The sequence below is a fragment of the Rattus rattus genome, chromosome 1, assembly GCF_011064425.1.
Source record: "Rattus rattus isolate New Zealand chromosome 1, Rrattus_CSIRO_v1, whole genome shotgun sequence".
Lineage (NCBI taxonomy): Eukaryota > Metazoa > Chordata > Mammalia > Rodentia > Muridae > Rattus > Rattus rattus.
Window position 1 is genome coordinate 27,356,969 of NC_046154.1, and position 70,587 is coordinate 27,427,555.

General features: G+C 53.0%; 2 protein-coding genes across 4 annotated transcripts; both read right to left on the bottom strand.

The window, feature by feature from the left end:
* Window positions 1-12,614: 12,614 nt before the first annotated feature.
* Window positions 12,615-22,732, bottom strand: Matn1 (matrilin 1). 2 transcript variants are annotated; one of them, XM_032888339.1, is made up of 9 exons: window positions 22,618-22,714; window positions 20,985-21,331; window positions 18,807-19,029; window positions 18,557-18,559; window positions 16,894-17,016; window positions 16,025-16,441; window positions 15,301-15,453; window positions 13,510-13,593; window positions 12,883-13,031 (listed from the first exon to the last, which is right to left on the bottom strand). In XM_032888339.1, the coding sequence occupies exons 1-9, from the start codon at window positions 22,712-22,714 to the stop codon at window positions 12,982-12,984; spliced, it is 1,497 nt and encodes a 498-aa protein (XP_032744230.1). In that variant the 3' UTR covers window positions 12,883-12,981. The 2 variants fall into 2 exon arrangements, with proteins under 2 accessions (XP_032744223.1, XP_032744230.1); XM_032888332.1 differs by lacking the exon at window positions 18,557-18,559 and having other exon boundaries at window positions 12,615-13,031; window positions 22,618-22,732.
* Window positions 22,733-30,589: 7,857 nt separating this feature from the next.
* On the bottom strand, window positions 30,590-52,827 carry Laptm5 (lysosomal protein transmembrane 5). 2 transcript variants are annotated; one of them, XM_032896935.1, is made up of 8 exons: window positions 52,546-52,827; window positions 39,980-40,073; window positions 39,546-39,622; window positions 37,597-37,722; window positions 36,890-37,012; window positions 35,175-35,270; window positions 34,016-34,108; window positions 30,590-31,989 (listed from the first exon to the last, which is right to left on the bottom strand). In XM_032896935.1, exons 1-8 carry the CDS (start codon window positions 52,630-52,632, stop codon window positions 31,900-31,902), a joined length of 786 nt encoding a protein of 261 aa, XP_032752826.1. In that variant the 5' UTR covers window positions 52,633-52,827; the 3' UTR covers window positions 30,590-31,899. The 2 variants fall into 2 exon arrangements, with proteins under 2 accessions (XP_032752826.1, XP_032752831.1); XM_032896940.1 differs by lacking the exon at window positions 52,546-52,827 and adding an exon at window positions 46,651-46,680 and having other exon boundaries at window positions 31,371-31,989.
* Window positions 52,828-70,587: the final 17,760 nt, after the last annotated feature.

A 70,587-nucleotide genomic window follows, 5' to 3' on the forward strand; every position in this document is an offset into this window, starting at 1 on the left:
CATCCCTCCCTCCACCTGCCAACACACGGCCACCCAGATAATCCTCTTGATCCCAAGTGACCCTGCTCTCCACACAAGCCTACATTGGGCCCTCGACAGAGCCTACTCCACCCCTCACCTAGAATCCTTGGTGAACAAGGACATTCCCCACCCACCCACTCCTTCCTTCCGGAGGACACAGGCTGCAACACCTCAGGCAAGCCTCTGCCTCTGCCACGGTCTCATTTCCCCCTCTTTACAGTGGGACCCAGAGACCACTCTGCATCACTGAGCAGTCTCAGGGCCAGTGGCTGACAGGACAGGACAGTCCTCCCCTGAACTGCCAACCAGGAGTCAGCACACAGTAGGACTAGACTCTGACCTTCATCACACCTGCCATTTACAGTCCAGGCTCACCCATCGCCTTCCGGCCTCCCGCAAGTGCTTCGGCTCCTTCTGCACTCCAGCCCCAGGACCACGACAACAGTGGGGAGTGGGGGGAGGGGGTCCTGTCCAACCTTCGACCAATATTCCAGCAGTCAGGTGGCCATCCTTCTCTCTGGGAAAGACATTATCCCACCTGAGAAGATGCAGTAAAACAGACCTGCAGGGTGTGCTTCCTGGTAAAAGCTACCGGTCACTCCTGTCCTGGCTCCCTCCCTGACCTCCCACAAGCTTCGGAACACTTCCAAGCAACCAGCTGAGAAGCATGCCTTCAGGCCTGTGTGAGCCTCTCTCCTCTCTCTCTCTCTCTCTCTCTCTCTCTCTCTCTCTCTCTCTCTCTCTCTCTCTCTCTCTCCCTCTCACTCACCTGCCAGAGCCCTGAGGGGGATTTGACCTTCAAACAATGGCTATTCAACCACACCCCCTTCCCATAGCTTACTGGACCAGAACAGGACAGGGATCCAGGAGGATCAGTCACACTTGGGCTTAAGTTCTAGACCCTATTCCCCGCCTGCTAAGTGGACAGACTAGAGATAAGGCTGGACCAAAGGGACGTACTAGAGAATCATAGAGCTAGAACAGAGCGGGGAAGCAGCATCCCCCAGGATCCAACCCTTTATCTCTCATCCTTGGATCACTGCTGGCTTTGACAAGGCTAGACAGGGATGTCTGCCCCTGCAGAGAGGACAGCAGGCTACCCTTGCTCCTCACCATCTCTATCAGCTCTGTCCCCTCCTCCTGGATCCCTTTGCCCCCTTCATCTTATGCCCGCCATTGTCCTCTCTAGGCCTCTTCTGCCCAGGGCTGTGAGGAGAGGTAGAGTCAGATGACAAGATCACAGTCTGGGCATTAGGAAGGCGGGGAGGATTCAGAAACATGGGATAGCATGTGACAAGCTAGCTTGGGGACTGTGGGGACAGTGGGCATCGGCTGGCTGAGTGATGTTTCCTCTGAGATGTGCTTTAGACTGAGCATGGGATGCTTAAAGCAGGACACAGGGCTTGACAGCCAGTAACCAGGGTCAGAAAGGGTATGGCTGTTCTAATTTCTACATTTGGCAGACTCCTATTCATCCACAAACCCCAAACCTGAGGTCTCCTCTTCAGGACAGCCCCCCTGGCTTTCCCCCATCCCTATGGAGAAAGTCTGGTTCCAACTCCTGAGCTCACGTACCTCTCCATGGGCTACAGCTGGCCCACACTGTGATGCAGTAATAAGGTCCCTGTGTCTCCCCAGCGTGAACAGGACTGAGACGCTGTGGAAAGGCCAAACTTCCAGATGCTCAGCACCCGCCAGTCCCTGGGCCTTCTCTCCCCTCCTCTTTTTTTTTTTTTTTTTTTTTTTTTTTTTTTTTGATTCTTTTTTTTCGGAGCTGGGGACCGAACCCGGGGCCTTGCGCTTCCTAGGTGGCGCTCTACCACTGAGCTAAATCCCAGCCCCTCCCTCCTCTTTTATCAGGGTTCCTAGTGCTGGAATCACTGGTCCTGTGACCCAAGGAGTCAACTTCTGGCCCGGGTGTACCCAAGCTGGGCGCCCTGTTCCCTGCACCCTCCCACAAGCCCCAGCAGCCCAAAGGCAGCCTCCACAGACAGGAAGAAATCCTACCTGCTTGGGTTCCCAACGCCTCATGTTTCTGCCCTCTGCGCTCCATGCCACCTGAAACTTGAACCATAAGCTGGCTGTTAGCAGAGCCTGCTGCCCTGGGGACCTCAGATCTGCACCTAGGCAGAGAGATGGCTGCCTTTCCTTCTAATGAATCAGGGTGGTTTTCTCAGAGCTGAACAGCATGGAGGGAGGGATGTACACAAAATGTCCAAGCTCTGACACCTGCTCTCTGACTCTGTGGGACTGTTGGTCCCTCTGGGTCCTCCTGCTTCTGGGCAGAAGGTTACCAGGTACCAGTTGGTGCCCTCAGAGCCCTGGATGTCCGTTCCCAGCACGGACAATCTTTCCTCTTTTGTCTCCTTTTCTTCTTTCTGTTTCTGCCTCTCTTCCCCTGTTCTTCCCTTGCTGCCTGTAATCTGTGAGATCTGAGAGGTACACCTCAGAATGATGCCACGGCCCTCCCTTAATCAGGACCAATTCCCCTGTCCCCGAGTCCAGAGATCAGGGTGGGGAGGTCGAAGAGCAGAAGATGCTGACCGTAATTAACACTTCTCTGCTTTGCAGGAACGGAATGTGAAATCCACGTGCATTCTTCCTCAGGAGCTTTAGCAGGTGAGAGAGCCTGGAGCAGCTCACCAGGAGCCCCCACAGGCCTAGCAAAAAATCAGAGGAAGGAAGCCCAGAGCCAGGGAGAAGCTAAGAAAGAACTAGGAATTCCTTAGATGGGCTAGAGCCAGCTTGGGTCCTCCAATAGACTCCATATACTCTAGGCCTTAGTGAGAAGGAGAGAGAAAAAGAGAGAGGAGAGAGGGAGGGGAGTGGGAAAGGAAGGAGGGGGGAAGGGAGAAGAAAGAGAGAATAGAAGAGGGAGGAAGAAGAGGGGAAGAGGAAGGAAAGAAAAATGACAAAGGAAAGAGGGAGAGACCCTGCTCCCTGTGCCCTCTCATAAGCCCCTGCAGCCCACACACAGGATCCCTTCTCTGTGAATGAAGAGTCTTGGCTGAGCTCTGTCCACTCAGACATCCTCCCCAGTAGTAGAATAACTAAAACCTCTGGGAGGCGGCTCTGCCTCCTCCTCCAGCACCTAACACCTGAGGGACAGACAGGAGAACCAGAACAGCCCTAGGGGCATACCTTGGAGGCTTCCTCAGGCCCAGCATCTACGTGACTGACAGGAGAGCACACTCAGCTTTGGGAGACCTGGGAAGGAGGTTGTTGTTTGATCGGTTGTGGGTTTTTTTTCCTATTTCCGGTTGGGTGGAGATGGAACTTGAGGGTCTCACACATGCTAAGCACAGTCTGTGCCCTGAGCCACACTCTCAGCCTTGGTCTTGTGCTTTCTACCAGCCTAAGCCAGAGTCACATCTGGGGCCTAGTTTCTCTGCCTGTCCACAGCTGGAGAAAGATGAATGCCGGGGTTATCTCAATGAACCCACTCACTGGGAATGGAGGAGACAGAAAAGTGTTGCCTACGTTGGTAGATGCATGCGTGAAGGGTAGATGCATGCATGGGTGATGGATGGATGGATGGATGGATAGATGGATGGACACGTGGATGGACAGATGGATGGGTGGATGGATGGATGGATGGATGGGTGGATGGACGGGTGGATGGATGGACGGGTGGGTGGATGGACGGATGGATGGATAGATGGATGGATGGATGGATGGATGGATGGATGGATGGATGGATGGATGGATGGATGGATGGACAGGTGGATGGATGGATGGATGGATGGATGGATGGATGGATGGATGGACAGATAGACAGGTGGGTCAGTGGGTGGATGGATGGATGGACAGATAGACAGGTGGGTGGGTGGATGGATGGATGGATGGACAGATGGATATGTGTGTGGATGATGGATGTGTGGATGGACCTGTGCATGCACGTGTGGATAGTGGATGCTTGAGTGGACGAATGGACAACGAATGAATGCAGGAAGGAACAACTAGAGCAAGAAGGAATGGGTAAAGTGAATCCGTGATCAGATAGATGGAGCTAGGGATCTCTTAAACCTGAGCCACAGGCGGACCCTCCCAACGCACCTGTGCCCGGAGATGTCTATCTGGTTAACAGCCACCAGGAGACGGCCCAGCTGAGAACAGGAGAGAGGTCACAAGGGGTGCCACATACCTATCAAGTACACATACACATCCTCACCCATGTACCAAGCAGCTCTGTCAGTGGCCAGAGTGTGGGGACCTACCTAGATCTACTCAGGATAGAAGGGGCCAGGTCATCCAGGCCCAGCCCACCACACATCTCTCGAAGTCACTGCCTCCTCTGGAATAGACACAGGATCCCTTTAAATGGTCATGACCATGGTAGGGCCATCCTCGAGCTCAACGCCCAGACAATGGCTTACAGCCTCCTTGTGGAGGAAATGTCTGTTCAGTCAGAGCCTCCAGGGGACAGATAAGAGCCTTGTGACCTCATGATGCTCCAAGCCCAGGGACACCAAGGCTGGTATAGTCACAGCATAGCCAGAGTTGGCAGAGGCAGCTCTTGGTGGGCAACTCTCAGGCCCCTGAGCTTTGTAGGGTCCAAGAGAACTTAGGAAAACTTGCACTTTGGAGACCCAAAGGAGAGGGGACCTGGGAAATTGAGGAGTTGGAGGGAACTGCCCTTTGAACCTTACTTGTCACCAGGTGCTGTGGTGTGGCACGCACCCACATCTTGTCATGCTAATCCTCACAACATGGACCCATTTTTCAGAGGAGAAAACTGAGTGTCTGCCAGCATATGGTTTGCCTGTCACTAGCTGTTTGGTGGCAAGACCAGGGTTCTACTCAGACCTGTCCAGTTCTTGATGGTCCATGAGCCTTAGTAACCACAGACAGGAAATGGCCAGCAGCTACTACCCAGATCAGCAGATGGCTAGGAAAGGGCAGGAGTGAGGATGGAGAAACTGAGGCTCAAAGCGTGACACTGCCCTCCTGAGATGTGTGGCCCATCAGCCTCTGCTTACTCATCAGATAGATAGATAGATAGATAGATAGATAGATAGATAGATAGATAGATAGATGATGGATAGATGACGGATAGATGATGGATAGATGGATAGTGGATAGATGGTGAATGGTGGGTAGGTGGATAAATGATGAGTGGGTGATACATGAGTAAATGGGTAGTTGGCTGGGTAGTGGGTACAGCAGATGGATGGTGGGCAGATGGTGAATGAAGGGGTGATGGGTAGGTTATGGGTGGGTGGATGAATGGACAGATGGACAGACAGGTGGATGGATGGTGGGTAGAGCAGATGGATAGATGGTGAATAAGTGGGTGGTGGATAGATACATGATGGGTGGGTGGATGGACAGATAGAGGGACAGGTGGATGGACAGATGGATGGTGGGTAGATGGTGAATGAGTAGGTGATGGGTAGATGATGGATGGAGGGATGGATGGATGGATGGATGGATGGATGGATGGATGGATGGATGGATGGCGGGTACTCAGCGCTAGTTCACAGACCCAGAGATTTCACCACATGCTCACCCACACCCACTCACCAACAGATCTTCACAAGAGGACAAACTCCTCCCATCGGCCAAAGGCCGCCTGCATCTTGAGGAGCTGACATACCCTTCCTGATTGCTCCTCACAATCACGTCCCTGTGCAATGAGCCTTGTGGCCTCGGCCTTTTGGGTCGTCAACCCAGTAGATGACAAGTGGACCCTGCACCCAGAGTATGGGGTGCAAAGGGGTCCCTGGTGGGGCTGCTTGTGAGCGCTCTGCAGAGAATGAGTACTGAGCTCCAGATCTTATCCTCAAAGGAAGCCATGAGCGACCTTACCAGGGCAGCCAATGAGTGCTGCTGCTGCTGCCTCTGAGCTGCCTCCGGTCAAGTTCTGTGGGCACTCCACCCTCCACACATGCAGCCCTTGCCACAGCTACAAGCTGCCCACGGTCCCATGTGACAGAGGAGGAAACTGAAGCTCACAGAGGTACAAGACTGGCCCAGGGCCTTCGCAGACGTCTCCAGCGTTCCCCCAAGCCCTCTTGACCTGTCTCCCACCACCCAGCCCCCGTAGGTATCACTCCCTGTTCCCTTTAAACGGGCCATTTTCCAATTTGCCTCACCCTGAGCAGTAATGCCCATGAAATAACGCTTTGATGTGCTAATTGCTTGTGGGGTTTTTCTCTGATGCCCATTAAAATAAATACATGCCTGGTAAAATAGAAAATAGGAAATGTTTGCCCGGGACTGACCCAGACTCCCTCTCCTATCCCCGGTGAGCAGCTATGGGGAAGGAGGGAAAGAAGAAAAATTGGGAGGGGTAAGGGAGAGAGAGAAGCTGGGAGGGAGGAGAGGGCAGGATGGGAGGGACATGGAAGCATGTGGCAGACGGGCAGGCTTACCCTCTCCTGCCCAGCACAGCCCAGGACAACCACGTTCCTCTTTCTCTTGAGAAGGCTCCATTTTAGCTGCTGCTCCTGGCTTGGGCCAACTGAGCACAGGCCATATGAATTAAGGCCCCACGGGCAAAAGAATAAGAATGTCCATGATGGTCCCTGATAAGGGGATACAGGGACCTCAAGACTTCCAGCCCCTGGGGGTCAGTTCCCCTGTCTGCATCTCCCACAGGAAAGAGACAGAGTGGGTTACAAGGGGGAGACCTGCTGTCCCCAGAATCCTGCCTAGAAGTAACACAGGAAACCACATGAAATAATCTATTACTGGAAAATGAGAAAACCCTCCAGGGTGGCCCCCTCCCCCACCCCACGCACACAGACACAGACACAGACAAAGACACACACGCACACACACACACACACACACACACACACACACACACACAGCAGTGTACACAGAGTAAGGAAGGAATGAGGCTGCCAACAGCAAGGGGCCTGTTCCAGACCTGAGCCAACAAGAGTGGGGCAACCAAACAAGGAAGCTGACAGGCATGGGTTCGAAGCCCAGCACCTCCACTGTGTTCCGTTCCACCCCCCAACGCCTCCTCCCAGAACCCCACTGACCCTCCTGTGAGACAGAGACGTCCCACTCAGAGGATCTCGGGGACAAATGGGATTAGTGTTTCCTAGAGCAACGTTCAGCGAGCAGGCAGCACGAACAGCTATTCGTCAGCTTACGCTCGCTAATTACTATTTGTGGAAATGCAGCATGGGCAGGCTGTTCTGTAACACTGAACACTACATTTATTTCTGTTGTATACTCGTCCGTGACTCTATTACGTTTGTACGGTGTATCATTTCATGTGGCTGTATAAGTCTAGTATATATTTTACTATGTACTGTGTATTACAAACTGCTATAAATGGGCATTTATAAGCCACATCCCGTTACCACCACGGAAGGGCCAGGAAACAAGGCAGGCAGGCACCTCTGTCTCTCAGTCACACCAGGGACAGCGCTGTCTCACACCAGGACTTAGGACAGGGGTTAGTCACCCTCCATGGAGGTGTCCCTAAGACATCTCTGTCCCGCTCAGAATGATGATCTCCTGGAGGCATAGCCGTTGTCTCTCGGGAACAAGGAAAGACAGGCGCATGAGGTATATGCCTGAAATGCTGCCTCTTGGACATCACCTCGCCACAACACTTATGGATAAGCTGTTAAATTTGCAGTGGTGTGGGACAGACCCCGGGACGTGGAGACACAACCTGGCCCAGGCCCGAAACACCTCTTAGAGATAGGGAGAGATTGGAAGGAGAGGGCTGAATGCCTCTGAGGAGACCCCACAGCCGTGAAGAGACTTCAGAAACAGCACTATCCCCTCAGGAACCTTGGCAGAGCAAAGGGGTTAGGTGCTACAAGTGCCTTCCACGTCAGGACAGAACTCAGCTGGAAGATCACACTGAAGGTGCCTCCCTAAGCCGACAGCCCCATTCCTGAGCTGATGGCGCCACTTGGTGGCCAGATCCTTGATAGCAGCTCCGGGACCTGCAATTTTAAGCTCACACAATTTTAGGATCATGAGCTTCTTGCTGTGCAGTTTGGAGTCTGTTGCTTGACCTCTCTGAGCTGGGACGGGGGAAGGGGGGGCAGTGGGAGGGACACAGCTGTGCACAGTGCACCCTGCAGGCTGTTTTGCTTCTGTCACAGCTTCATGGGTATAGTTCCGTCCCCGGCCTCAAAGTTGCTATGTCACCAAGATGAACTTGAACGTCGAATCCCCCTGCCTCCACCTCCCGAGTACTAGAAGTACACTCACTTGCCATCACACTGGGATTGTATTTGGCGCTAGAGATGGACCCAGGGCTTCCTGTGCAGCCGGGCAAGCCATCCGCCAACTACACTCTGTCCAGCCCCAGGCTACCATCTTCTTTTGTGTTAATCTCACAGGCGTCTGGGACAGACGTGGGACTGGGGCTCTGCTCGAATCCTTTCTCATCTCAAAAGCTGTTGGCCCAGGAGGGAACCATGTAATTAAGAAGAAGAGACACACAAAGGAATCCCGTTCAAGGCTCGCCACCCTCCTCCCTGCCAAATCCTGTAACCAATTGCATTATGAAAACAAGACTCCTTCTCGAAACCTGGTGAGCCACGTGCTCCGGGGCCAGGAGCTCTCACTGTTGCCCAAGGAAAGAAAGACTTTTTTTTCTTTTAAAATCCTGATTAGTTTAGTCCTGTGAGTCTATGTGAAATTCGGGGGGAAAAAAAAAACAAATTAGAGGAAACTTGCTGCTCGCGGATAGACCCTGGCTGCCTGGAAGTCGCTTGGGTTCCATAGTTTTGAGAATTGTTTACAGCCTTGGTTTAATCAAATCTGCATCGGAGAGAGACGGGGAAAGGGTGGCCGTTACAGAGACCTGAAGCAAACTTGGGGAGAAGAGAGATAAGTGAGTGCCAGGATTTAGAGCAGGAAAACCCAAGAAGCTGGCACTTTACCCATCGGAACCCAGGGTGGGTGGGCAGGTTTTAGAAACACTGCACAGGCAATGAGTCACACAGGGTCCTCATCCCCATCCAGCAGGGACATCTGTAGCTTCTGCCCTCCAAATCCCCAACCTTGGCATGTGGTGACGGCCCCTCCTCCCTGTGGAACCACTGCCTAGCTCCCCCATCCTGAGACGACCTTGTGTCTCTGACGCCCACCCCCACTTCTCCCCACTGTATAAATGAGCAGAGCCTCAGGCCTGGCTGGCCAATCAGAGCATGGAGTTCCTGGACACAGTGTAGGTCAAGGATAGGCAGAGTGCCCGGTCAGAGCCAATGAGGCCGGAGCCTGTGAACTTGGAGCTTGAAGGGTTTGAGCGACAGAGCCAATGGCATCTTGGGAGAGGCCTGACCATACAGGAAGTGGCCCATCAGAATGGAGACTGGAGCCAAGGGCAAGGAAAGATGGGGACTGCTGACGTCACTGAACATAGGGCCTTCAAGCACAGACCCCCTCAGACACTTTCTTGGCTAAAGTCCTTGTCGTCGGCATCCAGAGCCTTGATCTTCTGTTCCAGCCTCCAGTGCCTGCGATTGTCTCCTGAGAAACTGGCCAGCTGCTTCCCCCATCTGCATCCCAAACTCTTCTGATGCAAAAATTCTTCCTCCTGGAGCAGCCCACTGCCAACTCACACACTCACACATTCTCTCTCTCTCTCTCTCTCTCTCTCTCTCTCTCTCTCTCTCTCTCTCTCTCTCATGAGCTGGACCTGTTAATAAGGCCTAACTGGGTGGGGGCAGTTATGGCCTCACACCAAGGGAAGCTCTTGCCTCACGCCTCTCCTGCCCTCAATTTCCCTGACTGAGTCCTCTCTACCCTGCAGTCTGCTTAGTGGGGTCCTCACCCCCTGTGAACTCCCCTGCCCTCAGGCATGGGGCTCTGCTCTTCACAGAACAGCCCAGCCCAGCTGTGAACCTGCTGGCTCCTAGAATAGGGTAACAGTAACTGCTAAGTCTGCTGAGCCCATCCTGTGTGCTGAGGGGTGATGTTCATTGTGGGAGGGGGAGGGACAAAGCCTGCACCAGCATTGAAGAAACCAGAACTTCCTACTTCTGCACTCACCTGGATGAGTCCCATCCACCCCAGAATGAGACCACAAATGCTGCCTCTCTGGGCTTGTGGGAAAGCTTGTGAGTGGCTTCCTAGCTCTCCCTGCGGGCAAAGGTCCAAGCCTGGTCCAGCCTGGGATCCAGCAGGACCTGCTTCAAAGTCACCATCCTTCCCTACGCATGGGTATGGGATCCCTTCCACCTCCAATTCCATCCACTGTTTGAGAGAGGCATACCAAATCATACTTGCACAAGAGGGACCTGGCAATGTCTTCCCCTCACCTAAAAGTCTTGAAGGCTTCTGACCACCCTCCAGACTAAACCCAAAGTTCAAGACCAGTTCAAGGCACCTACAGAGCTCTCAAGCCTCTTCCCAGGCCCTGGCTACTCTCTGGCCCCGTGGAGTTTACTCCAGACCTGCTGTCCCACCCCAGGACTTCCCACATGCTTCTCCCGGCCTCCGCTTGTTCTTCCTACCTCCCCTGCCTTTCTCTATCTATGCTGAGGCTGGACTCTGCCAGGAGGCCTTCACCAGCCCCAGGCTTCACCCGACACTGCCACAGCCTGTTTGCCCATTCTACAATCCTGGCTAGAATCTCAACATGGTTTTCTAATGCCTGTGGTCCTTCCCCAGCACAGGAAGTGCAAAATACCAGAGGCCACGGGGCATTTTCCATTTTATCCCAAGCACTGAGGGTGTGTACACTGCCTTCCGCGTGGCTTCACTGATGAGAAATGCGTGCATGAACAAACCTAGCCATAAGGAATGACTATTTTATGAACCGGGCTACTCAGACCTCCTTCCACCAAGCCCTACATCCCGTTGACTCCCACCCTGTCCCCCGTGTGCCTCATACCCTGTGTCCTCAGAAGACTGCCTGGCCGCCAAGACTCTTCCACCCTCTTACAAACCCACATGTGCCCCGCAGGTCCTGCCCCGTGATTAATCAGCCTTTGGCTCTCTGGAAGCCCTGGGCACGGGTATCTTGTAAGAGGGCACAGGGCCCCAGCGAATAGCCAAGGATGCTTGGAAGAGGATCCACACCCTGGGTTCCTAAACCCTCTACCCATGCCTCCCTGGGAGACACTTCCTGGATACTTGAAGCCTAGCGGTCTCTCCGCGCCATGGGTGCCCATGGGTGCGGCTCTACTCGTTCGCTTCCGTTTGGGGGTCCTTGAAAAGGGAGCATCTTTCCGTTTCACCAAGGAGGGCCCAAGACCGGTAATTGGTCCAGGACCACGCAACACTGGCAAAGCGAGGCCGTAGAGTCAGCCAACCAGCTCTTTCCTTTCCGCTCTGTTCTTTCCTTAGCACCTGTCCTGGGTCCACCGCATCTGTTGAATGACTGAGCTATAGAGACGGCCGCTGTCCCGAAAGCCTCCGGGCTCACTTCTCCTTGGTACCTGAGCTCCAAGACCTTCAGAGTGGTGCAGCAAGGACCACAGACCAGGCTGCCCTAGAGAAACTGCAGGTTCCGAACCCTGGGCACAGAGAACTCTGCTGGCAAGTGTCCAGTGAGCTGAGGTCCCCATGAGGAACAGTGCACATGCTGGGGTAGGCTCCTGGCCCATACGAGGAGGCCCCATCAGCCCAGCCTGTGCAGGCCAGTCAGCCACAGAGGCTCGGGGGAGTTGCTGAGGCTGGAGAAGGTTTCCCACCATTGTTGGCAGGCCAGACTCCAGGGCTCAGATTTCCTTTCCACAGCTGAGAGCAAGCCTTATTGAGTCGCCAGGTAGCTGAGAGGTATAGGAGCCAGGATCTGGGAACCAAAGGAAGAGGAACCCCCACACCACCCCTCGGATCAGTGAGGAAAGGACTGCCGCTCAGAGTGCTGCTGGCTGACCCCAGGAAAGCAGGCATGGAATGGGGAGCAGGAGTGAGAGTCTGTACCGGGTTGCTGCTCTAATTGTGGGACACACAAGAAGATGACATTTCCAAAGCAGCGGACAACACAAAGATGTCCGGGCTGACCCAGGCTCAGTAGACATCACCATCACCCTGACTCAAATTCAGCCACCTCAGGCTTCCCAGATACCCAGGAGAGACACAGACCTGGGCACCTAAAGCCAGACTTCTCTCCAGCGAGGACCAGGGGGTCATGGGAAGACTCAGTAAAGACACTGAGTCCCTCTCAAGGCCACCCCTCTCCGTCCTGCCTGATATGGAGGCTCAGTACACAGTACCTGGAAAACGAATGCCTGAGGAGATGATTCCTAACTGGTACCTCCACCCGCCCCCTGCAGCACCATCTTTTGCTGTCCCAGAGTCCTGCTGCAAGGACAAACCCAAGACAGGAACCTTGCCACCGCTCAGCCTTCCGTTCATAACTCGGGGTGCTGGGTGAGCCTTCTCTGGCTGGTTACTGGGAGCACTGTCTGAGGTCACAGGGAGGAACACGAGGCTTAGCAGGCAGGACCTGAGGTCTTGGTGTGGCTGCCGTCACCTTCATCAGCACCACGCTACTGTCCCTGTCCCCACAGCGCTCCATCTCAGCATCCCCGCGTGTGAACCCGCATCCACATCTTCCTCCCAATCCCAGTCACCACCTCTAATTCCATCCAGGGTGTACAATGAACCGCATTTAATTTTTTTTTTCCTCAAGGAACAAAAAAAAAAGGAAATCACTCAGAGTCAAGAATTGACTGGGTAAAGAATTAACTGGAGGACAAAGAAAACAGGAATATATTAAGCTTTCAGTGGGAAAAATCATGCACGCAGTCGCTCACACGCCCCTTCCCTGCGCTTTCACCTCTGCACACATCCCTGCTCCCAAACATACACGAGCACAATCAGACACACGCACATTCAGCAGTCGTCATCATCCCACACCCCCAGCAGTCACAAGCACGTGTCCCCTCCTGCTCAGCCCTAGGGCAGCAGGGAAGACCTACAGCCATCCTCCGCAGGCTCCCTTGCTAAAGTAGCAAAGCCAGACTAACTCTAGCTACAGGGGACATTTCCAGGACTCTGTGGGAGGTGGCCAGGCCACAAGAGTCCTTAGATGACTCTGTTCTCCAGGACAGCCAGCCGTTTGCTCACAGCTTCCAGTAGACGTGGAGTTAAGGGCAGGGGCAGGTGGTCAGAGCTGGAGTAATGGTTTCTGGTTTCCTCCCAGGAGCTACAGCCAGAGCTTTCCCTCCCTTTGCCTCCACCACAGGAACTCAGCTGTGATTATTTCCTGAGGAACCCCTACTATGTGCTGTCTGAGGCTGGGAAGCCACCAGACACCTGCGAAATGATCCCATAAACTCCATATTTGGGGGGCATGCCCAAAACTCTATCTGTGCCCCATCCCTAGAACTTGGCTTCTGCCTCAGTTTCTCTACCATATAGGAGGATCCTCTGAGTTTGACAAGGTCTAGCACAAGGCAGGTGTGAGCCTATCTAGTCAGAATCTAGGCCATAGCAGGTGGAGGCTGCCCCGAGGTTTAGGAACCCCTAAAGCCGGACCTGTCTGTGGTCACAGACCCTCCGTGCTCCTCCAGCCCTCCCCAACTCCTGCCCCCACAGCCTGAGAAAGGATATGCTTCCTGGTCAGGTCCTGCAACAGACCCTCCACCTTGGCCTCAAACCTCACTATGGACTCACAGGCACACGGGTCTTCTTCCTCTGTGGTGGAGAGAAGAGAGAGAAGGGAGACCCCTGCTGAACAACGGTAGGGAGGTGACCAGCCATTGCTGAGGCTGACACATGGGAGATTGGGGTGGGGTGGTCTGACAGGACAGGTGTGTGTGCATGTGTGCATGTGTGCATGTGTGCATGTCTGTGTATGCATGTGCACATGCGTGTGTATACATGTGTGCATGTGTGCATGTCTGTGTGTGCATGTGCACATGCATGTGTATGCGTGTCTGTGTGTGCATGTGTGTATGTCTGTGTGTGCATGTCTGTGTGTGCATGTGTATGCATGTCTGTGTGTGCATGTGTGTATGCCTGTGTGTGCATGTCTGTGTGTGCATGTGCACATGCATGTGTGCATATGTGTGCATGTGTGCATGTCTGTGTGTGCATGTGCACATGCATGTGTATGTGTGTCTGTGTGTGCATGTGTGTATGCCTGTGTGTGCATGTCTGTGTGTGCATGTGTATGCATGTCTGTGTGTACATGTGTGTATGCCTGTGTGTGCATGTCTGTGTGTGCATGTCTGTGTGTGCATGTGTACATGCATGTGTGCATATGTGTGCATGTGTGCATGTCTGTGTGTGCAGGTGTGTGCATGTGTATGTGTGTCTGTGTGTGCATGTCTGTGCATGTCTGTGTGTGCATGTGTGTATGTACACATGCATGTGTGCATGTGTGCATGTCTGTGTGTGCAAGTGTATGCATGTGTGTACATTTCTGTGTGTGCATGCCTGTGTGTGCATGTGTGTATGTACACATGCATGTGTGCATGTGTGTATGTACACATGCATGTGTGCATGTGTGTGCATGCCTGTGTGTATATGGGTGTCCCTGTGTACATGCATGTACATGTGGTGGATGTCATTGTTCAAGTGCCATCTACGCAGTTATTTGAGACCAGGACTTTGTCTTGAAACTCACCAAGTAGGTCAGGCTGGCTAGCCAATAAACCCCAGAGATCTGCCTGTTTCTGTCTCTTTATCTGTGTTTTACAAGCGTGCCACACCTGGGTTTTTTAATTCATTTTCTATGCATGTGAGTGTTCTGTCTGCATGTATGTGTGCATGACATGCATGTATATATCCATGCAGTGTCCTCAGGGGATGTCAAGAACTGTAGTTACAGACAATTGGGAGTTAACAGGTGGAGGCTGGGAACCAAACTCAGGTCCTGCTGAAGATCAACGCATTTGTAACCACTGAACCATCCAACCCTCCAGCCCTCTGGCTGCTTTGTTTTGTTTGTTTGATATTTTAGGTGGGTTTTGGGGGACAGAATTTATGCTTGCAAAATGTAGTAACCTACTTTTTCTCATTGTCCAGGAACCCAGTCTTTTTGATGCAAGGATCAGACCATGGGCCAAGACATCAGGAGAGCCAGGAAGCCAGCAGGGTTCAATCCTGACTCCCCAACAATCAAAAGTGGTCCCACCCCTCTGGCCTTGGCTTTCCTGGCTACAAAAGTGGATCATGATCTTCCTACCAAATTGGGCAGGTGACAGAATACACAGAACACTGGGTACAGAACTGGTCAAAGAGGCAGGGCCAGCACATCTCGGCTGGTAGTGAGCTACCCAGCCCACCGCCCGTGCCATCCCTTGGTGTAGCACTCTGATTTACCCATCCCACCTCTGGTCCAGGGCAGCTCTATTCCCCGCAGAGCCCGTCCTACTGGTGACCTTCGACCTCACTCACCCACACAGATTTTTTTCTGCAACTTCTTGCCAATCTGGTTGATGGTCTTGAAGTCGGCTGTGTAAAAGTAGTGGTCGGCCACTGGCTCCGAGGCAATTTCCCTCAGCTCATCTTCCACAGCATTGCCCACACCCACGGCAAACATCTTAAAGCCTGTCAGAGGAATCGGACACGGTAAGGCTGGCCTCCAGGGCCGGCAGGCAGAGAGGTTCCTGAGCCTCCTGGGAAAGCCTAGACAACCTGTGCCAGACACTTCCTGGTGGCAGCTGCTAGGACAGCAGGCCCAGTGCCTGCATGAAGAACAAATCTATATGGTCTGAGGTTCTGCCGGGTGTCCCTGTTTGGTGATCTTTGTCTTGTGAGCTTTACCTGACCCTCAAAACACCTGTCTGGGGGTTACTATTTCCCTCACTTAGATAAAATGGCATGAGCTGTCTCAAAGGGGACTTGTCTTCCAACAGTTGGTGTGCTCTCAGGAACCAACCTTCTGCTGGGAAAGTTGTACGTCATCAGCAAAAAAAAAGGGGCCACAGGAAAAGCCACCTGGTCATCTGGGGCCTCGGTTGTGTCATCAGATATGAGAGAGAATTGACCTAACAAACGCCTCCCTATTTGAAGGATCTGGGTTTAAAACATTAATTATGTCACTGAACTACACCAGAGCTATGCCCCTGGGTGTCCCTGGCCATCAGTGAGGTCCGGAGCCTAGACAGGCAGCACATACCAAGGTCCTTGGCCTTCCTGGCAGCATCATTAATGTAGTCCTGGCTCCGGCCATCAGTGAAGACGATGCCCACCTTCTGAGCTCCAGGCCTTGCCCCACTGGACACAGTGAAGGAATTGTCTATGAGGTACTTCAGGGCAGCACCTGTCATGGTGCCCTTCTCCATGTAGGACATGTTCCTCACAGCGGCCTTAATGTCCTTCTTGGTGTGGAAGCGACCAAGCGGGAACTCCTGGCGTATAGAGCTTGAGTACTGTACCAGCCCGACCTGGGCCAGCCTGTCGGACACATCCAGCGTATCCACGATCTGGTTGATGAACTTCTTCACCAGCTCAAAGTTCTCAGGCCGCACACTCTTGGATCCGTCAATGAGGAAGACCAGGTCAGTGGCTGAGCCGCTTCCACCGCCTCGGCAGACTGTGGAGGACACAAGACAAGGAGAGGAAGCTTGGGAATACGGTCATCGGTTGCCACCGTTGGCTGGGCTGGCACTGGGCTCCATGCTATCTTGTATCTCTGTATCTCAGGATTCCCTCTACCAAGCCAGAGCTCCTGGCCCCATTTTCCAACCTTGGAAACATCTGATAAATGACACAGCTCAAAACCGGTGGCACCAAGATTTTACCTCAGCATCTGTCCCTCCCCTTACCAGGACACACCCGTCGCCTAGCGTGTTGAAAGGGACTGGAGTCAGGAGAGAACCTTCCACAGTTAACAGGCTCTGGGAGGCAGCTGTCTGCCTTGTGGATTGGTCCAGAAGCAGAGAGCAGGGTGCCTCAGATGGGTCTCCTGAGGAGCGGCCAATCCCTGCCATCTCCCCTTCCCCTCCCAGCCCCCGGCCCAGGGCTCCACCATGTCCAGCCACTGACCATTGCAGGTCTTTCCGTCGCTGTTCAGGGTGAAGCCCTCATGGCAGGCACAGGTGTAGGAGCCTGGAGAGCTGATGCACACCTGCTCACAATAGTGGTCCCCTGTGGCACACAGGTCTGACACTGGGGAGAGAAGAGGAGACTCAGATATCACACTCACAGATGCCTGAACATCTCGGCCAAAATACTTCCCTCTGACCATGAAGAACGGCCCTTTGCACATTCAAGGAAACACACACACACACACACACATACACACACACACACACCACACACACACCACACACACACATACCACACACACACACCACACACCACACACACACACCACACCACACACACATACCACACACACACACCACACACACACACAAACACACAAACCACACACACACACCACATCACACACACACACACACACACACACACACCCACCACACACACACACACACAACACACACACCCCACACACACACACACACACACACACACCACACCCACACACACACAAACACACCACACACACACACACACACACACACACACACCACACACACACACACACCCACACACACACACACACACCCCACACACACCCCCACCCCACACACACACACACACACACACACACCACACACACACCCACACACACACACACACACAACGAGCAGACACACACCCCCATACACACACACACACACCTACACCCCACACACACACCACACACACACACACACACACACACACAGACACACCACACACACAGACACACACACCACACCACACACCACACACACACACAAACCAACACTCAAACACCGCGCCAACACACACATAGACACACACAGACACTCACATATATACACACACACACACACACACACACACACACACACACACAGACACACACACGAACACACACACACACACACACACACACACACACCCTAAACTAGACAGATCCCGATCCCACACTAGGGGATTCCCACCAGGGAGGGTAAAATGGCTGCAGTCGGAGTAAATTACCAAAGAAGGGAATGATGTTGCCGGTAAAACCAAAGGCCTTTCAAGGGTAATGGCCACACAGGAGCAGGGCCCCTTGGCTGTTCTGTCACCCCGACTCTAGCACAGCAATGAATACAGCGCACACAGTTCCTTCGACGAGCCCGTAGCGTGCGAGAAGCTGGTGCCGTGACTCTCCTTTTACAACCCGCACACGGTAAGGAACACACTCTGAGCAACATTACACCCATGGGACAGGGTGGGCCCCAGCCTCACCCCTGGTCCATCACTGCACCTCCTGACCAGTCAGCATGCCCAAGAAATCCTCACACAAAGGCCCACCTTCCCTCCACCGAGGACTCCAAACCTTCCCAGGCCCCTCAACCCTCCCGTGTCATAGAAACCTTCGGTGCTAAGGCCTACCAGGTAGGTTGAGGTCGTTTGGTTGTTTCATTTTTAGGACATCCCTCCCTGATGCCTGCAATGTCATCTAAGGCTCTTGAACTGCAGGCTGGGGACCTTCCAGAACCTGGTACCCTCTATTATTGGTCCAGCCTGGGTTCACTACTCTACCTCAGCCTGTTCTGGGGTCCACTCCTAAGTTATGGAGGCCTTAACCCTTGGCCTCACTCCTGATACTGAGGCTAACAGTCCCCAACACCCACTACATGACCTGGCTCTCTGATCTTGCTGGTCCCTAGCCTGTCACCCTGTCCCAGTCCCACCTCTAGGACTAGCCCCACCCAAAGCCCACTCTGCCACTCCTGCAATGCTCTGCCTCCAGACCTGCCTTCCCAGGGCTCTGAGCTGGATGCCACACAGCCTCAGAATTGTCAAGTCCAGGGTCAAACCACCCGCCACCGTCAAAGCCCCGCCCCCGGCCTCTCGACTCCGCCCCTCCCGGCGCGAACCGCAAAAGGCCTCTTGGAACTTCTTGGCCAGCTTCTCGATGACATTGTAGCTCTCCACGTAATCCACGTGCTCATCCTGCGGCTCGCTAGCGATCTGTCTCAGCGTAGCCTTGTCCACGCGGCCCACGCCGATGGCGAACAGCTCGATGCCACTAGCTCGCGCGCGCTCAGACACGTCCCGCACACTGTCCTGAGGCCTCCCATCAGTCACCACGATGACAACCTGCACGAGGTGGCGGGGTGGGGGGAATATATGGAAATCGCCTCAGCAAGCTGTCAGGACTGTTGACAGAAGAGACGGGAGTCTAAAAAGCACCGAAGTTCGCTCATGGGAGCCAGGCTGGTGGCAGCCAAATTCCTCCCCCACACCCCTCTCTGTCTCTGTCTCTGTCTCTGTCTCTGTCTCTGTCTCTGTCTCTGTCTCTGTCTCTGTCTCTCTCTCTGTCTCTCTCTCTCTCTCTCTCTCTCTCCATCAAGCAGGTTCTGCTGTCTCACCTCCTGAGATTCTGCATACAAGAACTCTGCAAACAGGGCTATATGCCTCACTCACATTCAAGCTTTCTGGGGCCTCAAGCTACTGAAATTGGCCTCTGGTCTCCCTGAAGTCCCCGTGGTCAGCGTCGGTGAAATCGCCCAGGCAAGAAACTAAACCCGTGAAGTGTAGTTCTGCATAATGACCACCAGAGGGAACCCGAGGCTCACGAATGAATGTGGACGCCTCAGGCTGCAGCTGTGTTGCCTTGGACCCAGAGGACGGTCAACACCCCGAATCCAGAGAACCAAATCACCGAAGGAAAATGTCCTTCACTACCTAGGATGACACCTACCCTTAGCCAATTGCCCCCCTCCCACAGGCCCTTCCTTGCCCTGTGCCCTAGAAAGAGGGACCCCAGCCTGGCAGTGCTCTGGTGCCTGGTCTGGGCCAGAAGTGGGGCTTCTGCTTTGCGACGCTTGCTGGCGTGGGTCTCTGCCTCGGTGTGGGGCCAGGGTGAGTGAAATGACTCACCAGCAGGAGCCCCAAGGGGTCAACTGTTATTTTAGAACACAACACGTAGTCCCCTGGGAAGTGATTCTGCACATTCCTCCCTCCAGGGACCTGGGGTGAAACTTAGCTGTGACTCTGAGCTGTCACACTCCACCCAGCCCCCTGTGGTTTCTGCTTTATGAGCTACAGCCCAACCTTGAGACTCCAGCCCAACCTTGAGACTCCGGAAGGTGCCCGATTCCAGCAGCTTCCCTGTCACCTCCGGTCCTCACTTGCAGGCTTGATCCCTAGTCTGATCTAGGGAAAACAGTTTGCTCTAGAGATGTGCAAGTTGTGAGTGTTAGAGGTCACCATCTCTCCGTAGGCATCACTTGGAGCTATTCCATCCTCTAAGTATGGCTGTCAGCCCCAGCCCCAGGACCTCATTTGAGCAGCCCACACTTCTGGTGCTCGCTTCTTTGGGGACTGGGGATGGCTGGGGTCGTGCGTCACAGTCGCTGAACACTTCTGCGGCTGAGAATTTGGGCAAGTTGTTGGAGCTTTTCCTACCCTGGTTTCCCCACAGGCAAAATGGAGCTTTCAACCCCGGGCAATGGTCTACAGTGTGCTAGGAGTGGGGTACAGAAAGGAGAAAGGAACGGGTTATCCCCTAGATCAGGGTCTGGAGCAGGTAAATGGTAACTTCCCAGGCCAACAAGGGCTGGGATGGACTCAGAGAAAGGACAATGTGGGTAGAAAGTCTGCACACCGCACTGCACGCCTCTGGAGCCCTCTGTGACGGTGACTCAGGGGACTGTCTCACCTTCCCAAGCACAGGCTTGCAAAGTGCACCGATGCCATCTGGGGCATGCTGGGTGCCAGGACCCTGCTGAGCCAAGCTGCAAGAGAGGTTATTAGTAATCCACTTCATAGGGGGAGAAACTGAGGCACTTTGCTTAAGAGTAGCCCATTCTCGCAGTGGCCAGTATTAATATGGGATGGCAAGGTAGCGGGGTCCTTACCTTCCCCAGAATATAAGCATCTGGCCCGCCTCTCTCTGCTTAAGGGAAGATCCCAACCCTAGCTCTGTCACTTCTCCAGAGTAATGTTTGCAATGACCTCTCATTTCTAAAACAGATGCTCTGAACAGAGTGGCCCGGAGAACCCTATGGCTTCAGCCCAGACTCCTACTCCAACCATCCCGTGCTGCTTACCTTGCTGATGTCGGAAGATCTGGAGCGCCCCCCCTCGGCGTCACTCAAGGCCTTGGTGATGGCGAATTGCAGCGCCAGGCCAGTCATGGTGCCCGTGGACAGCGGCTGGATGCGATGCACGGCTTGCAGCAGCGACGCCTTGGAGGTGTGGGCCCGAAGTGGGAACTCCGGCTTGACAGTGCTGGCGTAGTTGACCAAGCCCACCCTCGTGGCATTGGGTCCCACATCCAGTGACTCAATGACCTGAGACAGGAACACCTTCACCTTCTCAAACTCCACGGGTCTCACACTGCGAGAACTATCAACAACGAAGACCAGGTCCGTGGGTCGTGTCCGGCAGAGGTGGCCTAGGAGGGGCAGTGGAACGAGACAGAGAGTAAGGGCGGATGTCAGAGAGTGGCCTTGGGCTCCAGAGAACCCGGGGTGGGTCTCAGTGAGGTAGGTCTTCAGCTCCGTGTGTAGTAGTCTGAGGCATGTGGTTCAGCCCGTGGGGAGGAAGGCGGGAGACCCCTCTGGTCTTAGGCCGCACCCTTCCCTGCACCTCTTTGCAGGAACCTCTAAGGACATGCTAAGGCACATGGAGATTAGCCCAACTTGCTGGCAGAGTGTTAGCCAGGGGGACACTGAGGGACCAAGACCGGTACAGCTTTAAGGCCCCTCGGGGTACCCACTGTCTCTTCATCAGCAGATTTGGAGTCACTTGCCTGCCAGAACAGGGAAGGAGCAGGAATTCCTGGCACCCCCTTGTCACCCTGGCCAGGTGGGCCCCACGCCACCCCAACCCTAGAAACAGTGATCCTCCAGAGTTCCAGTGAGGTGGCACTGGTGAGTGGAAGGTGCCCGGTGGAACAGGGCAGGCCTGGGTTCAGACCCTGGCTCCGCTGCTCTGTGGCCCCACGCAGAGGGTAGCACATCTTTGAGCCTCTCTTCCCATCTGTACAAAGGGAGAGTAAGCAGAGGGTGGGTGTCCATTCCTATGGCAGAGTTGGGCTCCCTGACAGGCTACCCTGCCACATGGGAACAAGCCCATTCCCTGTTGGGCACAGAGGACCAGAAAAGGAAAGATGAGCCTCGAAGCCCTGGCATCAGAGTTCCTTCAGAGACCTCAGGCAGGCTCTCTATGGTGACACTCTCTATGGTGACAGACGCTCCCTGATGGCTCAGCCCCCAAGTGGTGAAGCGGGATCCAGAGGCAGAGTTGACCACATCCCAGACTCAGAACCCGATCTCTCAGGGCTCTGGGGCTATCTCATGGCACACACTGAGGCAGGCCCTCCTCCTACCCCTTGGTGGCTGAGCATCTCAGGGTTGCCAGAGCACAGCCCCTGAGAGCCCAACCCTGGAAAAGGCCGAGGAAATGGAACAGACACCTGGCCTCCTGAGCTGCACTCACAGAGCCCTGGGCCTGGCGCCGACCTGACTCGAGCTGGCTCTTTGGGAGCTCCTGGTCCCTGTGGCACGTGTGGGCCTGAGGGTCACCTGTCCTAGCCCTCACTAATACATTATCCCCTGCCCTCCCTGAGCCGACGACCCCAAACCCTGATTGTCATTTACTCTCCATCTGTCTGTGCTCAGCCCTCCAGGCCACTTGTCAAGGGTCATAGTTGCAGTGTCCCCATCACAGTCCTCTTACCTCTGGGCTGGGAGGCAAGACCGAGGCTACCAGGGACCTGTAGCAGCAGGAGCATCAGGCTACAGAGTGCAAAGGCTGGACCAGAGGTGACCTTCATGGTTGCAGCAACAAGGACAGCCAGCGGCAGCGGCACACTGGAGGGGCCAGAGGGGGGCATTGCCTTATCAACCACTGGGCAGGGGACAGGGCCCTTGCCCCAACCCCCAGGGGCGGGGCCAGCCTGAATGGAGGCGTGTGTGTCTGGAAGGGAGGGTAGAAGCAACTGACCACAAGGGCCCCTTTGCCTGCAGAAGCGAGCCACAGAATTCAGGAAATCTCAGGTGGGTGGGGGCGGCTCCTCTGGCCAGAGCCCGTGCTGACTTGGACCTCCCACTCGGGGACACTTGAGCCCTGCACTGCCCCCTCATCCCACACCCAAGTCCTCCTCCTCACCCAGAATCCCAAGCCAGTTTGCTCACTAAACATGCTTCCTAAGCACGCTCACACACGCGCGAGCGTGTACGTACACACACACACACACACACACACACACACACACACACACACACCCCTTCTCCAGCTGCAGCAATTCTCTCCTAAGGCCGCTGGACCTTTGCACGAGCAGGGCCAACTGACCAGCGCTTTCCTCTTACTGTCTCCATCCCGGAACGATTCTCCCAGATCTTAATAGCAACCAACCAGCATGGCTGTGCTTAGAGTGCGGGAGAGTGGGAGTCGGGGGAAGGGACTGGCTAAGGGCAGGCTTGGGAGCCAGATCGTGCACCTGTGTGACCTTGAGCAGCTTGCTGGGCCTCTCTGGGCCTCATTCCTCATCTGGGAGGAGGGACAGTGCCAGTGCTGTCTCGAAGAGCTAGCTAGAGGGCCAGGGGGAATTACCTGAACTACCTTTGTTAATCCTCACAACAAATCGAGTCTTGTGAGATCACATGGGGAGGCAGTGAGAAGATGGGAGAAGGAAGACGAGGCAGGGGGTTACCACTGCTGCAGGGGAAGACCTTGTGCACTTCACTGTGGAAGGGAAAGGGTGCAGACTGGTTTAAAAGGAGGTCCCCGGGCATAGCTGATCTAGTCCACAGTTACATCTTCAGTGACCCTCACACCCCACAAACCTGTGAGGCAAGCAGACAGATGGGGTCTATCCCCCACTTCCATACACCGAAGCTGAGGCCCAGAGAGGTTCAGCGACTAGCCTGAAGTCACACAGCCTGTTCAAGGGCAGAGTCAAGACACTTTCCCTTTTGTGGCTATGTTAAAGACAAAGTGTTCTCTCTGTCTTCTCCCATTTCAGGTTTCGTCTGTCCCCAGCTCTCAGCCCTCTGCATATCTGCAAACCCAGAAGAAATCTCTGTGCTGCCGGCCCTTCCTTCCACTGCTGGGAGGTCTCTCCTCTCCAGAGTGGCTGCAGGGTCCCAGAAACTGCAGCAAATATCCTCTCTCCCAAATTGTGCTGTGTGACTGTCCTTGCCTTTCTGGCATGGGGGACCTGCTCTATCTCAGTCCCCTTCCTAAGCCTGAGGCCCAAGGACGGTGCCAAGCAAATGAAGAAGTGAACAGAAAGTAGTAATGAATGAGGTCCCATCTAGGTCACATGAGGGGCAGCAGTGGTGGCAGTGACGGTGGCCACAGGGAGAGGTGTATGCTCTGGTGGACGGCCCTTGGCAGGGCAGACAGGGAGAGCTTGAGCCAGTGCCCATTCTGTGGCTCAAGGGACAGAGCCCTGTTGCTGGGCCCAGCTGGACCCATGAACCCACCCTTTCAGCTCCCTTCTCAATGGCCGGTCTGTGCCCCCAGGAGCAACACGGGCGCCTTCTCTGCGTCTTTCTCTCCCCGTTAGCAGAGTCCCAAAATAAGCCACAGGTAGGCTTTCAGGAACGGAGTGGGTTGCAGGGAGAAGGGCGGCTTTCACATTCCACCGTGGGGCCGACAGCCGGGGGCCTCTGGAAGTTCAGCTTATACGTTGAGGGCAGAAAAAGAAATATTTGTGTTTTAAAAATGTGAAACATTTTCCCTGGCCTCAAAATTAGGAACCATGTGTGTTCTACTTCCACACCCAACAGCCTGCCAGAATCCTAAGGTGCCTGGCTTGGCTCATGGAGGCGAGTGATTGAGTCTACCAAAGTATGTCTGAGGAAGATGAGCCCAGGACTCCCTCTCCAGTGCTCGCATGCGGGCCCAGCACTTTCTTCAAACAGCCAATCGTCTCCCATCCCGGACCAGGATGCCCGGCCCCTTATGCAGCAGTGGGTCCCTGCACCCACCGCCCATCACTGGTGGTACTGCTTAATCCCAAAACAAACCTTCATTTTGTTTTCTAACCTTTCTGAGACAGAGTATCACCCTTTAGCAATTCACAACAATCCCCCTGCCTCAGCTTTGCAAGTGCTAAGATCGCAAGGTGCGAGCAACCACATTCAGCACATTCAGAGTTATCTAATCTCTCTCTCTCTCTCTCTCTCTCTCTCTCTCTCTCTCTGTGTGTGTGTGTGTGTGTGTGTGTGTGTGTGTGTGTGTGTATGTATTCTCACGTTCATGTGTGTGTGAAAGATCAAATTTATCATCAGGTGTCTTCCTCTCTCACCCTCTGCCTTATTTTTTGAGACAGGGTGTGATGGTTTGGATAAGAATGGCCCCTACAGGATCATGTGTTTGAATCCTTAGTTAGCAGGGAGTGGAACTATTTGAAAGGATTAGAAGGAGGCGTGGCCTTGTTGGAGGAAGTGTGTCACTGGGGGGTGGGAGGGTTAAGGTTTCAAAAGCCAATGACAAGCCCCAATATCTATCTATCTATCTATCTGTCTATCTATCTATCTATCCTCCCCCTCCCTATCTATCCATCTATCTATCTATCCATCTATCTATCTATCTATCCATCTATCTATCTATCCATCTATCTATCCATCTATCCTCTATCTATCTATCTATCTATCTGTCTGTCTGTCTGTCTGTCTATCCATCTATCTATCCATCCATCTATCCATCTATCCATCTCTCCATCCTCCCCCTCCCTATCTATCCATCTATCTATCTATCCATCTATCTATCTATCTATCTATCTATCTATCTATCTATCTATCTACCTATCCTCCCCCCCCCTCCCTGTGGATCATAATACAGCTCTCAACTACTGCTCCAGCACCATGTCTACCTACATGCTACCGTGTTCTCCACCATGATGATTATGGACTAAAATTGAACCTGTAGGCAAGCCTCAAATGAATAAGAGCTTTCTCGTATAAGAGTTGGTCATGGTGTCTCTTCACAGCAATAGAACGTGACTAAGACACAGGGTCTCTCAGTGAGCCTGGAGCTCACCTAGCTGGACAGCAGCCCTGGGGGACCCATCTGTCTCTGCATCCTATCCCTTCAGTCCTGATCTTACAGCTTGTACGTGGGTGTTGGCGATTTGAACTCAAGTCCTCGTGTTTGCACGTCAAGCACTTTACCCGCTGAGCCATCTCCCCAGCCGCATAATTTACGATTGGAACCAACTCCCTCCTCCTAATAAAATAACAGCCATGAAATAGCTGGTTTGAGGAGCGGTTTGTATATTTACTCCATTCACATGAATTCAAACCGGCTAAATCCAGCTTCCTCGCTTGCATATAACCCAGAACCAACTTGCGCTGTGCCATGGCTTGGCAGCCACGTGGGCTGGGGTCCAGGACTGAATAAAACAGAGGAATAGAGCTGAGAATCAGCGTTTACAGCTCTGTTTCCTGAGCGGCCTGGAACCTCTGCCGCCGTGCTTCCCTGGCTGGAGCTCTGAGCAAAAAGAAAAAGAAAAAGAAGCAAAGAAAATCTTTCCTTAAATTGCATTTTTTTGGAGTTTTGGGGGTCTGTTTGTTGCTGTTGTTTGTTTTTGTTTTTTTGTCACTGAAAAATGATCAGTACATTCTTCTGCATGAAAAGATATCTGGGGGCCAAGATCACCCCTGATCAGACTTCAGATAGCCAGAAGCACTAGCTGTCACATGTAGCCTTACAAGAAGAGGATTGATTGCTTGAACCCAGAGTTTGAAACAAGGCTGGGCAACCAAGTGCAACCATGACCCAAAAACAGGGGGGAGGGGAGGTAGAAGCAGGCTTCCCAGTCACCTAAGTGATGTAAAACCTCAACTTTCAGGTTCTGAAGAACCTCAAAGGTCCTCTAGACCAGCCATCCTGCTGGAGAGGTAGCACGTGGACCGGAGGATGCCAGGGGTAACTGCTTGGCTGGACGATCTGGACCACTGAGATGTTCATGTCCAGCTGTGGTTCCCTCATGCTGGCCTCTCTTGCCTGCTGGGACTTAGCTGGTGAGTAACTGGGCAGACATCCTCAAGGAAGCCAGGTAAGGGTCTGGCTGTGACACTGGTCCCTAGGAACCCAGCCGGCCAGGGATTTGCATTTCCCTGTGGCTGTGACAGCAGAGACCTACCCAGCTGCTGATTCTGCTCCACAGGGGCTCTGCAGTCTCATGGAGAGCCCCCCACCGAACTCCCAGCCTGCTCTTCTGACATTTAAAATGATTCTGTCGCCTGTGGTCAGTGTTTGGACCGGGTATTTCCAAGTCTTCAAGGAACCGAAATAAAGGCACACAGCGTTTGCAAAACAGCAAGGAAACTATTCAAGAGCAAAGCTACACAAGCAGTCAGATTTGCTGCAAGGGAGCTGAGGGCTGCCTGAGAGAGGGGGGAGGGGTTTTGAAACTGAGGGGCTCTGGCTAGCTGAGGCCTGCCCTTTATGGAGTTCAAGGGAAAGATGAGCTTGTTACTAGGGAGTTTAGCAAGAGTGATTCTATATGTTGATTGACAGGTTTGGGTTCTGTAACCTTTTCCTACCATGCTTGTCCCGCCCCTTTGATGTATCTGACTTAAACCGTAGGTCTGCTCGACTATGCCCAAGCATAAAATGATAAATATAGGCTTTTACCAGAGGACACAGTTTGTCTCAGGGAGCATGCACCTAAAACTGTCTAGTCTGCATGAGTCCAGGACCAGATATAGCTAGGAATATATTTGAATAGAAAGAAGCTACAAAAGGAAGTAAGTGTGTGTGTGTGTGTGTGTGTGTGTGTGTGTGTGTGTGTGTGTGTGTGTGTGTGTAGGTCAATGAACAATTTTCAGAAGTCAGTTCTCTCCTTCTACCATGGAGGCCCCAGGATCAAACTCGGGTTATCAGCCTGGGTGGCAAACACCTTTACCTGCTAAGCCACCTCACTGGGCCATAAGAGGGAGAGTCACTGATGCTCACTAAGGAGATTATAATAGATTACATTGTTTGGAGTGGGGTGAATGTGCAACTCAAGGCAGATGGTCTTGGAGGAGCAAGTGCAGTGTTTAGAAGAGGGTTGAGTGTAGAGTCCGAGTGTATAGTGCAAGCCAAGCGGAGTTCCAGGTCGCAAGCTATTCCCTACGTTTGCCTGCCTCAATTCTATTACAAATCGGAGTTGTTGCCAAAAGCAATCTGATCCGATGGGAATCCTTAGTCACCCCAAAGTAAGGCAGAGGCCGGGACCCTGCACAGTCCCAATCACTTATAGAACTGTTGGACATCGAGGTTTTACAAACTAAGTGACTGGATTCCCTGCCACACCAGCAGCTGGAACGTTGCTTCTGGAGGATGAAGAGTCATACGTGATGTCACACAGGCCCCGGAAGCGATCACACCAGCTAGAAGCCAAACGCTAGATAAGGTAGGAGGTGTATGGAGAGGCCAGAAGTCCCACTGTGTTCCACTAACGTGGTATCTCTGTCTACCTGGGTGACACTCTCAGCCCTCACCTACCGTCCCACCCACTTGTCCACAGAGATCACACATGTCTCCACCTCCTGGATTTACACAGCAGGTTCTGCGCAGAGGTCACCTACCCCTGAGGTCCAGGGTAGGGCACACACCAGCCAGAAGTCACGTGTGTGTCATGAGCAAGGCTGCGGCCAGGTCAGATTTGTGCTAGTCTCCCACGTGTTCAGAGATGGACCACGGAAGGGCCCAAGCAATTGAGGGACTGATGGTTTTGCCACTATTGTAGTCCCCAAGGACTCCTGGTCTCCCCATGTTCTCCTGCTCCACGATCCAGAATGATTCTGAGCACTCCCGCAGCTGCCATCTTGCCTGCCCTGTAACAGCCCCTGGCCCAGTTGGCTTCCTCCTGGCTCTTACTCAGGCAGCCCGTGGGGGTCCCCATTCCCCATCAAAGAGCCCCTGTCTGAGCCACAAGTAGAGCCTTGAGAAGCCCCTACATGGGCTGCCCAGGAGACCACAACTTGCTTGGCTTGGCTGGCCACATGGACTTCCCCCCAAAACCCAGCTATTTCCTGTCCCTAGGCTGCCCCCTCCCCGCTGCCTGACCACAGGGCACAATCCTACTACACAGCTCAGCTCCAAGGCTCCAGGCCAGCGCCGGGGGCAGGGAATGGGGAGGCAGGCAGTACACCCAGACACCTCCCGGTCCTTGAGAGCCACAGTTTGGCCCGTTGGTCCTATGGTGATAGGACGCAAAGTCGGTCCTCCCTTCTGTGACTGCTGATCTCTCCCCTGTCCTCTTCATGCTGTGGCGGCTTGGGGTCAGAGTAAGAGGGTCTTCCCATGGATCTTTGCAAGACAAACTCACACAGGCTGAGGCTGCGGCCCTAGCCCATCCCAACAACCCTCACTTGGGACTGGAAATAAAAGGCCTTCATCTAACCCGAGTGCTGTGGGGCCTTAGGAAAGTCACTCGGTGTCTCTGGGCCTCTTTGAAGCTCCTTTCCCATTGGCGTTGGAGTCACAGGTCATCGTTTGCCTGGGGTCTGACTGAAAAAGCAAATAGAAGTGTGGTGGCACATGGCTTTAATCCCAGCACTTGGGAGGCAGAGACAGGTGGATCCTGGGTTCAAGGCCTTCCTGTTCTACAGAGTGAGTTCCAGGACAGCCAGGGCTGCACAGAGAAACTGTCTCAAACAAACAAACAAAAACCAAACAGAATTCACAGTGAAATTTTACATCCCCAAGGAACCCTGATGGGATCTGAGCCAGGAATTTTTCTCCTTTGCTTTTGTTTTTATGTGGTGCTGGGAGTTGAACTCAGAACCCTGTGGGGCCAAGAAAGCACTCTGTCACCAGGTTGTACCCTCAGCACTTGGTCTTTTGAGACAAGGCCTCACTCTGCCACTCTGGCTAGCCTAAATAACTTGAGATCCTCTGGCCTCAGCCCCCAAGTGTACCACTGTGTCAGATCCTGGCCCTTGGTGACAGATCCTGGCTCAAACTCCTCTAGCTGTCTCGTAAAGTCCCTTCTAGATAGGTCCTCAGCTGCCCAGCGGTTCTAGAGGGGGAGGCGGGAGATGAAGACAAAGAGACCTGAAGCCCAATTTCCTGGACTTTTCCATCTGGGGTGAGAGCTACGAACCATCAAGGCCACCTTTGGGAAGACTGGGCATACTGGGTTCACTACAATTTCTGTTGCTCACCTCCGTCTTCTTTCAAGGTAATGCTCTTCAGGATGACATTGGCCAGGGTGAGCAAGCAGAACCCTGCTGTGCAAGCGGCCATGCCTGTCTCCTCTCCTCTCCGCTGACAGAACACTGAGCCCATCCCCTCCCCCACCATGGTAGTCCTGTACATTCTACAACCTCGGCCTGGACCAGCCTTCACTTAGCACCTGTCCTTCGCTCTGCTTGGAAATGCCCCACCACACTGGATGATGTCCACAGCTGATGGGTCCGTCTCCCAGTCCCAGCCCGTGTGTCCCCAGTATCCACAGCAGGCCCTGGCTAGAGGCCATCTTTCTCCTTGTCAACAGAGTAGATCCCCCTACCCTGGGAGATGTGGGGATGTTCACACAGTGGCCTGCGGTCAGAAACAGCTTCAGGAGGTGGCACTGACAAGCTGGCCAGGCCCCAGGGGACAGGCAGAAGTGCTGTGCACGTGCGTGCTGGAATAATGGAGACTGAAAGACAGAGGCAGGTCCTCCGTCCCTACATCGCCTGTCAAGAACCACATGGGGCAGGGCAAAGCTTGCAGCTGTTTTATTGGCCCTTCTTCCAAGTGACACACAAGCAATGACACAGGCACAGTGGGAACATCTCTCGGCCCTCTCAGCCCTGTAGCCCCATCTACACCACAAGCAGGCGCAAATTCCTAGCAACCCCTAGCAACCCCTACAACCCCTAGCAATGGGAAAGCGGGCAGAGACACCTGGACTGACCCTCCTTGCTGCCACCATGGGACACGAGACTCTGGCTGGCTCTTCACATCCCATGGGCTAGCCTGCCCCCAACTAGGCAGCCATAGTGACAGACAACTGCCCACAGGGCAGCCAACTCCAAGCCTGCCACCCCCTGAGAGTAGCCCTGAGCAAACAGGCTGGAGCAACCTGGCTGTTGGGATGTCGTGGTGATAACCAGACCTTAAATCCGCCAGTGGCTAAAGTGACCCTGGCAGGAACCTCCCCTTTGTGTGGCCACGGGGAACACTTCACTGAAGATAAGGACAGCTTGCCTCAGAGCGGTGACTCATGGGAAGGGATTGTTTAAAACGGGAGCAACCTTTTTTTTTTTTTTTTTTCCCATGCTGAGCAGAACGTTCAGGGCAGTTGCGGGACTGTTGGACTTCCCAGCCTCCAGATGCTAGAGAAACTCAGGCAGAGGCTGGGCAGGGCGCCCATGGTGTGCCCTGCAGTGAATGGTGGGAGGACCTTCATTTCTTTTTCTTTCCCTCCCGTTGACACCTCATTTTCTTATTAGATTTTCTCATAATGCCTAATGATAGCGGTTGGCTGGATTGGTATTTGTTTAAGCAACTCATTTGAAGGTATTGTTTTATTTGTACACTTTTGGGGTACTTGGGGGTAGCAAATGGGCACCATGACCCATGACCCATGACCCATGACCCATGACCCATGACCCATGACCCATGACCCATGACCCATGACCCATGACAGCTGAGTATGGACTGACACCAGGAATTGTTGCTTGGCCAGATTCTCTTCCTGCTGCCCCTGCTGGTGTTGGCTATCTAGCTAAACAGATCAAGCCAGTAGTTGTTAACCAAACTCCCCCATTTTTGCCATGACTGTTCTCTGAACAAGTATCATTGCTGATGAAAACTAGATGAGATGCCAGGCTGAGTACTCTGAGCTTCAAAGGGTCATTTAGCCCAGGGTGACTCTGTTGTGAGTAAGGGGTCCCCAAGCAGAGAGGACAGTGAGGGGGGTGCACAAGCAGACTGTCCTGTAGTAGGCCATGGCAGCCATCAAAGTGAAGAAGCAGGAGACGGGGAGTTCCGCCTCTCCCAGCCCAAGGGCTGAAAGCCTGGTGGGAATCACACTTCCGAGTATGGGGGTGGTGCAGGGTCCCCCTCTGGAGTCTTAGTGGGCAGAGACAAGGCTTCCTCATAGGACGGCAGAGCCACCTGGGAGAGACAGAGAGGATAGCTGATCACCATCAAGAAGAACCATCAGTCTAACCTGAGGTGCGAGGGTCTAACCTGAGGTACAAGGGTCTAACCTGAGGTACAAGGAGATGAAAATGATGACGACAGTGACTTGCATGCCTGTGTGACCTGGTTACACTTCCTATTCCCCACAGGGGATGCACCTGCCTTGGCCCATTAACCACAATGTCCAAGGCTTTGATGAACATCCTCCGTCCAAATGCTCTCCCAAGAACTGGTTTCCATCTCTCCCATCCATGGGGTAGACACATAACCATGGAAGAGTCCCTCAAAGTCGAATTCTATCCCCCTAGCTATAGTTCTCAGACTTGGGAAAGTCGTGTGACCCTAGATGGTCCAATCAGATATATTGCATTTTCTGCAGGCATGACCAAAAAGGTAGGATGTTGACCTACGTGCTTCTGCAGCTATTTTGTGATCATAGTGAAGGTCTGCCTGAAATTAGAGCCAGGATTGAGGAGAGGAGAGTCAAGAGATAGAGGCCAAATCCAAGATCAGGACACAGCCACACCTACAATGGACTTTTATGGACTATGGGCTACTAACTTCCCCTTGGGACTTATATCCACAGGGGTTAAGTATCTGCTTCTTGCTACCCAAAATAGCTTAACTAATTCATTTCCCACAGTTCAAAGTGAGCTCCCAACACTCGGCCCAGCTTCAGTGTTCCCATCACTTCACAGTTAGCTGCTTCCAGACATACTCTCTCCATTTCCTGTCCCCCAACCCACAGGAAGCAGCCCCTGAATCACTTGTGTGTCAGCTCCATGTTCAAGGTCCCTGTGTCTCCTACAGAAGTGTAAACACATCTCAGCAACTGGGTTCACTGTAGACTGTGAACACCCCTAAGACAGACAGAGGTGGCATCTCAAAGTCCTCTGCTCTCCAAGATCAGGTACAAGACCAAAGGAACAAGAGGCAGTAAAGGAAGGAGGAAGGATGGAAGGGTGGTGAGTGGACAGATGATGGATGGATGGGTGATGGATGGATGGATGGATGGATGGATGGATGGATGGATGGATAATGGTTAGATGATAGATGATGGGTGGGCAGATGAATGGATGGATAGATGGATAGACGGATAAATGGAGGATGAGTAGGGAGATAGAAGGATAAGTGAATAGATGGATGTATGATGGATAGATGATGGTGGGTGGCAGGTGAATGGATAAGTAGATGGATGGATAGATGGATGAATGGATAATGGTTAGATGATAGATGATAGGTGGATGGATGAATGGATGGGTAGATGGATGGATTGATGATGGATGGATGGATGGATGGATGGATGGTGAATGAGTAGGGAGATAGATGGATATATGATGGATAAATGAATAGATGGTGATGGCTGAATGGATAGGTAGATGAATGGATAGATGGACAGATGGACGCATGCATGGATAATGATTGGACGATGGGTTATGAGTAGGTAGATAGGTAGATAAATGATGGATGAGTAGGTGGATAGATGGATAAATGAATAGATGAATGGACGATGGGTGGGGTGGGTGATGGATGGATAAATGGATGGAATCTTAGACTGTCATAGCTGATGTTGTTCACATTTCTTCTGGTCCAACAATTTTCTTACAAGTACTGAGACCTGCTGGGAGTTTGACCATGCTCCAATGAGTGTGTGGGCAGCACAAATAGAACTTGGTGGATTTTTTTTGTGGTGGGAGGGCATAATGGTGGGAGAGTAGACCTGGGAGGAGTGGGAAATGGGCGTCATCGGGGTACATTGTATGAGATTCCCAATCTCACACAATATTCCCAATCAATAAAAATATTATGTTGAAAAATAAGTGCTGTAGAGCGCTTGCCTAGGAAGCATAAGGCCTGGGTCCGGTTCCCAGCTCCAAAAAAAGAAAAAAAAAAAAAAAAAGAAAGAAAGAAAAAAGAAAAATAAGTGCTGAGGCTCAGAGAAGGAAGGGAACTGGCCCCAAGCAACACAGCAGGAGAGTGGTAGCCCTGTCAGACTCACCTTTAGGAACAGCTTGGAACTGCTGTCCTCCACGGCCGAATTCATGTGCTTCATGAATCTGTAGCATGTCCAAACACACTTGAACATGTAGACCTGGAAGAGAGCCCGTTTAGACTGCACTCTGCCCACCCTCCTGCCCTTGCCTGAGAGGCTCTGGCTAGATGCTCGATGCCTCCAGGGAGCCAGCACTCACTCCCTCATCCCAAAAGGCAGCACCCACCCAGCCGCAGCTCAGACCCCACCCCAACCCCTTCTGGCTTGGCTTCCTCACATGACAGCTTGGCATGCTCCACAGACTGCCTTTGCTGATGCCCACAGCCAGCGTGCGGCAAATGCTCTTGCAGCTTCTGATCTGGCCTCCAGCCTCTCTGGACACAGCGAGGCACATCCTACTCGGCTACCCTGAGTGACGGGGAGCTCACTATCCGAAGGACCTCACCCCTCCTGAGACAGAACTCATGGTGGCAAAGTCCTCTTCAAAACTGCCTCTGAGCTGAGCGTGAGGATAGACCCTGTGTGGTGGTTGGAATATGCCTGGCCCAGGGAGTGACAGTATTAGGAGGGGAAGCCTTGTTAGAATAGGTGTAGCTTTATTGGAGGAAGTGTGTGTACATTGAGACCCTCCTCGTAACTGTGTGGGAGCCAGTCTTCTCCTAGCAGCCTTCAGTGAAGATGTAGAACTCAGCTCCTCCTGCACCACACCTGCCTGGATGCTGCCATGCTCCTGTCTTGATGATAATGAACTGAACCTCTGAACCTGTAAGCCAGCCCCAGTTAAATGCTTTCCTTTATAAGAGTTGCCTTGGTCATGGTGTCTGTTCACAGCAGTAAAACCCTAAGACACTCCAGCACTTGGGATGTAGAGGCAGGAGAACTAGGAGTTCAAAGTCAGCCTGGGCTACATCGTGAGTTTGAGGCCAGTCGAGACTACATGAGACCCTGTCTCAAAAACAAAACAGAAGTCACGCAGCCTCTAAGAAGAAGGTCCCGAGGATGCCAAGCCACTTCAGAAGAGCTGAGGCAGGAGAGCTAGGGAGGGTAGAAGCAGGAGGGTCCATAAGCACACCTCCTGCATCCTCACAGTCCCATATGGAGAAGCCCTAGTCACTGCACAGCCTTAACCACAGTCACAGAGCCATGGGGTGCAGGGCCCACTGACCTTCAGGATGAGCACGGTGATAAAGGCCACTGAGAAGATGAGCATCATGTTGATGAACTGGCTGCGTGGCATGCCCTCCTGACTCGGCAGGTAATTCTGCAAGATATAGGGCCACATCAATGCCTCAGCCCTGGGGGTCCCAATATCCCCACCAGGCAGGGTCACAGGTCTCAGTCTCTCTGTGTCTCTGTCTCTCTGTCTCTCTCTCTCTCTCTGTCTCTCTCCTGTCTCTCACATGCTCGCACATATTATGCACATACAAACACACACATGAACACATATGCATACATACTCATGCACTCTCACACACAAACACACACCTCTCTCTCTCCCTCTCCTTCTCCTTCTCCCTCTCTCTCTCCTTCTGTCTCCCACATGCACACACACACACATGCATGCATACATGAACACATTATACACACACACACGCAAACACACACCTCTCTCTCCATCCCTCTCACGCTCCTTCTGTCACCCACATGCACACACACACACATGCATGCATACATGAACACATTATATACACACACACACACACAAACACACCTCTCTCTCCCTCTCCCTCTCTCTCTCTCCTTCTGTCTCCCACATGCACACACAAACACACATGAACACATATGCATACATACTCGTGCACACTCACACACATGAACACACACACACACACACACACACATACATATACTCCATCTTGGCAACTCCCAACTCAGGAGCCGCAGGGGAAGAAGTATATAGCTGGTGCCTCCCAGTCTGAGAAGGCTTTGGTTGCTAGGAGCCACCTAGTCCTCTAACTCCTGGGAGGTTACACCCACCGCCACCAGGGTAGCTCCAGCCAGGACCAACTTTTGGGGTACCAGGTGTGAGAGGCATCACCTCTGGGCAAGGAGCAGATACAGTCACACATTCTATCTGCCTGTCTGTTTTTCAAAACAGTCTTGCTACCCAAGACTGGTCCCAGATTCACAGCAATCCTCTTGCCTCAGCCTCGCAGGTGCTGGGGTTACAGGCAAGCAGCACCAAGCCTAGCTCCCCTTCTTCTGAAATAAATAGCACTGGCCTCTTCCCTGGAGGTTGGGCCAGAATCATTCAGGGACTGATGTGAGCTTTCAGGAGAAGCCAACCAGAGGCCAAAATGAAGATTTCATTCTTGGTGCCTCCTTTTCTCCTTCCCAATCCCTCCGATGAGGAAAGCCAGCAGCCATGCCCTGAGGACACTCTGCCCTACCTAAAGTCCTCACCATGAGGAGCTGGGTAAAGAAGGTTCAAACACTGTACACACAAGTACCCCTGGGGGAGCAGGTCACCCACCCCCTTCCTAGCTGCTATGCTGAACCAACAACTGAACCACCCCTAGCAAGCCACCCAATGCTACTGTCCCTCAAGCTGCGAGAGGATCTGGTCATTTTAAGCCACCATGCTTGGCCATAGTGGGTTAGACAGCAGTGGACACGGGATGCCATTCCTATAATGTAGTTCCCAGGGCAGGATGCTGTGAAGCTCAACATGGCCAGACCGCCTTTGACCCTAGAAGCTTCTCTCTGACAGTTACTCCCTGAATCCATCACGCACAGTATTAGGGGGTGAGGCCTTGTTAGAGTCTTCCGGGTCTTCCTCCCCAGAAACCCAACCTCCATCCATGACCTGCCCGGCATAGGGGATGCCTTGCCCCAGGCCACACAGCCAAGGTGTGACCTGGTCCTCCTCCCTAGACTCACCATGTGGTTCATGGACTTGAAGTTAAGGTAGGTGGGCACTTCCATGTAGGAGCTGCACAGGGTCAGGATGCTCAAACAGAAGTCCAGCAGCTGCAGTGTCATCAAGGGTACCTTAGAAGGACCCTAAGGAAGACCAAGAGGAAGCATGAAGACCCACAAGCAGGTTCCGAGTGGCCCTTCCTTGGAAGGTTCTCCACCCAGGCCCCCAGCCATTCCCCCATTGACTATGCTCAATGAAAGGAACACGGGATGCTCACGTCTGCAGAGCTGGGACCACAACAGGGGTCTTCTAACTCCCCAGCACCCCCACCTTCCAGCAGTCCCTTCAGAGTCAGGGGACTATGAAAGGCAACCATGATAGAGCTGTGTGTATTGTAACCAGCTAAGGCCACCACACTTTTCCTCAGTGGATGGTCTTCGTTTCTTGGTCTTGACTATCCATTCATCTTGCTCGATTCCAAAGAAGGAATCAAATTAAGGATGCGGCCTGAAAAGGCACCCGGCCCTTCTCCCTGAGTAACCCACTCACGCCCAGTGTAAATAGACATCTTACCATGCCGCTTTCACAGAGTCCTAAGGCTTACCCATGAGGTACACTGACAGGCACAACATGCAGAGGAGAGAGCCTGAGGGCGCTTGGCAGGGATTAGGGGACCCTGCTGAAGGATATCAAGGACCCAGGTCAAGCCATGCACATGAGTACTCACGGGCCGGGGCCGGGCAAACTTCAGGTATGCTGGTAATTCGATGTAGGAGCCCAACAGCGTGAGCAGGCACAGCAGAAAGTCCATGATTTGAAGGGACAGGAAGGGTATCAGGTACTTCTCCCGGTTCTAGAAGGCAAGTCCACCCTGTCAGGGTGCCCCTGACTGCCAGCACTCCACAGTGCTGTCCCTGTCCCCATGCATCCTGTTCCCACCCTGGCTGTACCTAATGCTACCAGATCAGTGACTAGGGCCTGCCCAGATCCATGCACCTTCCCATGAGGGACACCCGGGGAGAGGGGCATTCAGGTGTCTCAGGAGACACCAGAAAACAGGCTTCATATACAGGGATTCTGTTTCTGTCTGTCTGACCTTCTGTCTTTTGGTTTTTTTCAAGACAGGATCCCATGTATTCTAGGTTGGCCTCAAATTACCTGTGTAGCCAGGTATGACCTTGAACTGTAAAGTCCCCTGCCTCTACCTGTAGAGCGCCTAGGTTGCCGGTGTGCACCGCCCTGCCTTATCTGTGCAGTTCTGAGGACTGAACCTTGTGCGAGCTGGGCAAGCACTCGCTAATCGAGCTCAGCAAGAGGGAAAGGATGTGAACTAGGGGGCATGGTTATAGGTAACTCGGGGTGTCCTCAGCACTTATCCACCACCCCCTTTTCTCCTCTCTCCTTCCTGGCTACCATGAAGTGAGCAGCTTTGCCAAACACACGCCACTTTCTCCCCACTGTGGTGTTCCGCCTCATCTCACACCCAAGGAAAGAGAGCCAGCTGCACACCGTGGGCTGGAAACAAGAGCCAAAGCGAATCCTCCTTCTAGATGATTCTCTTGAGTATTTTCATCCCAGCAATGGAAGCTGAATGACAGACTCTGAGGGCGGAACCCACAAGGTAGAGTATGATGTCCACTCTACAGAGAAGGGAATCAGAGAGGACATCCTGGGAGGGACACCCAGCTAGATCCAGAATTTGACAGGTAAGGGGACTGGCCACAGGCCTGGAGAAGGAGGCACCAGCAAGTAAAGGCCCAGGGACAAGAGCCTGTCCTTCCTCCAGGTGGTCAAAGCCAGATGTGACAGGACATGGAAAGAGGACTCAGGAGGTCAGTCAGTGTCTCTCTCCCTGGTAGGAACCCCGCATCCATCCACATATGCCCCTACTGAGGCAAAGTCACAGAAAAGGTGGTATCCTGGAGGGGGGTGTCTCATGGTTATCTAAGCCATTCAGAGGTGACCAAGACACGCTGTCTGGGGCTCCCTGCTCTGCCTTTTTAGCTGGACACTGAATTTCTGCAGCGGCCCCTCAGCCACATCACACAATGAGGATACACTCCGGGTGGTGAGGCTCCCAGATACAACAAGGGTGACCAGGGAGTGAGACACTCCGGGCCAGCATTAAGCCTCTACCTCTCAACCCAACCAGCACCCCACCATCTGCAGGGCCGGGCTCTCTCCACATGGTCAAGGGGCAAGGTCAACTTCCTATCTCCTTGGGGACCATGGAGAAAATGGCTCCTCTTTTGTAGGAAGTAGATCCACAGGGTGACTCAATCCCCACATCCCCCAAGTCACCCCAACTCTCTCTGGATCCGTCTGCCTTTTTCAGTACAGCCTCACATTGCCAGGGTTTCATGAGTGAGTGTCGCACTGCAGTGGGTGCAGGGCAAGGGAAGGCCTTTGTCCCTGAGGACAAGCCCAGTACTACAGTCCCTTTCCCTGGATGCCATACTTCCCCCACCCTTTCTCTTTTATCTCAACACTCCCAGCCCCACTTACAGTCCACAGAATGCACCCCACCACCCCAAAGCTCCCCCAATAGCCCGGCAGATTATGGAGTCCCATGGGAGACCAGCATCTCCTCCAAATGAACACGTGGAGAGCCATGGGGTGCTCAGGACAACAGGAAGGTGTGTGTTCCTGGCCCCTCCATCCCTGCTCAGGCCTTACCTTGACCACTCCGAACAGCAGGCTGAGGCTGATAATGAAGAGGACTCCGATGAGCAGGAAGCTGGAGAGCAGGTCAGCTGCAAGGCAGGGTGGAGACTGAGGCAAAGCCCAAGTGGTTCCGGGGACCAGGCTTTGGGAACTGCTAAGTGTGGGACTATGAGTGTGAGTGTGAAGCCTGGGCCCACAGTCACCCAGGTAGTAGTAGGCAGGCCCTCCTCACCCAGGTGAGGGCCAAGATTGGCAGAGGGAGAGACTAACAAAGCCCATGGCACAAACAGGAGAGCCTCATTCACATGTGAAATACTCAAGGCTCCTAAAGATTGATTCAGGGGTGCACATCAGTCCAGTGAAAACAGCAGGACCACAGACCCCAGTCCATACACTCTAATCATACATTGTCCGCAGCTCCCAACCACCACTGTGCCCAGACATACCCAGCCTGAGGTATGGCATCTTGGAGAACCTGCAGGAGACTTTACCGCGGGCCACCTCCACCACATGCTCAATGAACAGCAAGACGCTCATGACCTAGGAGAGAAAGGGACCGGTGAGCCAGGCCACCATTCAAGCAAAGTGATGTCGAGGGGCTGGAGTGATGGCTTGCCTAGTCAGAGGGCATCCTGGGTACATTATATGGTGTTCAGTGCCTCATGCTGGCCTTCCCTCTTCCCTGCTGTGTGACTGAGGACAACTGACCTGACTTCTCCATGCCTCAGTTTCCTCATCTATAAATAGGGTTCATACAGAAGCTACCTAAGGCACCTTCTGTACCTAAGAAGACACAGAGAAGACTCAGAGCGATGCCCTGCCTCTCACTGCTGAAGATCAGGTACCCTGACTGCACCCCTGCACCCCCAGTCCAGAGCAGGCTCTGGCTGAGACAGGACTTTGGTCATCATAGCCAAGTACCATGGAGCTCCAAGTTCAGGAACCATCAGCAGAGGTCTAGGATGCACTGTAGAGCCCAGGGCAAGTCAGTCCCAGCTCTAGACCCCTACTTTCCCAGCTATAAGAGAGCTGACAGCACTGGCCTCCGAGAGCTATGGGGAGCCTGACTTGCTGAAACATATGACAAATATCAAAACTCAGTGTGCACGACGAGGGGCAGGTGTGACCTGGTCTGCCGGCTCCAGCAAGGAGGCCTGGGTGTTGCTTACTGATGTAGCTGCTACATTGAATGAATGAATGAATGAATGAATGAACAAATGAGTGAATGAATGAATGAATGAGTGAATGAATGAATGAGTGAATGAGTGAATGAGTGAGTGAATGAGTGAATGAGTGAGTGAATGAATGAAGTAAATCTGTGTCTTGGGACCCTTACCATGCAAGACAGAGAAGAGATGATTCTGACAAGCCTAAGTATTGGGTGTCTCAGCTGCCAAAGCTACAAAGGCTGTCAGGGATTGCATTTTGAACGCACCGAAGCCATCTTGCAGAAGAGCCCCACACCACACAACCCGCATGGTCCTCACACCCTTCTGTGTGTCTGTGTCTTTCCAGAAGTTCTGTGTCTCTTCCCTACCACAGCACACTCAGTTCTCCCCGAGCAGTCTACCCACGCTGAGATCAGGATCCCCACCCCCTTGTGGGGGTGAAGTTCATGTTGGCTTACTAAGTGACAGGGCACACTGAGTGGACGGGCAGACAGCCAGACCCCCTTTATCTGTTTCCCTTTCCAAACTCTGGGTGATTGGTTGGCTCGTTGGTTTTGGTCTTTTGGTAGTTGGCTCAGATATAGATCTCAATGTTATTTTGAACCCTAAGTTCAGGAGTCAGAAAGAGGGGCAGCACAGGAAATGGATGGAGAAACGGGCTCCGAGATTTGGATCCAGATTGCTGTGTGTCCTTGAGAAAGTCGCTTTACCTCTCTGAATTTGCCCATGGGTTAAAAAGCAATTGCAGGACGCAGGAGGCAGAGACTGCATGCCTTAGGAAAACTCTAGGTTGCGCCTGGCAGGAGCTGAGGCCAGAGCCTGCCTTGGGCTGGGTAAGTTCCCTGTCAGGCTCCTCCTGGAGCTACTCCTCTGCCTGATATGAAGGGAGTTGAAGGCTCTACTTCATCAAAAGAAGAGGCAGCAGGATTGATGGGTGGAGGTGGGAAGAGGTGGGGGAGGTGCTGCAAAAGGGCTGCAGCCCCATCCCCCACGCCTGAGCCCACGCCTGCCTGCCTGCCGTTTGGCTCAAATCAGACCTCGATTTCCAGCTGCTAACTGAGCCCTGGGTGGACTTGGAGTGTAAGTTCTCTCTCTGTTCCTTTCAGAAGTTCAGAGAGATTAGGCTTGCCTGAGGCCACACAAGAGCAAGAGCAAGGCAGCACCCAAGTTGTCAGTGCTGTCACGACACTGGGCCACCTCCAAACACCCTGAGCCAGACCTGCTGGTCCAGACCCCGGAAGGAGAAGTCACCGTGGCCACACACACCAACATTGGAAAGTTTCGGAATATGTCTACATCCTGATGTTCTGTGCAGTGTACTAAAGACATTTTAAACTCACGCCAAGACCCTCCAGAGGTTAATCTAAGAGGCAGGACAAATGTTAGAAACCCTCCCACTGGGGCTGGGCACAGCTGACAGTGCTCGCCCAGCATGCAAAACATCCTGGCTTCACCTCCAGCGCCCCACAAATTATGGGTGTTATGAGGTATCCCACTTCCTGAGAGGTAGAAGTTATAATAAGTGTGAGTCAATCCTGGGCTACCTGAAGCCCTAACTCAAAACAAATAAACAAATACCCCCACATAACTGTTACTCCACTGAGGGGACCATGGCTCCTCAGAGCCTCTAACCCCACTCTTCCCTGTACTTTGAGGGGCACCACCATTCACATCCCAGCAACAACCCTAGCAAGTGGCCGGTGGCCTGGGAAGTGCCCCCAAAAGGGCCAGGACAAGGTATTTATTCACTGGCCCTTCCCGTAGACCAGGGGAGTGAAGTTCAGAGGTCCTGGAGCTCGACCATGGCCTCCCAGCAGCCCCGTTCTCTAGAAACTTCTACCAAGCTATTTATTGCTCTTCCCCCGCTGGCTGTTCCCTGTGTCTTTGGCCTCCTGTCCCTGCTGAGGCTGCTCCTGCACTCTCCCTTATAAAATTCTCAAGAGGGTCGGCCAAGGGCCCTCCCTGATCCTGGCAGCAGGGGTGAGCAGTATTTGTTAGGCTGGAAGTGTTTCCCCACTGCGAGGAAGGGGATAGGAGGGGAGGGGAGGTTTCTTCTGAGCAGCTAGTAAGGTCACCTTGGACCTCACTCAAGATGTTGCTGAGGGTTGAGTCTGTCCTCATATGAGAGTCTGGAGCCCAGAGAGGGCAGATACCAGCCCGAAGTCACACAGTAAGGCAACCTAAGAGTTAGCTCAGCAGGAAGCAGGTATCCTCAGAGCCCACCACCTTGTGTCCCCAAGAGAAGGAACAGCAACTCCTGACATTACTGGCCCCACTGTGTGCTGAGACCTGAACACAAGTCTGGCCTTCAATTGTCCATAGCCCAGAGCAAAAAGGACAAAACCCAGCAATGGGGACAGAGAGGAAGAAGCCCAACCTCAAACTTCTGTCCCCAACCCCAGGGCTGGTGACCCTGATCACAGCCACCTTCCTCTTCCCTGGGAACTATTGGAGCCCCTGACTCTCAGAACGGCAGACTCTGGAGACCCACAGACTTTCTTCCTGTCTGTGTCACCTGAGATGTTGGCTTCACCCTGGCCCCTCCCACGCCTCCATTTTCACCAACAGAAGGGCGCTGTTGACTACGTGAGGGCCACGCAGCAGGATTTCTGCACAGAGTAGGGCCTTCCACCCACAAAGCCTCCAGCTGCACAGGCTACGCCATGGCCTCACGCCTCAGTAAGCATCCTAGCTCCAGAGAAGCCATTGACCCTTTTGGGGCAGCCATGAAAGGACAGTGGGACAGAAAGGGGGATTTCCAGACCTAGTCTCCCCTCACTGACCCTGGGCTCTACCTGGCTGTAGGTGAGTGACTGGCAGTGTCCCCGGGGACTGTGCTATCCTCTCTACAATGGAGATAGATGCCATTGAGCCTGCTGTCCCCACCCCAGCATCCTCTCTCCATACGGGGCGGGAGACATTTTGTGGCTGCGAGCTCTGTACCCTGAGTTAGCCGCTGACCTCTCTGGGCTTTGGAATGAAGATGAATGCCCCCTGCAAGGCTACAGCAGGGACACAGGGCACCCGGGACACAGAGCCAGCCCACAGTTTGAGCAGGACTGAGCACAAACATGAAAGAGTGTGTTAGAATGGCTTGGCATAGATGTGGTGATGTGAGGAGGAAGCATCAGGCTGCCAGTGACAACCATGGTGATGGAAAGAGGCTACACCATTTTCCTAAAGCCGGCCCGGAACAGATGGCAGGGACGGTGGAGGAAACACCAGTGACATGGGAGGCAGGAAATAACAGCTGTGGTGCCTGCGATGAAAGTGACACTGATGACACACATGGGAGATGTCGGGGTGACGATGTCCCAATGCAATGGGGTTGCAGTGAGGGTGATCATAGAGGGCAGAGCCGCTGGCCCCATTTTGCGTGCAAAGGCAGGACAGAAAGGGGGAGTAGGGGGACCTGAGAAGAACAGGAGTTCCTTGCTTTAGCATCTTCTTGAAGCTTCTCACCAGGTAAGCATCCAGAGTTCCCAAACAGCGGGGCTGGAGAGATGGCTCAGTGATTGAGAGGACAACTCCCATCATCCTCACGGATGCTCACAACTGTCTATAACTCCCATTCCAGGGGACCCAGTACCTCTTCTGACCTCTGCGGGTGCACAGACACACACGCAGACCAAGCACGTACACAGAAAGAAAATTAATAAAGAAGTCATTTCAAAACAATTGAGAACAACTCCTTAAGGCCATCCTCCCTTTCCGGTCGTAAACCCATTTTCTAGGGCTTTCCCAGGAGCCCCATGACAGGTAAAGCCTTGTTCTAAGCCCTGGTGCTTCCTTGCTCTGCCTCAGCAATGCTAATCCCACCTGAGGTACTGCAGGAGCCACCCTATAATCAACTCATCAAAAGGAGAAAAGGGAAATGGAAGACATTTCCTAGCAACCCTTCAAGATGAGCTTCAGAGCCATGCGTGGCCCTGTCCTCACCAACAGTGGATCCTCAGTGCAACCCACACCCTTCCACCCTTGACCCAAAGGGCAGATCAGCCCTGCCCTGGGCTCCACTGGGTGACCTGGGATCTGGAGAAACTGCAAAACTCTAGGTCTTTACGGGAGCTATTAATCCCTCCTGTGACCCTCTGTTAGCTGCCTACCCTGGGGATCCCAGGTCAAGCAAGTCATCGGGGAGGTCACAGAGAGAGACAGAAATGTCATCAGTCAGAGGAAGCTCCCCTCCCCTGCTTCCTGTCACAGTTTATGGGGTGGCTGGGTGGAGTCACTCCCCCAGAGCACTATCTCCTCATCGTACCCCCAGCCACTGCAATACCCTCATCCTCTGCATCCAGCTGGCCTCCCTCCCGGGACAGAGTCACCTGAGCTGGCTTTTCCTCAGCTGCTAGTCCCTCCCCACCCACCTCTACATAACTAACCATCCCTCCCCACTGCCTGGACTCTCTGTCGGGGCTCAGAGGCCCCCATGTGCACACCCATCATCCCAGCACCTGGGAGGTGTAACCAGGAGGATCCTTGGGGATTATCCTTGGAATCAGGGTTATCCTTGGGAACATAGAGAATTCTAGGCCAGCCTGTGCTACACGAGACCCTGCCTCCAAGATAAAAGCAGAAGAAAGGGAAAAAAGAAGGGAGAGAGGGGGACTAGAGAGACGGAGGGAGGGTGGGACAAAGAGAAATGAGAAAAAACAGGAAAGGAAAAAGAGAAATTAAGAGATAACCCCGGTATATCCATAAGTGCCCTGTGTGGCTGGGACCAATCCACATAAACATCTCTGTGCCTCAGTTTTCCCGATAGAGAAAAAAGGAGCAGACTCTTCCCACCTCAGAGAATCATTATGAGAAGAAAATGAGAAGAAATCTATCTACCACAAAGAATGGTGACCCAAAAAGGTGGGCTGATTCCCATGGAGCATGGGGGTATGAACAAGAAACACAAGCTACCAGAAGCCGCAACTGGAAACCCAGACCTGAAGCCTCCCCGCCTCCCCTCAAGCTCCGTCTTCCCTCTCAGGGAAACAGGAGAGGCTCCCACTGGGAAAACCTGTGCAGCAAAGTGGGGCTGCGGGGGCAGGGGCTAGGGCTGAAGCTCAGGAGTCTGAGGCTGCCCTGGGGAGCTCCAAGCGTCTGTCAGTCAGGGCAGTCACAGGGCAGGGCAGTGGCTGTAGGGACATTTCAGGGGACAGTTACTTGGTGACAGCTGACCATAATCTGGGAATGGGCTGTCTGTATGTCTCTAGGAGGGAGTTATGAGCTAACAACAGTTTATAAAAGTTGCAGCCATTAGAGATCAGCTGCCACCTGTAGCACAGCAGGGCTCAGCACTTAGCAAAGATAACTCGGGCTGAGCCGACTGCTGTGCCAGCCTGTAAGGCAAGGCACAAAGACTCAGCACGCAGGACCTAGGGACCCTGGGAGGCTCAGGGGAACCGGAGCCTCAGAGAAGAGGACTTAGAAGAAGGGAACTCAGTCATAGCAGGTGCCGCAGGAAAGAACAGAGTGTGAGCCCTCACCCAGGAAATGGAGACATCCCTCTTATAAACAGGATCAGAAGATCCAATCCCACAGTAAGTTCCTCCCCCGCCCAATCCCTCTGTTAGGGGCAGCAGTATGAGGCTGGGGAGGGTGTGGGACAGGCTGGGAACACCATGGTGGGCATGGCTAACAATGGCCCTCCAGGAGAAGTCAGAGCACACACAAAGCCCCCCTCTCACACGCACGCCCCTCCTCCACCCCACCCCCCACTTCGGGTGATGACACTTGACACAGTTTGCCACCAGTGAGCGGCTCAGGACATGCTGTACCCAGAGCACTGGCAGCCAGTTCTACCCACCTGGAGATCCCCTTCCGAGCAAGGCTGCCCACCGGAAGAGAAGACAGGAGGTAGAGAACACGGGAGGCAGGAATAGACTGCCAGGTCACGGAACGGACAGAATGAGGTCACAGGACAGACAGAATGACAGGGGCGTCCTGGGGAGGTTCACCAAGTAATCTCACTTCGTTCGCAATCATGAGAAACCGTTCTCTTGGCTTAACCTATGGCCTGGTTGCTCATCAACTTCCTGTATATCCACCCTGAGCAATTCCTCACACCACCACTTCCTATTTATCTTGTTAACTAACGTTAACAGAAAGAAAAAAAAAAAAAACCCACACCTTAAAACACTGAACACAACACATCAAACTACAGGTCAGATCAATTGGATTCGCTGGCTGTGGAGAGTTGGAATGTTACAGGTCCAAAGTCAGCTTACTGTAGGCTGTCTCCAGCCCCTAAATGGACATCTATTAAAGACATGGGGACATGTGTCTAACCTGACATCTTTGTGACTATTGGATAAATCCTTTCAGACTGTGCTAACAGACCCAAGCCTCCACCTACCAAAAGACTAAAATTGTCCCAGATAAGCATCTGAGGCCCACGGCAGAGACCTTTCTGCTTGGCTTGTAACCTAGTGTTTCCACCGGTGCGTTTGAACAGTCTGTTGACTTAGGACTTTCTTTGTTCCGTTTCTGTAAGATAAAAACACGTCACGAACCTGACACCATGCGAAGACCTTTTGAGGTGGGAGCTGTGTGCTCTTCATCAACCATTTTCAGGGCAAACACCCGCAATAATGACGCTGGGTGTTATGATGGCCGTAATTATTAGGCACCTACTGCATGCCAAGTCCTCCCCTGAATGCTGGCATGCCCCCTCTCACGCCCTTCTCTCAGCCCTCCGAGGCAGGCTCTATCAGGATCCCCACTTTCCCTATGGCGCGGGCGATGCTGAAATTGAATCTTGACATGTGCGCCCTGTATCTAAGAATATGGCTGCTGGGTGTGGCAGCTCGTGGCTACCAGGAACACCACCGTGTCCCAGCCTCCATCTAGATCAGGAGCCCTGACCTTTTGTTCTTTATCTATCACAGGCCAGGTGGCCTGTGCCCTCAGCAGCCCTGCTTGGCTCCCCTGTCTATAGAACCGAGAGTGTGGAGGCAGCTGCTGTCAGGGGCTCACACGGGACACACTGACTCCCGCAGGCAGCGGGAGGAACCAGAGGCTCTGTTGTGAGGATTAGAGCCACGTATTGCTGGGTGATTTCCTGGAGTTCAGAACACCCCACCCCCACCCCCCACCCCTGTCTAAGGCAGAGAGATCTCCTAGGAGACTGGAGCTCAGAACTAACCCCTTGTACTAGACCACTACGCTGGGCCAAGAACAAAAGCTTGCTTTTTGGGTCACTGTGCCCCTGTGCTGGCATAAACCAGCCCTAACTCAGTACAGCTTCTCCTCCTGCATAGAAGTGTCGGGTGCCTCCCTGGTCATGCCTCGCTCCCAATGGGGAGGACTCTCAAGCAGGATACCCTAAATGGTACTGAGGAAGGACAGGGCCCTGGCCTAACCCTGCTGGCCTCCCCACAGCAGGAAGGACACACAGAGGTGGCCGGATCCTGCCTCTGTCCAGCCCAGGTCCTCAGGCCTTAGCTAAGACCTTCCCAAGGGACCAGTGGGGCTGATTTTTAGATCCCCGTTGAGCACTTGAGTTTTCAAAAGAGGGCTGACTTCTGTGGTTGGTCACATGGCCAGCTAATCCCCCTCCCCAATATCGCCAAGGACTACCAAGCTCAGAACCTCAAAAGAATCACCCTTGGCACAGAGACCACTGACCTCCATTAACGGCTGGAAAACTGAGGCTCAGACAGCAACAATAGACACCTGCGCTCAACGCCACGTCCCCAATGAGTGACATGTACCCAATCACTGCCCACAACATGAAGCTAAAGAAGGAGGCCTGGAGTTCTGGGGCAAGCAAGTCAGGAGGACTTCCTGGAAGAAGCTTCCTTGAAGATCCCAAGAAAGAGAAATGAATCCCAGCGCGCTGAGAAAGGAGAGGGGCCTCTTAGACAGGCAAGCGACCCCGGCTGGGGCCTAGGAGTCCCGTTGCCCCTTCCCTGCCTGTCTACACGCTTTGAACACTTCTGTACACAGAAACCACCATCCGGTGCTCCGTCAACATGATAGATCTGCTATAGGGATGAGGTCTATCTGGGAGTTGCCATCCGATGCAGCAATAAGCCCCTTACACAGAACGTGGAAAAAGATGGCCGTCCCCTGAGGAAGTTCCAGTGCTTCGTCTAGTCCACCCTCCGGGAGAAGAACCTGATTCCTAGTTCCACTACTCATAGCACGTAAGCAAAGGGTCACCCCCTGCCCCAGAACACAAAGAAGAGAAGGAAAACTTAGCAGAGAAGATGGCTGGTAGGCAATGTCGTGCAGAGGAGCCCCGATTTGTCATGACAGGTCACCAGGCCACTAGGCCACCAGGCCACCACATAGAACTCCTCAGAGCCCCCGCAGTCCTCATCCAGGAGACCTGAGAGCCTGCTGCTGCCCAGAGGAACCCGAGACGGATGGTACCCGGTATGACGAGCCCCAGACTGAAACAGAAAAAGGATATGGACAGAAAGAGAAAGCAGTCTGTAGGTCCTGAGAGGCCATTGTCACAGGTGCGTCCCACTGACCTGAGACAGGAGAGGGACACTCACTCGGGGAGCTCTCTGCACTGAATCTGCAGTTTCCTCTAAAGTCAGAAACTGTCCTGAAAACAAAATGTTTATTTTAAGAAGTGATCTGCGTGCTGAGCTTAGTAGGGCAGGCCTGCCCGTGATCCTGAGGTTCTGAAGGCTGGAGCAGGATGCACACAAGTTCCAGGCCAGCCTGAGCAGATCAGCTGACACTATGTCAAAATAAAAAGAGGGCTGGGGCTGAGGGGTGTACTGGTGGGTTTCCCTGATGTTCCTGAGGCCCTAGGTCCCACCCTCCCTAGTTTCACAGTAAAGGAAAGAAGACAAAGAGAGAGGGGAGAAATATCCCGTGAATAGGGTGCTGGTGCGTACCTGTAGACCCAGCCCTGGGGAGGCTGAAGCAGGAGAGTGAGTTCTAAGCCAGCTTGGGCTGCGTAGCAAGACCTGGTCTCAAAGAAATGAAAGAAAGGAGGCAAATACAGAAAAGCAAGGCATAAATAGACCTTTCACCGTCCCCAGCCAGTTACAGCCTGATCCTCACACCAGCCCCACTCTGTCTCTGGTGTTAGCTCTTCCCTTCCACAGCAAGAGTCTGCGTAGGTTTCTCTGGTCCCTGCAGGTACCAGCTCTACTCCCACCCCTATCCCCACCCCAATATCAGGAATAGACACGGGAACACAGCAGGAGGGAGCCCGGGGATTTCTCTACTAAAAGGTCTGCCAGTGTCCCCTCTCCCTTCCTTATTCCCTGCCACCAACTTAGAATCCAAGAATGCAAGGGGCCAGCTGGGGACCATGCTCTCATTCTCCTGTGCCCAAGGCAAGCCGGAAGCCTGACGCATCAGAGCACAGACCTGTTGGCCAGGTAGAATCTTCCTGTAATTGTACCCTACAGTTCCACGAAGCGTGGCCCCATCTCGGGCGTCAATGGCCCAATTTAATCCTCCCCACAGGGGCCAAGTGCACAAATAGCTCTCAACGTACAGAGATGTCACCCATGGCTGGCTCCAGATGACGTTAACACGAGTGACTGGTACATCTGGTGGTGGCTTCTCTTTTTCTACCCAGATGTTTGAGGTCCTGTTGGCACACCTGTCACCCAGCTGCTGTGCCAAAGGAAAGCCCCCCAGCCCTTTTCTTGTGGGAAGAAAAAAGGGGGTCTGGCCAAGGGGGCAGGAAGACCATCTGTGTGTGTTCCCTAACCCAGTCCCTGGGATGGGTATCTTCCTTCCAGGTTTCTCTGCTCTTACACCCCCACCCCGTGGCTCGAGAACGTCCCACGGCTCTAAATGACTCCCATACCAAGCAGTGGGTTTTGCAGACTGCCCAATCATGGCCCACGTCTAGGGACTTGAACGGTGGCTAGGAGGTGACCTGCTCATCCAATGCAAAGAATGGCCCAGCCCTAAATAACACTGGAGCCCCAGGAAAGGCTGAAAGACTCAACTTTACACAAAGCGCTCCTCACTTCCTCCTCCCCAACCCTCTCAGTCGGCTCCGGAACCAGGCACATCTCACCTCCTCACACCCACCAGCTCCTCATCCACACTCCCCCTCCCACACTGCAGCATCCCCACCCATGATCACTTGACCCACAGTCTCCTGGGTCTCTATGGAAACAGGACACCACTGATGCATCCACAGCTGAGGTGCTTGGACCACACCAATAAGACGAGAGGCCACAACAGTTGCATGATACGGCCTGCCTGGTTTATTTACTTTTTAATATATTTACGACATTCGGAGATGCCAGACGATCGGAGAGAAACGCTTCTCTGAAAGGCAGGGGCAGAGCCACCAGAGCAGATGGACCAAGGGTCCCAGCAACTACAAGACCCTCCACCCCACTGAAGCCACTTAGTGACCACCGCCTCCCAGCACACTGCAAATACCTGCGTTCAAAACTCCCATCCTCGGCCCCTAGTCCCCACTTTAGATAAGGAAGTAAGTCCCAAGTCGGGTTTTCCCAGGAGCTCAAACAGCTGGTTCAAACAGAGGTGGCATCAGGACCCTCGTCACATGCTTCCCAGAGATGACAATCCGAAAGACTCGATGCCAAGACAGAGTGCCACCGCCCCTCTAAGCTCCTGTCCTGGCTGGGGCTGTGGGACAAACTCTGAGCTCACCCCCAAGCCGGGTCCTAGATCACTGGTTCTCAGCCTGTGGGTCACGACCCTTTTGGTGACTATCTCTAAAGATATATTTACGTTACGATTCCTAACAGTAGTAAAATTACCGTTATGCAGTAGCAACGAAAATGATATTATGGGTGAAGGGGGTCACCACAGCATGAGGAACTGTATTAAAGGGTTGCAGCGTTAGGAAGGTTGAGAACCCCTGCTCAAGGTGGACCGGTGGGTCAGGACACACTCATGAAAAGTCAGGGTGGGGGCATGTTGCACACGTCCCTCGCGAGTTATAGTTATCAACTTCACCCACACAGACACCTAACACGCAGCTCTCTTATCGTCCCATCTTTGTTTTTGATCTAAAGAAGCAGGCTCAGAGAGGTTAAACAAGTCATCTGAGACTGCACAGCAAAGACTGGGAATGATGGGGGGGGGAGCAGGGAGGCACCCAGAAGGGCTTAAGGACAGAACTGGTTTGTACCACCGCCTGGCCACACTGCCTGTGGCCGGAAGCAGATGTCACCAGGCCCTGTGCAGCAGCCTACTGATTTGGGTTGATTTTGAGGAAGCTCTTCCAGGCCCAGGAGAGCTGTTAGCCACAGGTTCTGTCTGAGTCACTGAAGCCAGAAAATGTTTGGGCCTCAGGGAGCTGACTGTGGCCTGGGGCGGGGGCCAGGGGTAAATCCCAGCAGAAGAGAACAGAGACTCCAACCCTAGGCCACTCCAAAGGGAGAGCCTTATCCCTGGGGACTAACACTAGACCTGGGGTCACACTGTGACAGTGACAGCCACTGCGACATGCTGGCAGCCCCCAAGCAGTTCCCCAAACACAGAGCTTAAGCTGTCCTTGAAGGGAGAAGGCGGTGGCTTGGCTGAGCTGTGAGCTGAGAGGAAAGGTTCCCTGGTCCCCACTAGAAGTCCAAAGGTGAAACCCTAGACAGAGCCCAGGCTAGGATAGGACCGAGAAAGCCCTACACCCAGGTGTGTGTGTGGCCTGGAGCCCTGGAACAATCCCAAGCTGCACTCCTCCCCGTTGCCAGCCTACTCTCCCCTTCGCACACTACAACCTTAAGGACACTCTTCCACTCAACACCACAGGGAAATACTGAGGCACCCGGTAGCACACGGCTTGTCCAGGGTCCCACAGACAAGTAATAGGTAGCCATCCCCCAGTTGGAAGATCCCAGTACGTCCTCATGCGTGTACGCACGCACACACACACCAGACACCCCAATACTCACTATATGGTAGATGGCCAGGGCTATGGTGGCAACTCGGACGTTGAAACAACAGCATGTCTGCCTGACTGGCACTGCACGGGAGGCCATGGTGCACGGTCCCCTCTTCCGAGGCTCTGAGTAAGGAGTCTTGGGCCCACAGCAGGGCAAGAAAGAGGAAGCCGCGGGCTGTCTGCCTCACTTCCGCCTTGCCCTCAGATGGTAGGGGCCAGGTCTGTAAGTCTGGGATGTAGCAGCTGCAGTGGGGAGGGAAGAGGGTTTGTCACAGTTGACATCAGGGAGCCCGACTGGGGCTCCAATGCTTCACCAGGGCCGGGCTACGCATTTATACGCACTCTGCTTCCTGGATGCTGAACACCACCCCTAGAAGCCCTTTTCTAGAAAAAGAATCAGATAAAACAGTAATTCTAATGGCGGGATTCAAACCCAGATCTGCCTGGTTGTAAAAACAGCAGCTGTCAGTAAACTGCTTCCTTGAGACCCTAGGGGCTTAGTCCCTCTGCTCCTCACCTGGGCTGTTCCAAGAAGGAACTGTTCTTCTGTTTTGGTTTGGTTTGGTTTGTTTCTCTGTGTAGCCCTGGCTGTCCTAGAACTCGCTCTGTAGAGTAGACGGGACTGGAACTTTTAGAGATCTGCCTGCCTCTCCCTAACAAAGGCATGTGCTACCACTTCCCAGGAAGAGGTGCTACTCTTATCCCCATTTCTACAGATGGAAAAACTGAGGCACAGGATGATGTCATTCCTCGCCTGCAGTCTCAAAAGGAGTGGGGACTGGAACGGAGGCCAACTGACTCCAGAGCAGTAATTCTCAACCTGCGGGTCATAACCTGCCTTTCACGGAGGTCACACATCAGATATGATGGATATCAGACATGTACATTACACCTCATAACAGCAAAATCACAGTTATGAAGTAGCAACAAAAATAAATTTATGGTTTGGAGTCACCGCAACGCGAGGAACTGTATTAAAGGGTGGCAGCATCAGGAAGGTTGAGAAACGCTGCCCTAGGGGCCCTCCCTGAAGCCAAGCTTCTCACACAGCTCCACCTCGTTCTGAGCTCTGAAGGAGAGAACTGTCGCTGTGATAAGCCATAGGCATGAGTATGGACCAGGCCCTGTAATAGGCTCTTTCTCTTACAGTCTATAACCCCTGGAGGTGATCTGGGAGACCCTTGGCCAAACCCACTTTGTGGGGTCACCTGAAACAGAAAACTGGGATTGCACATTCTTCCTCACTCCCTAGGAAATGTTGGCATTAGTAAGCTTGAAACTCTTCCCTGGTGTCTCGGGGGATAAATCACCCACGCTGCAATAAAGAAGGGACAAGGTGCCCTTGCTTCAGACCTGGGAGGAGCCCCAAGCAGACAGAAAGGCAGGAACCGCTAAGCCCCGCCTCCTGTGACACCGTGGAGTTCGGATTGGACACCACAGCTGCTCATCATTTTTTGCCAGGGGAGAGATTATAAACGGCCCTCAGCATCCTTGTCTTGAAAAGGGTTGTCCTGGCAGGACAACAAAATCAGGCATGTTGAGCGCTGGGGAGATAGCTTAATCGATAAAGTTTTTCCCGAGCAAGCTTGAGGACCGGAGTTCCTGAGCTGGGGTCCCCAGCACATACGTGCTGGCTTGGCTTGCTGGCTGCAATCTGGTAGGTGAACAACTCCAGGTTCAGTGAGAGAACCTCCAAAACTAATATGGAGAGCTATTGAGAAAGACACTCAGAGTCAACACCTGGCCTACACACACACACACACACACACACACACACACACACTCCTGGCAGACCTGGCTATTCCTTCACCACTTCATTTGAGAGCCATTTTCTTCATCAAAAGCTTTGCTAAGCCCTGACATAAAAGGACTCACGGCCTGGGTTTGAACCCTCACAACTTCCAGCTGGGAAGGAGAGCAGCAGAGAAGCCAGGGTGGAGGGCCTGGAATAGAACTGAGCAGTTCTGGGAGACCCCGAGGCCCCTGGGGATCTACATCTGATGGCAGGGAAAGGTTGTGGGCGAGCATGAATGTCGAGGGACAGCCTGTGGTAATATTACTGTGGCCTGGAGAGCCAGGTGCAGAGTCGGTTCCAAGGAGAGGGATAAGGCAAACCTACCCTGTGTGACATCGTTTTATATAATCTATAGACGGACATTTTTGCTTTTATAGTGATAAATTTATTTTAATGTGCCTTATAAAAATACATGATAACCAGCCCATGAATTCTGTGATTCCCCTCTACAGGAACTTATAAAGCTCCAGTTTAAAACAGACACATTAAATTAAAGGCAGCTGGTGGATTTACAGGACATAGTAAGGAGGCCTTGCCTGCGGGTAGACACCGTGTGGCTACAACCCAGCTTGAAATCTCGAGGCCCTGGGAAAGCCCAGCCCCTCTCAGGTGCTGTGTTATCTCAAGAACAGAACTTGGCCTCCCTGAGCTGCTGTTTCCACACTGCAGAGGCCGCAGGGCGGACGAAGTGGGGTCACAGGAAGCATCTGTTGGCTTCCTCTCTGGCAGTCCCGCCCACACCTCCATCTAGACCCTGCTGGAGCTGTGAGGAGGCAGAGGTAAGATTTGAACCCTGCTCTGCTGGATTCCAAGTCCTACCCTGCACTGTACGCCAGCTGCAGTACACCACACACACACACACACACACACACACACACACACACACACACACACACACCTCCTTACATTGTCTACCTGCCAAGACCTGGAGTCCCTTGCTCCTGACTGGGTCGCCAGCCTCCAGAGGATAGTGTCTCCCAGGGAGAGGCCATAGACCCCTTTGGAATGAACCTGACCAGTTCTTTTCTCCCAGCAACTGTCCTGAGGCGTGGGTGACCATTATCTTCAAAACCAGACGCTAAGAAGGCCACCATTGTTGCTAGGACAGAGCACTCCACAACACCCACCTGGTAACCCTGAAATCTGCATTAATTTGCACAGTCAAGAGAAGAGGGCTGGGTTACAGGTTAGACGTTACCACATGCTCTGTAAGTGAAAGGAGGGAACTGGAAGGTACCACAGAGCCAGCTCTGGAGCCAAAGACTGCAGGCTGCTCTTAGGAGGAGGAAGAGGAAGAGGGGACCCACACCTGGGGGCTCCTGATCTCTCAGCTTAGCAGTCGGGACCCATCTGGCCTCCCAGCCCTCAGAGCTGTAAAACGACAAACTCCTGTTATTCGTGGTGACTTGCTCTTCAGATGCTAATATGGCTGCTCCAGAGCCCTCAGTCCCTCTGTGCTCCACAGAAGCCATAATCCCTATCAGTACCCATGGTGCCCTCAACTTCCTGGTGGTGACCGTGGTTGGGCCGAGATGGTCTAAGGGCCTCTGTTTCTTCATGCATGGAGACCAGGACAACCCCCCACTCACTAGGTGAAAATTTAGAAGGTGCAGAGGCCGGCAACAGAGATTTCTCCTGAGCACCCGCCCTGTCTTCTCCTGGTAGAAATGGCAGGCCTGAGTTTCTTCCACCAAACTTGCACTCTCCCTGCTGGCCATTGGAGCCCTGGGTGGCTCAGACCCCCCTCCCTCCAGTCACCCGGGGTTAGGGGTAAAGGAAGGCTCCAATATCTTCACAAAACTGTCCTTGTGCTGTGTCTGATCTGGGATCCCATCTGCTCAGGAGGCTGAGGCAGGAGGATCAAACCTTTGAGATCTATCTTAGCTACACAGTGAATTCGGTGCTAGCCTGGGCAAGCTTAGAGAAGTCTGGGAGCTCAGTGAAGTGGCAGAGCTGTGGGTAGGTAACCTATGAGCCTCTGGGTCCCAGTCCCAGTGCTACAAAACGTAATAAATCGGCAATAAAAAAGCATCTTTGCAAAGGAGCTGTCTGGAGAGACTTCTAAGAGCCCAGCAGCACGTCGTCCATCCTGAGGAGATTGCGCTCCTGGTGGGCGGCCTGGCTCTGCGGCCTGCCACAGCCTGCTCCCATCTAAACAGACCTTTGCCTCCTCCTCAGTGGGAGGAAGTGTTCCTCCGAGTGCTCGCCACTTTCTGCGAGGCCAGAGCTGGCTCGGAACATCCCTCTCCGCCCACATGCTGGGAGGTAAAAATAACCCTCACCGTTCCACCGAGCTTCACAGCTAAACAATGAACTCGCGAGTCTGTGTCCTTTCCACCAACCCAGACACTGCTCTAGAAGAGGTTGCTATTCTATCTCCACTGGGCAAGGGGTGGGGCTATTGAATCTCTATCGGGCAGGGAGTAGGGGCTGGGGGTTGGGGACCTCTGACCTCCATAGCTGCTGTTACCTGTTCTGTCCTTGTTTGAGCCCTACCCCCACGTGCTCCACAAACCCCTGCTCCAGCAGGAAAAAGAAAGCAAAAGGGGTGAGAAGGGGTGCTGGTGTACTCCTAGCTGACCTGGACCTGAAACGGGATACACAAGAGCCCAGCAGTAGAACCTTCTAGAAGGTATGGGAGGCTGTGAATGAGGCAGATTTGGGAAACTTCAGAGCGGGGCCTCTTCCAACCATTCTGGGCCCTTAAGCCTGCTCAGTATTATTCTGATGGGGCCCTGTGACCCCACCCTCCTCCACCTTTCGGGCTTGGAACTGAGACCTATAGGCCCAAGGACAGAGGCACAGGAAATGGGAGAAGCTGCACAGCACCCTGTCCTTTTCAACCTCACCCAGTGTGCTTGCCCTGGCTGAAAGGACACAACCCTGGTAAACCACAGCCTGGGCCAGGAAGATTCTGAGCTGCTTTGAGCGCTAGGCTTTCAGGGGATTCTTCTCTGAGGTCACATGTCGGTCCCTCTGTCCTCCAGGGTCATCAGCAGGCAGTGTAGAGGGCATGGCTGCCCAGGAGGCAGAGTTAGAACACACACTCTCCTGTGGAGACCTCCATGGGCCCTACAGCCAGGAGGCCTCAGAATCGCCCCTCGTGGTTGACAGACACTCTGTTGTAAAGTCTGAAGCTGGGTCCTTGGTTGATGATTAGCCCTGAGCAGCACCCACCTGGACCTGTTTACAGAGGAGGATAGGGGCAGGAGCATAGGTGTGACCAGGGCTGTGGAGGGAAGTGAGATTGTCACACTGTGTACCAACACACACACACACACACACACACACACACACACAAACACATACATGTGTGCGAGTGCACATACACGCACTCATGCATACACACACAAGCAAGCACACACTCTTGCACGCACACACACACACGCTCATGTGAACACACACACGCACATGCCCACACAGACACACATGAACATACACACAAGTACGCACACATGCACTCGTGTATACACACGCATGCACACACACACATACACACACAAGCACACACACACATGCGCCCACATGAGATTACAATCAGGCACCCGTGCACACACACAAACACACGGGAACACACGGACACACACACACATGCACGCTGTTTACCTAGGGAGTGTCTAAAGCAGCACCTGTCCCTCACACTACAGGAAGAATTACTTCACAGGGCATTTCCCCCACAAAGGGGATTTTTCTTTAATCAAATAAAACAACAACGGCCACCAAACAAAAATAATAGGCCCTGCCCCTGAGCAAAGCTAAAAATAAAAAGCAAGGCAGAGGGCCATGTGTGCTGCTTCTGCTTCGAACAATCTGTTGTCCAGGCACTTCTAGGAAATCGAAAGATCTTTTTCTGATTTCAAAAACACAGCTTTCCATGAGCACAGGTCCTCTAACCATTGGCAGATCCCTTCACCCCACAAAGGCTATGACAGTGTTTGGAGAAACAGCATCCCTTTTGGAATCATGAGGACAAAGACTATGTATGTCAACTAGAGGAAAAAGATAGAAAGAGCCCAGGTCCCTGGTGACACCAGAAAGCCTGCCTCAGGTCTGGACTTCCTTCCCTGGATATTTTATACTGTGGCGAAAAAAAGAAAAAGGAAACACGTCCAGGTATCCTAAATCCCTGTGTGGGTTCAACAAATGGCTTGTTTTAGAACCACTGGGATGGTTCAGTGGGTAAATGCGATTACTGCCAAACCTGATGACCTGCGTTCAATCCCAGGGACCCATAAGATGGAGGGAGGGAACAGACCCCAGCAAGTTGTCCTCTGAGGGAAACATGTACACCAAGGCCTGCTTACACTGCTTGAATCGCAGCCATCCACCAGACACATAAGGTTTGTTTCCGTTAGCTTGACAGAACCTAGAACCACCTAGGAGATAAGCCTCTGGCTATTCATTCACATGGGGGGTTAGCCACACTAGGTTAATCGGGGTGGGGTATGGCCTAGAGTCCTGGACCAGACACAAAGGACAGTGCATAAGCTGAGCGTTGAGTATTCCACTCTCTCTGCCTCTGGACCACAGACTTGATGTGACCAGACACCTCACAACCTGTCCCCACAACTTCCATGTCATGACGGACAGTACTCTCAAGCCACGAACCCAGGCGAACCCTTCTTCCCTTAAGTTGCTTCACTGGCTGTTTGCTTTTGCCCAAGCCATGAGAAAAATAATTCACAAGGTCACAACTCTCAAAGAGAAGTCCAGAGAAGACGTCCATCAAAGAGGCCGTTAGTAGTCTGAGTTCACCGCCTTAAGCCAGGTTTCTGGTCTTGACCAGAGCCCTGAAGAGATGTGTGACTGTGAGGTATTCACTTCCCCACTCCAGCCTCTACTCCCACATCTGTTACATTTGGGAAGGCCCAAGCATCCCCAACTCCACACTCACTGAGGTCCTCCTGCATGGTCAGACCCACCCCTCGACACATCTGTGCCCAGCAGCTGGCCACCCTCCAGCAGGACCGAGCTAATGCCGCTCTCTGATTCCTTGACTTTGGGTAAAGAGCCAGGAGGCCCCGCCGCCTGCCAGGCCTCTGGCCTGCAGCTCTCTGGAGTTGCCAATAAATCTCGGCAGGTGATGAAAAACCCTGGCTCCTGCCAGCAAGCCGTGGGCTAAAGGGCTCCATTGTGGCTAGGCCTCCTTCTGGCTGTGCCATGCTGAGCCTCTGGGCAGGTTGCAAGGCCACTCTGTGAGGGAGCCAGCTCTAGTCCGGGTATTCAGATAATAGCCAGCGCCTGCTAGATCATGGCTGGGTCTCTACCTCCCTACAGGAGGCTTTCTCATACACACACGTGTGCACACGTATATACAGCCTGACGACCATAACGCACTTGGTACATCTCAAACTGACCCCTCTAGGGGTGACTGCCTGTCGTTTCTATTGCTGGCCAGGCTGAAATGGCAGAGTCGGCCTCCTCCATCTTTAACTCCAACTTCCTCTCTCAATTCACCCGAGCCCCGTGGCTTCGGTCTCTCTCACGTGCCACCACCAGGGTCCAGCCACACCAAATGTCCCTGTACCTCAATATGCAGTGAGCTGAGGGCTGATGGGGAGAAGACCCCACCCTGGGCACCTCCTGGCCACCACGTACAGCTTTGTAGACAAGGGAGGAGCTGGGTGCAGGGAGTCAAGGGGCTGGATCCATTATTAGACCCAGGGACCACTGTGTCTAAAGAGCGAGTAACTGGGCCACTGTGCCACGATCAATCAATTAGGTGCTTTTAACAAGCAGACCAAGAACCTTTGTCCTCCTGGAGGGCCACAACGCCCCCAGATCAGCCCTGCCCCATCCACAAGCATCTAACAGAATACTAGTCACACCACTAGTGAGGGAACTTGGTCCTTGATCTCGCCCTCGCCCAGGATAGCATAGTGAATGTGCTTTCTCAGTCTATGTTGCCATCACTGGATGACTGGGTGCTGCTCTCTGGTTCTCCATTGAGCCCCTACTCTGTGCCCAAGGCTGGGCTCCAGAGACATAGCAGTGACTCACAACAAGCTTCGGCCTGAAGGCTCCCTGAGGATCCCATCCCCCCCCTCACGGAAGTCGAGCAGGGCTTTAACGAAGTCCAGGTTTCAGACCCTAGGACCCCAGTAGAACCTCTGCAGGGGCCAGTGGGGACCGCAGTCCTCCACATTAGTCACAGTTCCCAAGACAGGTACCAAGACCCCCACTTAGTAAAAGGTGCCATCGAAATGATGAAATGACGCCAGCCAGCTAAAAATACCTCCCTGGAGAAGAATCAGGTGCAGATCCTGGGGAGGGCACAGCCAGGCTTCCCATCCTCACTGCTGGGGCAAGCTGAGTGACAAAGGCTGATGTCACCGCCTCCCTGGGGCCCGTTTTCTCAGTGGTAAAAAGGAGGTAACAATAGCCCTGTCCCGCTTACAGAATTACTGTGAGGATGAAGATAAGGTAACGCTGGGGAAATTGGACTGGGCAGGTGGCCTGTGAGGACCCACTCCTCCCCCAACCTGTCACCTTCCCCCTCGGCCAGTTGTGCTTCTGAAAGTTGGTTCTGAACAAGCCCTGCCTGGCTCAAGAGCTTTCAGTGGCTCCCAATGGCCTTCGGGCTCCATTCAGCACAGACAGAAGAGCAAATGTTTCTGCTGACAGGCTCTTCCACAAGCACAAGAGTCTCTCCCTGAACAAGCACAAGTCTCTCCCTTGGAGTCTCCACCCCAAGGGCATCTTGTCCAAGAGGACCGGGGGTACAGGTCTAAAATGACATTGGTATTGCTACCCCCCAAAGCCTCCTCATGCTGGAGGGAAATGTGGGGGTGGTTGTGGTTGGAGAGGCACGCCATTTCCCAGTCAGCCTATCTGAGGCTGTTGTTTCCATACACCCTGGCTGCCTTAGGGCATATGTGGCCTGGCATTCTGCCCAGGAAAAGGGGGGGGTCCTGCACAAAATAGTGTCTCCATACAGGGAGAGCCGTGCTGTCTGGGTATGGGGAGAGACTATACCATAGAGCCCCGGGACAATGGCTTTTCATATCTGTCACCTACAGTCCCCTGTGAGATGGTTGTTGCCCTGACATCACAGACAGTGGCAGACAGAGTTATAGAGGAAATACATGTGAGTTATATATGTGAGAACATGGTCAGGCATGGAATCTCAGACACCCCCATCATCACACCACTCATGTGGGGTTTGCCTCCCTGCCTCCCCTTAAGCCTTGTTGGGTGATATCTGGATATCCATCTCCCACACATAGTCACACCTCAGCTCTGCTGTATACATGGATTTCTGAATCAGTGACAGATCGTACCACAAAGATAATGTACCCCTCTGTTCTGATGTTCTTCCGTAGGGCAGCACTCTTGAGTGGGCTCTTCTGCTTCTTTCTAGAGATTTCTATGGACAGACAAGCATGTTCATGTCAACACCATGATCACACACGGTAGGGAACTTCATACATAGGGCTTTGCATGTTGCTTCATTTAACACACATGAAGAATGGGGCTGAGCCAGGCCTAGTGAACCTGGGGCAGGAGGCTAGCCTGGACTATAGAGTGAGTTCAAGGTCAGCCTGGGGAACTTAGTGAGACCCTATCTCAAAATAAAGAATACAAAAAGGTCTGGGAGTGTAAGTCAAATGGTAAAGCACTCTGCTGGCTAGTTTTGTGAAGCCTGTCCCTGACATGACCCAGAGACATTTTGGAAGAGGGAACCTCAACTCAGAAAATGCCCCCCTCCAGACTGGCCTGTGGGATATGGGAGGGCCCCATCCCGGTGGGCAGTGTCACCCCTTCCAGAGTGCTAGAAGGAAGAAGGCTGCGCAAAGCAGTAAGCAGCACCCCTCCATGTTTCTGTTTGAGTTTCTGCCTTGGGGTTCCTCCCATTTGAGGCTCTACCCTGACTTCCCTCAGTGATGAACTATGAGGTAGAAGTGCAAGCTGAGGTAAACCCTCTCCTTCCCAGGTTGCTTTTGGCCCTGGTGTTTTGTCACAGCAATAGAAAATAAAGCAAGCCTTATCTGGGATCTGAGAGGCTCAGAGCATGGGGTGAGGGGCAGTGACTTTGGGACTGAGAGATAACTCGGCTTACAGGCCGTTTGGCACCAACCCTGACAGCCTGAGTTCAACTCCCAGGTCCCTCATGGTGACGGAAGGCAGCTGACTCCCACAAATTGTCCTGTAAGGTCCATATATCATTGTGGCATGCATGTGGGTACCCATGTACACACACACACACACACACACACAGAGAAAATAAATCAATAAGTTAATTTTTTTTTTGGTTCTTTTTCACTGGGACTGAACCCAGGGCCTTGCAGCTTCCTAAAGCGCTCTAAACAATGAGTTAATATTTTTAAGTTAATATTTAAAAGGTAAGAAAATGTTAAGTATCTTTTACGGTTTGGACCTAAATGTCCCACAAAGGCCCTGAACTGAGGGGTCTGGGCTGTGGGATCTTCCTCATCAGTTGCACATCCAGGCTGGGCTCCTGGGGAAGTATGGGGACTCAGGAGGGGCCTCACTAAAGAGAGCAGGCCTTCAAGCGTTCCCTTGGGCACTGTGGACCCTAACCCTTGTCCAGCTCCCTTTCTCTCTGCTGTTCTCTGACTAAATGTCTTCCTGGAAGCTGACTCCCTCGAGCAGTCTGTCACCAGTAATGGATACACACAGAGCCAGCCACCCTTTGTCCTAGCTCCAAACTGCTCCCTCAAGCCTGTGTGTGTCACAGTTAAATACCCTTGAGCCAGTGAACTCATGGCTGCTTCTGCTGCTATAAGTAAAGGTGGGAAGGAAGCATAAGGAACAGAGGTTCCTCTTGCTCGGGGTTTGGTAGGGTGGTCCAAAAACACAGTCAGAAGCTAGACAGCCTCCACGCTGCATGGGAAGACATATATGATGCCCCATGAGGAAGCCAGACAGGCCGTTAGCTGGAGCCCTTATAGAGCCACAAGCTGTCCCATAGGGCTCCATCCCTCCGAGGGCCCCCACTTCTAAATACAACTAGAAAGAACCAGGGTGTTAATTCCCAACATTTGGAGGACACATTCAAGCTATACAGGAACTTCATTATTTCCTATCCTTTGCACTAAAGCAAGAGTCATCCTTGTGCATGTGTTTTATCCCACCAGTTTGAGCACCTGTCAAAATAGATTAGTTTATCAGCTTGACAGAGTTTATAATCAGCCGCAGACAGGGCTTCAGTGCAGGCCTATGGGAACTGCACCGAATCTCATTGATTCAGGTAGGAAGACCCACCCACTGTGGGCGGCGTCATTCCCTGGCTGGGATCCAGGTCTGTGGAGAAAGGGAGCTGAGCAGCTGCGTGCGTTCCTCTCTCTCTACTTCCTGACTGTGAATGTGGTGTGCCCAGCTCCTTCAGATGTCCTGCCCTGTTTGATTTCTCAGCCATGATGAGGTACACAGGTCCGCACCCTTGAACTGTGAGCCAAATTCTTCCCTTAAAGTGAAATAGGAAGCCTGAATTACAGGGCGGGGGAGGGGTCAGAGACGAGGCAGGGGCTGGTGGTAAGGGATGTACAGAAGGCAGACACAATCTCAGACAGAAGTCAGAAAAGTCAAACCCAACATCGCGTGTCATAACCCAGACAGGACTCCTGCCCACCAGGGTCAGTCATGGAGGCAGCGTGTGGCAAGAGGAGCCAGCAGGCCAGCAGGGCCTTTGGGGCCGTGCTTCCCACACCTACCACACCTACTTGCTGTACTTTAACCGTGACCCAGTCTAACTCGAACGTCTCCGTCTCTCTCTCTGTTGTCTCACACCCATCCCGTCACCTGCATATACCCAACCTCTGAAGACATTTGATTTTGTGACAGATGTGGTGGTGCACACCTGTAACCTCAGTACCCAGGGGTACAATCCGGAGCACTACAGGTTCAAGGCGAGCCTTGTCTGGATAGCAAGGGCTACATAGTGAGGGCCTGCCTCAAAGAGCTATAACCAAAGTCTCCATCCTGTGCACCTGACTTCTCAGACAGGTTCACAGAAAGTCAAAGTTGGCAGCTTGTAGGGAGTCTTTAATAAAAGGGCCCAGAGGGGATCCATAACTTCTCAGAGTCCCATAGGAGAACCAGAGAGAGCTGCTCTGCCTGGAGCTGTCCCCAGAATCAGAGGGCAGGGAGCAAGGTAGGAACAGAAATGTCAAAAGATAGTGGAGAAAATAAGTGTGTGTGTGTGTGTGTGTGTGTGTGTGTGTGTGTCTGTCTGTCTGTCTCTCTCTGTGTGTATGTGTCTGTGTGTCTCTGTGTGTATGTGTCTGTGTGTCTCTGTGTGTGTGTCTTTCTGTGTGTCTCTGAGTCTGTCAATGTGTGTCTGTCTATGTGTGTCTCTGTGTGTCTGTGTATGTCTCTGTGTGTGTGTGTCTGTATCTGTCTATGTGTATCCGTCTACATGTGTCTATGTGTCTACGTATATCTGTGTGTCACTGTGTGTGTCTATGTGTATCTGTGTGTGTCTGTCTATATATCTCTATGTGTCTGTGTGTGTCTCTGTGTGTGTGTCTGTCTATGTGTATCTGTGTGTGTGTCTGTCTATATATATCTCTGTGTCTGTGTGTGTCTGTGTGTATCTCTGTGTGTGTCTGTCTACCTGTCTATGTGTGTCTAAGTGTGTCTCTATGTATCTGTGTATGTTACTTTGTGTGTGTCCGTGTGTGTGTGTGTGTGTGTGTGTGTGTGTGTGTGTACAACCTCTGAGCTATGGCCAAGTCAGGTCCCCATCCAGTCTGCTCTGTGAACACCCGGGCTCTCTCCCACCAGAGCCCTGGGATGAGCCACAGCTCTGGAGTGGATTCCTGAGGCCCTACCACTGACTGCTGTTTGCTCCATGGGTTCCCAGCCTGTGTGTTCTGGGCTGTGTGACCAAAGTGGGCAACAGGATCAGTGGCAGAGGGTGCCTCCTAGGCTGGGAAGGAGGCAGAAGCCACAGAGGGTGTCTGCACACTGCCCTGGGCCACCACTGCTTTGAAAGCATCTGGTTTATTTTCAAACAGAAGAAACCATCCAACCACATTCGTAAAACTTCCGTTTTTGTCTTCTTTTTTCCGTCTTCCTTAACTGCTGCATTTCATAAGTCAGCTCTAGTAACTTGCACCCAGCGTGCATGTGTGGCTTGTGTGTGAGGCCTCATTTGGAAATCAAATCAGCCCACACTTCGGAGCAAGGGCTGGATCTGGGGCTGGCCAGGGACGAGAGGAAGTCAGGCCAGCTTCCTGGACTAGAAAATGGGGAAGAGGATAGAGAACGCGAAGACAGCCGTGGGGCCAGAGGCCATGCGGGGCTCCCTCCAGCTCCTCGGGGAAGGGTGATGAGAAAAAAGAATACCAGCCGTTCATGACCGTGCCCTGAACAAGCCGGAAGCCAGTCAGAGCTCCTGTGGAAGAACAAGCAAGCAGCTGAGGGTTTAGAAGGACGACTCGTCACTATCTCCAAGAGTCCTTCATCATTTCAGAAGGGAAAGGATCTGGGGACAGCCTCGACCCACAAAGAGCCCAGTTGACTGTCATCAGCATTAGGACAGATCTGAGCCTCCTAGGAGAGATTCCTGGGAGAGCCGTAGTGCTTGCTGAGCAGAGCCAGGGCAGGGAACACGAGTTAGGGACCCTAGGAGGGTCTACAGTGTAGCCCTCATACAGGAGGCTGAGGGGCAGCTCCAGACTGCAGGAGGCTAAGGAAATGGACCAAGGTAGAGTCTGAGGACAGGCACCAAGCTGCTGATTCCTGTCGCCCTGTTCTTGTGGGAAACAATGCCTTCATTGGCGTAAAGCAGACATTCCCAGTGTGTGCTTGGAGCCGTAGGCCCACAATTCATCTCCCAAAGATCAAGGGACATTTCCCACCGTGTTTACCTGCTCTCTTGGAAGACTGAGACTGTGAGAGAGGGAGGAGGCCCCCAGGAAGAAGGCTCCTTTGCACCCTTCAGTCTTTTTCCACCCAAAGCATTCCAGTTGGCAAGATGTGGAGCTGATGATGACCAGAGACGGTGAAGCCCTGCCTGCAGCCACACAGCACTCGAAGCCCAGAGGCATCAACAGCTCCTTCTCACATCCCTCTCACAGAGGCCCTCCTCGGAAGCTCTGCACAGCCGTGCTCCATGGAACCCACAGCTGTAGCGGCCTTTGCTCTGCCCAGACTCACTGCATCCACACCGTCAGGCGTCGTCCTCTCTGGGTCTCTGCCCACACCTGAGCACAGTAGACAATAAGTTTAGTCAAAAGGTCTTTTGATTTTTATTTATTTTCATTCGTTCATTCATTTTTGTTTGTTGTATGTTTGTCTGTGGCGGGGTCTCTCTACGTAGCCCTGGCTGTCCTACAACTCACTGTGCAGACCAAGCTGGCTTTGAGCACACAGAGAACCTCTTGCCTCTGCCTTCTGAGTGCTGGGATTAAAGATGTGCGCCACCCTGCCCAGCCCAAAGGTCTAGATGATTGTTTTCTCTGGTGCTTTGGTGTGGGGAGTTGGGGGTGGGCTTGCCCTGCCTGGGACAGCCTTTATAGCTCCAGCTGGCCTCAAACGCACTGCCTATCAGAGAACGGCCCTTAGCCCTGATGCCCCTGCCTCAGTATGGAGAACTCAGGCAGGCTGCACTGTTACTTCTCTTCTTTATTAAGACAATGTGGTAAGATGCTGCCCAACGATGCCTCCTCCTGGATTTCTGGTTTCTCCTCTCTCCCCACCTGGCTGTTGGCCCCAGTCCACGCATCATCAAAGCAGACAGCTAGACAAGAATGACAGAGAACACTAAGGAGACAGAGCCCTTCCTTAGCCAAACCTAGAGAGCCACGGGCCTGAGATCCCGGCTGCTCCAGAGACTGAGGCACGAGCATTACAAATTCAGGAAAAGATTGGGCAACTTACTGAGGCCCTGTCTTGAAATTAACAGGGGCTGGAGGCAGGGTACGGCCAGGAGAATAAACACATTTTGTGCTGACCTGGTGATCTGAGTTTGAAGCCCAGATCCCATAGTAAAACTAGATAACTAACTCCCAAAATTTCACACACACACACACACACACACACACACACACACACACACACACAATAAATAAATAAATAAATAAAATAAAACAGTATTTTTAGGAAGCAAGGCTAGGATAGAGCTCAGTGGTAAAGCATTTGCTTAGCATGCATGAGACCCTGAGCTCAAACTGAAGTGTCAAACCCAGAAAGGAAACAGAAAATAAAAGGCCTCCCCTGCCACAGCAGGTTTGCAAATGGAGTTGACACTGGTTGTACCGCAAAAGGAGTAAAGTCAAAAGCAGCAACCCATACGGTGGTACCCATAACCTATGTGAGCAAAGTTTGTATCTTCTTCTTCCTGCCCGATTCTTGCTGTGTGTTGGGGGAGAGAGGAGCTTTTAGCCTTGTGTGCCATCAGAACCTCTCTGTATCACACACACACACACACACACACACACACACACACACACACACACACACCTATACCCAGACAATGCCTTATCAGGAGAGGGAGCTTCTCTCTTAGATCAAGTCTGCTGTGGAGACAGGAATGCCAAGCCACGGGTAGTGTGACTCACAGGGAACCAGCAAATGGACTCTTGCAGGGGTAGGGGAGACACAGAGCAGTTGGGTAGGGTGCAGGGAGAGTGCTCAGGGACCTGGACTCTGCTCTGCTGCCAACCCTACAACCCAGCCCTACATGGGCTGAAGTACAGCTCAGTGGAAAATTCAGAGTTCTTTTGCCAGGTCACATGGGCTATGTGTGAGTGAGCAGGTGACAGGAAAGTGGTTTTCTTCCTGGTCTCAGGCTGTGTCACAGGTCCTGTTGAGCACTGCTCTGGAGGCCTTAAGTGTCACACGGCTGTTTATGTTGACTACAAGTGCCCAAGCTCAACCCAGAGACCACAGTGCCGTGAGCCAGCTGAGACACTTATGCCCCACCCATAGGACCCAGGGAATACAGGTTTCATGCTAGGCCTGGACCCTGCCAGCCACAGAGGCTGTAAGAAGGAGGGGGGCTCTTAAATGACTTATTGGGGTTGATTTATTTAGAGGAGGGCATGGTGCCCTAGCCAGGGTGTCCTAAAATAACTCAGAGACCAGAACTGACAGCAACCCTCCATGGAAAATTTAAATTAATTCTTCCCAAGTGTGAGATTTAGTCCCAAAGCCATCTCTGATGTGAAGGAAGCCAGGCCTGTGTTTCTGGGATTCCTCATGCACCCAGTAGTTATAACAAACAACAACAAGAAGAAGGCCACTGTGGCCTTAGGCTTTGGTTCTGTAAGGGCAGGCACAGCCCCTGAAGGGTGACACTGTTTCTCCACCTTCCTGAGCTTCTCAGCTCCTCACAGCATCCCCCTCCTGATATGTCTGAGGAGACTCAGTGGTCATTTCTTGTGCAAGGACTCACACCTGTGGTAACTATTATGACAGAACACCAGGCTGTCCATCCCAGCAGCCTGGCCTCAGATCAGGCAAGGTTGCAAATCAGTGATAAAGAGGACATGAGGGAAATTGCCCGGGGGATGAGGAAGAGACAGTGTTCCAAGAGCTAAGAAAGAGAAGTGCTCCAGGGGGTGGGGAAGGAAAGTACCCTAGGGGGTGAGGAAGGGACAGTGCACAAGGAGATAGGAGGAGGTGAATGTTCCAGGGAATGAGGGAGGGACAGTACTTCAGGAGATGAGGAAGAGTACTCTGGAAGATAATGGGAGAGTGTTCCAGGAGAGGAGGGTGAGTGCTCCAGGAGAGGAGGGTGAGTGCTCCAGGAGATGAGGAAGAGTGCTCCAGGAGAGGAGGGTGAGTGCTCCAGGAGAGGAGGGTGAGTGCTCCAGGGAGGAGGGTGAGTGCTCAGGAGATGAGGAGGTGTTCAGGAGAGGAGGGTGAGTGCTCAGGAGATGGGAAGAGTGTTCAGGAGAGGGAGGGTGAGTGCTCCAGGGAGGAGGGTGGGTGCTCCAGGAGATGAGGAAGAGTGTTCCAGGGAGGAGGGTGGAGTGCTCCAGGAGAGGAGGGGGAGTGCTCCAGGAGGGAGGGTGGAGTGCTCAGGAGAGGAGGGTGAGTGCTCAGGAGAGGGGGGTGAGTGCTCCAGGGGAGGAGGGTGAGTGCGCCAGGAGAGGAGGGTGAGTGCTCCAGGAGAGGAGGGTGAGTGCTCCAGGAGAGGAGGAAGAGTGTTCCAGGAGAGGAGGGTGAGTGCTCCAGGAGATGAGGAAGAGTGTTCAGGAGATGAGGAGTGTTCCAGGAGAGGGGGTGAGTGCTCCAGGAGAGGAGGGGTGAGTGCTCAGGAGAGGAGGGTGAGGCTCCAGGAGAGGAGGGTGAGTGCTCAGGGAGGAGGGGTGAGTGCTCAGGAGATGAGGGAAGAGTGTTCAGGGAGGAGGGTGGAGTGCTCCAGGAGGGAGGTGGTGCTCCAGGAGAGGAGGGTGGAGTGCTCCAGGAGATGAGGAAGAGTGTTCAGGAGAGGAGGGTGAGTGCTCAGGGAGGAGGGGTGAGTGCTCCAGGAGAGGGTGAGTGCTCCAGGAGATGAGGAAGAGTGTTCCAGGAGATGAGGAGAGTGCTCCAGGAGAGGAGGGTGAGTGCTCCAGGAGAGGAGGGTGAGTGCTCCAGGAGAGGAGGGTGAGTGCTCCAGGAGAGGAGGGTGAGTGTGCCAGGAGAGGAGGAAGAGTGCTCCAGGAGATGAGGAAGAGTGCTCCAGGAGAGGAGGGTGAATGTTCCAGATAAGAGAGAATACTCCAAGAAACTGGAAGGAGAGCACTCCAGGAGAAGTGGAGGAGTGCTCCAGGAAACAGGAAGGAGAGTGCTCCAGATCCATGAAGGAGAGAGAAAGAGGAAAGTAAGCCACTTCCAGGATGAATGAGTAGAGGCAGCTGAGAATGTCCAAGGAGTGACCCAGGCAATTAAAAAACGGAATGTGGTATGGGCCCCAGGGCTTTGAGCATGCAGAAGAGACAAATAGAAAAAAGAAGCAGAGCCCACCCAAAGAAATTGAGGAAATAGGAACCAGGCTGCCATCGCCACTGTGCAGATAGAGTCACACACACACACACACATACACGCACACGCACACACACTCTCCATGCACATGTACACATAACACAAACTCTACACAGCACATATGCGTGCCATCCATATACATATACTACACACACTCATATCTCCCTCACAGCATGAAGGTCGCCCTGGGCCCCATGACCAGAGAGAGAGGGGGGAGCCTGCGCAGAGGCTGAGGTCCCACTGCAAAGGGAGGGGCCTGGAGAATCTCATCAGGTTGGAAGGCGTTAGAGAAGTTTTAGTTCAAACAGGAGTCCAGACTCT

What these genes read in the sequence shown, in the direction of transcription:
- Matn1 (XM_032888339.1), bottom strand. Translation starts at nt 22,714, where the DNA reads ATGAAGGTCACCTCTGGTCCAGCCTTTGCACTCTGTAGCCTGATGCTC. An exon ending in GATCTTCCGACATCAGCAAG is followed by an intron (nt 19,030 to 20,984) that starts GTAAGCAGCACG and finishes CACCTCGTGCAG; the next exon opens with GTTGTCATCGTGGTGACTGA. An exon ending in CGACGGAAAGACCTGCAATG is followed by an intron (nt 16,442 to 16,893) that starts GTCAGTGGCTGG and finishes TGTCCTCCACAG; the next exon opens with TCTGCCGAGGCGGTGGAAGC.
- Laptm5 (XM_032896935.1), bottom strand. Translation starts at nt 52,632, where the DNA reads ATGGCCTCCCGTGCAGTGCCAGTCAGGCAGACATGCTGTTGTTTCAAC. An exon ending in GATGCCATACCTCAGGCTGG is followed by an intron (nt 39,623 to 39,979) that starts GTATGTCTGGGC and finishes CCTGCCTTGCAG; the next exon opens with CTGACCTGCTCTCCAGCTTC. An exon ending in AGTTTGCCCGGCCCCGGCCC is followed by an intron (nt 37,013 to 37,596) that starts GTGAGTACTCAT and finishes GGTCTTCCTTAG; the next exon opens with GGTCCTTCTAAGGTACCCTT.